This window comes from Notamacropus eugenii, chromosome 4, assembly GCF_028372415.1.
Source record: "Notamacropus eugenii isolate mMacEug1 chromosome 4, mMacEug1.pri_v2, whole genome shotgun sequence".
Lineage (NCBI taxonomy): Eukaryota > Metazoa > Chordata > Mammalia > Diprotodontia > Macropodidae > Notamacropus > Notamacropus eugenii.
The window spans coordinates 451,165,871-451,237,959 of NC_092875.1; the positions used below are offsets into that span (position 1 = coordinate 451,165,871).

Genomic DNA, 72,089 nt, shown 5'->3' on the forward strand with positions numbered 1-72,089 from the left:
CTTATGTGATCTTGGGAAAAGTTTAATGTTGTAGATTGATATAATGCTGAAGAGACCTTCCAGGTCACCACTGCCAACCTTTTCATATTACATATGAGGAAGCTATGGCTGAAGTTTGCCCAAGGTCAAACAGTTAATAATTAGTGGCAAAACCAAGATTCAACTGTTAATTCTTGTCCCCTTTTTACTGTGGCACAGCATTCTTTCACCTCTCTGGGACTCAGTTTCCCCACTGGTTTACAAAAACAAATAAGCGATGGGACTAGATAAGGTTTCTTTTAAGTCTGAGGCTTTGATCTTCTGATGACGATCTCACAATCCACAGAGGAAAATGAGCTACATTATCTCACAGTGATACCCATCACAGTCAGTAATAATAAGGGTCTCTAAATATTTCCCAGTGGCAATATTATAAAGGGATTCCATTGTATTTATCTTCAAATGTAGTTTTAATTTTTACACAAAGTAGGCTGCCTATCATGGGATGGATAGTCAGTTGCACTTACCAGACTGACCCCACTGTGCAATACTGTAAAGGGTAGTCCAGTGATATCTGGATTTATTTGAAGTCCAAATAAGTGCAACTTTAGATAAAAAGCTCAGGCTTTACTTACATTTGAAAAATAAATGACCTTGTCTGGAAATACATGATTTTTAAAAGTACAAATGTGGAAATTCTGTATTCACCAATTTTTCTGGAAGGAACAATGATTTTTAAAAAGCATGTTTTTTAAAGTAGATGATAATGAATGTAAATCATTTCTCAAAACAATGCAAGCTTATTTTCACATTTGTTTGGGATTAAACTGCTGCTCTAAACTCCTTCCACATGTATGATAATTAGCTCTGCAGCAAAACCCAACTACCCTACTATGAAGATTATGGACAAAAGTCTTATAAAAACCATGACTATTACATTTACGATCTATCTCCACAGTCCTGGTCAGCAGGGCTCCATTGTGGGAAAGTTTGTTATGGAATGGCTGGCTGTTCAGAGTCGGGAGACTGGCTAGGGGGTTTCTCACCTGTAGGAGAATAATTTGAATATAAACCAGACTGGCCCTGGCTGACAGTGATTATGATCAGTTCATTGTGAGTAGTGGGTAGAAACAAAAATGAGTTAGTGGTTTCCTAGTAAATAAGTTCTAATATAAAAAAAAAATCGCTTTCATGTTGGCATGAATTAGAACCTTTGCTGATGCCCCCTTCCCCCCACCAAGGCCAGGTGGTGAATGGACAATGAGAAGTAAACTATCTTCCCACCCTCATAGCTGTTTTCTTTGGGCCAGGTTTTAGCCATGAAGTTGTGAGGCTTGGAGGGTCTTGCAGGCCAGGGCCTCTGCCCCATCTGCTTTGTGTCGAAAGGGAGGGCATGATTCCATTTGATGAGTGGCAGAGGCATGGCTTTGGAGAGTAACAAAATAAAGAGGAAAACGGCATTCTTGTGTGTGTGTGTGTGTGTGTGTGTGCGCGTGTGCACATATGTGGCCTTGTACTCCATGTGTAATTTCATGTATGAGAGACAGAGAGAGGAAGGGAATAAAGACTTATATAGCTCCCAATCTATGCCAGGTACTATCGTAACATTAAAAAAATTCTTCAAATTATTTGTAAAAAATTTTAGCATTCTTATTTTTTTGAATTTCGTTTCAAATTCTTTAGCTTCTTCTCTCCCCTTCTTCTTTCCTGAGCTAGCAAACATTTTGATATAGATTATATATATGTAATCATAGAAGACATTTCCATATTAGTCATGTTGGGAAAGGAAACAAAGATGGAAAAGAAAAAAAATAAAGAATTAAAAAAAATAAGTATGCTTTGATCTGCATTCAGATTCCATCAGTTCTTTCTCTGGAGGTGGATAGCAGTTTTCATCATGGGTGCTTCAGAACTGTATTAGATCATTGTATACACAACTGATCATCATATAATATTGTTTTTATTGTGCACAATGGTCTCCTGGTTCTGTTCACTTCACTTTACTTCAGCTCATGTAAATCCAGTTTTTTCTGAAAGCATTCTATTTGTCAGTTCTTTTAGTATTCCATTACAATAGGTACCACCACTTGTTCAGCCGCTCCTCATCCTCCCAGTTTCCAATTCTTTGCCACTACCAAAAGAGTTGCTATAAATCTTTTTGTACATATAGGTCCTATTCCCTTTTTTTTATTTCTTGGGGATATAGACCCAGTCATCCTGTTCTTGAGTCAAAGAGTACACAGTTTTATAGACTTTAATTAATAGTTCCAAAATGCTGTCCAGAATGGTTGGATCAGTTCACAATGTCACCAACAATATATTAGCTTCCCAATTTTCCTACATCCCATTCAACATTTATTATTTTTCTTTTCTTTTATATTAGTCCATCTGATAGGTGTGAGTTGGTACTTCAGAGTTATTTTAATTATGCTAAGCAATTTTTTACATATATCTCATTTGATCCTTCCAAGGATCCTAAGAAATAAATGTTAAGTTATGCCCCATTTTTACAGTTGAAGAAACTGAGGCAAAAAGAGATTAAATTCCCAAAGTCACACAGATTGTAAGTATCTTAGGTCATATTTGAACAAGCTACCCCTGGAGAGAGAGAGAGGGAGAGGAAGAAAAATTGTGGTGGGGGGAAAGATTTTAAAATTGAGATTATCATTTATCACTTAAGAAGTGTCAATGAAATGGACTCGTATGCTTCTTCTTAAGTGTTTTCTTCATTCTTTGTGTCATCGTTCATTGTGCTTGGCAAATAACCATTTTCAAGGACTTAATGTTAGTCTGACTTTTCATAGAATTAAAATATTAATCAATTCCTTCAAGATATAAGTTACTTCCAAAGTATTTGCCTTTGCCACGTGGCAATATTTTTAACAAAGATGACAATGCAAGTTTGCTAATAGAACATTCTAATGACAGTGTGACGCTTTTGATATTTATTGAAGTGATTATTTTTCAGTTCTAATAGTTAGATTCTGTGGATCCAGGTTACCTACCTGAGTTAAGGAAATATAACAGATTTAACTTCTAATTAAGCAAGGAAATGAAAGAATCAGAGGTCTATGTGGTATAACAGGAAGCACAGTAAATGGAGATCCAAGAGAAAAGCTTTGAATATTGGCCCTGGCATTAACTGTGTGTCCATTGGCAAACCCATTTGCCTCTCTTGGTCTTTGTTTTATCATCTGGGCAGATTTGATGAGCTCAAGAAATCCTAACCAAGAGTATCTGTAAACTTGGATGACACCTTGTTTTGATCTCCCCAGATTATAACTCTAGCAATGGGTTCTCTGGAGAAAAAATAGACATTTTTTACTCTAAAATTTTCATGAACTAAAGACGTAAACAAACAAAATGAAATAAACAACTGAAACAATAATCCAAATTATGATTGAAAATAACCTCCATGGTTTTCCCCCAAAGCTCTCTCTTTTAGGAAATTGTTTTCCTCTTAGTTACCCAAATATTTGGCTTGTTTCTTCACTTTATTTTTGTTAGTATACACTTGACCAGTAAGCAATAATGTGGGCACAGAGGATGAGAATATATTCTTTATGGTGCACTAGTTTTGAAAAACAATTTGGGTTGAGAGAATGGATGAACCCTGGAGACAGTTTTTAGCCTATGCCACATTCTTTACTCCTAAGAATTACCTTCACCTATAGAATGAACAGGTTACAGGGACAAATCTTGACCATAATTACTATCTTCCCCACCAGAAATAAAAGGCACTTATCTCATCGGGCCACAAGGAACCAAGGAAATAGGTCTGAAAGGGCCTGAAGCTGCTGACAAAATTGCAACACTGGGCCCAATTAACAATCCCCATTTTTAATTAACAGTCTTGGACTCCTTGCTATTGAAATATTCACACACTAGGTGTGAAATGGCAACCCCCATTTGTCATCTCTGTCAAAATTAATGTTGAAATTCCACGGTCTCCTTTGCACTGGATAGAAAGGGAAAACATACTGTAACACACTTCCAACCTGCCAAAGTTCAATTCTAGGACAAAGACCAAGAAAAGAAAACCAAGAGAAATGAGTGGGACAGTTTTAATTGCATGTGCCTTGCATCATCTATCTTTTTAGCATTTGAGAAGAATATGCTGAGATTGATTTTCACTGCCTTCAGACTAGTCAAGGGTTTTTTATATAAACACTTGAGTTCCAGTGATTCTTCTGTTTCTTTGGAGTAAAAGAACAGAAATACTACGTATGCACCCACAAATGTGAATGGGTAACATACTTAATGATAGCAAAATATGCTCATTGACCAAAAGTGCTACGGGTAGAGTTAGGGGCAAAGTAGAAGGAAAGTCTGGGAACACGTGAATCCAATATTGTACAAGGCAATTTTTTACTTTCTTCTATCTACTTAGACTCCAAATATGACATACTTATGATATGGGTATTCAAGGACAACTCTGCCTGGGAAGTTTTTTTTAAAATTAAATATTATTTTTAAATTAATAATATTTATTTTATTTTTCCCTAGTTACATATAAAAATAATTTTAATTTTCATTTTTAAAACTTTGAGTCCCAAATTCTCTGTCTTCTTCCCTCCCATCCCAGCCTCCCATTGAGAAGGTAATCAATTCCATATAGGTTATAGATGTGCAGTCATGAAAAACATATTTATTATACTCATGATGTGAAAGAAAATATAAACAAGAAAAAACCTCAAGTAAAATGAAATACAAACAAGTATGCTTCAATCTGCATTCAGACACCAACAGTTCTTTCTTTGGAGATGGATAGAATTTTTCATCATAAGTCCTTCAGAGGTTTCTTAGATCAGTGTGTTGCTGAGAATAGCTAAGTCATTCATGGTTGATCATCTTAGAATACTGCTGTTATTTGTACACCATGCATTTCACTTTGCATCAGCTCATACAAATCTTTCCAAGTTTTTTTGAGTGTGTCTTGCTCATCATTTCTCATAGTACAATAGTATTCCATCATAATCACGTACCACAACTTGTTCAGCCATTCTCCAATTGATGGGCATCCCTTCAACTTCTAATTCTTTATTTCCAAAAAAGAACTGCTATAAATATTTTTGTACATATAAGTCTTTTTCCTTTTTGTTTTTTATCTCTTTTGGAATATAGATTTCATAGAAGTATTGCAAGGTCAAAGGGTATGAATGGTTTTATAGCCCTTTAGATATAGTTCCAAATTGCTCTACATGGTTGAATCAATTCACAACTCACCAAGAGTACATTAAAGTCTCATTTTTCTCACGTCTTCTAAAATTTGCCATTTATAAGTGTTTTCTTTCTTATTAGCCAATCTAATAGGCATGAGATAATATCTCAGAATTGTTTTAATTTGTATTTCTCCAATTAGCAGTGAGTTAGAGTATTTTTTTATGTGGCTATAGATAACTTTGATTACTTCTTTTGAAAATTGATCATATGTCTTGAGAATTCATTAATTGGCTCTTATTTTTACAAATTTGACTCAGTTCTCTATATGTTTGAGAAATGAGTCCTTTATCAAAGAAATTTGCTTCAATTTTTTCACAGATTCTGTTGCTAACTGTATATCCTTTTAGGATAGTTCCACCCATTTATTCTATTCTGTCTCCTTTCACTCTGTCCCTCCTCAAAAATACTTTGCTTCTGACTACCCCATCCCCCTCCTTTCTATCACCCTCCATCCTTTCCTTTATCTTTCCCCCCTCCTACTTTCCTGTAGGGTAATGTAGATTTCTATACCCAGTTGAGTGTGCATATTATTCCCTCTTTGAGCCAATTCTGATGAGAGGAAGATTCACCCACTTCCCCTCACCTCCCACCTCTTCAGCTCCATTGTAAAAGTTTTTTCTTTCCTCTTTTATCTGAGATATTTTACCCCATTCTACCTCTTCCTTTCTCTTTCTCCCAGTATATTTCTCTCTCATAAATTAATTTTATTTTTAAATATCAACCCTTCATATTCAACTCACACCTGTGCCATCTGTCTATATATGCTCCTTTTAACTACCCTAATAGTGAGAAAGGTCTTATGAGTCCCAAATATCATCTTTCCATGTAGGAATGTAAACAGTTTAAACTTATAAGTCCATTATGATTTCACTTTCCTGTTTACCCTTTTATGTTTCTCTTGAGTCTTGTATTTGAAAGTCAGATTTTCTATTCAACTCTGGTCCTTTCATTAGGAATGTTTGAAAAGCCTCTATTTCATCGAATATTCATTTTTCCCCCTGAAGAATTATACTTAGTTTTTTGGGGTAGGTGATTGTTGGCTATAATCCTAGCTCCTTTGCCCTCTGAAATGTCATATCCCAAGCCTTTGATCCATTTATGTAGAAGCTACTAAATCTTGTATTACCTTGATTGTGTTTCCACAATATTTGAATTATTTCTCTCTGGTTGCTTGCAAAATTTTCTCCTTGACCTGGGAACTTTGGAATTTCACTACACTATTCCTAGGAGTTTTCCTTTTGGGATCTTTTTCAGGAGGTGATCAGTCGATTCTTTCAATTTTTATTTTACCTACTGGTTCTAGAGTATCAGGGCAGTTTTCCTTGATAATTTTTTGAAAGATGATGTCTAGGCTCTTTTTTGATCATGGTTTTCAGGTTGTCCAATAATTTTTAAATTATCTCTCCTGGATCTATTTTTCAGGTCAGTGGTTTTCCAATGAGTTATTTCACATTGTCTTCCATTTTTTCATTCTTTTGGTTATGTTTTATTATTTCTTGATTTCTCATAAAGTCATTAACTTCCATTTGCTCCATTCTAATTTTTAATGAATTATTGTCTTCAGTGAACTTTTGGACTTCCTTTTTCATTTTGCCATTTCTGCTTTTTAGGGCATTCATTGACTTTCTGGAACTCTTTTGCCATTTGGTCTAGTCTTTTTTTAAGGTGTTATTTTCCTCAGCATCTTATTTCTGTGTCTCCTTCACCAAGCTGTTGACTTGCTTTTCATGATTTTCTTGCATTGCTCTCATTTCTCTTCCCACCTTTTTCCTCTACCTCTCTTGAGTGTGTCCTTTGTTGCCAAAGAAGATCACACCATCAGAGAAATGATGACATGACTTGCCCTTGACTTTTGTTTTGAGTGAGGGAGGGCTGTAAAGGTCACCAGCCTCACTTCTCCTCCAGAGTAATCTGAGTCCAGAGACCTCATATTCATCAGGATCACTGGAGATGACCCAGGATGCACTGGGAGACCTTAGACCCTTTAGGCCAAGATCTCTGCAGGCACTCACTTAGGGTGAGGCAACACCCATTCACTGAATAGACCTGTTTAAAAAGTAGCCAGGGCATGATCCCTTTAATGAGACCAAGAAAAAGAAAGACATTAGGCTGGGTGGGAAACAACAACAGTTACTATTGATAATCACTCTCAAGCTAGAAGGGTCCAGAGGAACCCTCAGGCAGGGCCCCAATGGAGTCCCAGTTTCAGAGTGCAGTAGGTTTAAGGTTTTGGAGAGGACAGGACAGGGGACAGGACAAGAGAGAGGAGAAAAGAGGAGAGGAGAAGGAGAAATAGGAAAGGAACCAGTAAAACCCAAGTCAACTGGGCATCTTTTGGCCATCCAAGTTTACCTTCCTTTGAAGAGGAGAAGGAAGGGGAGGGGAAGGCAGACAGGAGAGGTGGAGGTGAGTTACCCAGTTAGCATTCAGCCAGCTGTATCTACTCACAGTATTGTGTTCATCCTTCATTGCTGAAGAAGACCATGCCTTCAGAGAAATGAAGACGTGACTTGCGCTTGACTTGTTTTGAGTGAGGGAGGGCTGCGCAGGGTCACCAGCCTCAATTCTCCTCCAGAACCATGCCTTTCAAAATCCTTTTTGAGCTCTTCCACGTCCTGAGACCATTTTGTATTTTTCTTGGAGGCTTTGGATGCAGGAGCTTTGACTTCGTTGTCTTCTGCTGAATGTATGTTTTGATCTTCCTTATCATTATAGTAACTTTGACTAGTTAGAGTTCCCACCCCCCCACCATTGTTTGCTAATTTCCCCAGTTTATTGGTTGACTTTTAAGTCTTTCTTAAAGTAGAGCTCTACATCCAAGGTGAAGGGAGCACTGTCCCAAGCTTCAGGCTTTTTGTACACCTGTTTTCAAAGATACTTCTAGGGACCTGTAAATTTTTAGTTCTTGGAAGGTGGTATGATGTGGGAAGAGATGTTTCCTCCTCTTCTGGCCTGTGCTCTGGTCTGGGAGCAACCACAGCCACTCTTTTCTGCCCTGGAATTGTGAGAAGGGTCCCCTTTTGCTGTGACAGTAAGCTCTGCTGTGTTAGTGCTCCTCCTCATAATGGGACAGCCACCCAGGACCCCAATCTGAGTATGAGGAAAGCAACAGAGTCCTGCCTCAGTGCTAGCAAAAAGACACCTGTAATCTTTTTCCAACAAGTTGTTTAACCCCCTTACTCTCTGTAGGCTCAGAGCTCCAAAAGTAGCCACTGTCACTGCCACTGCTTATTCAATCACTTTCAAGGCCTGCTCCTTGTTTGCTGTGTCTGAGTCTGTGCTGGCTTAGCCAGCATTGGATTGCACTCCTCTCTCACCCAGGTGTGACAGGCTTTTGCCGCTGACTTTCTAAGTTGTCTTTGGCATGTGTGGCAGAGAGGTCTGGAAAACACCACTGCTGCCACTGATTCAGTTGTCTGGAGGCAAGCTCCAACTTTGTGCTGGCATGGCCTGTGCTTGACTGTGCTCCTCTCTCACCATGATGCAATAGAGCTTTCCTGCCAATCTTCCAAATTGTCTTGGACTGGAAATTTGTTTCCCTCCATCTTCTTGTGGGTTCTGCTGCTCTAGAATTTATTTGGAGTCATTTTTAAGGTATTTGAAGAGGTTTGGGGGGGAGGTCAGGCAAGTCCTTGCCTTAACTCTGCCGTGTTTGCTCCACTTCTAAGAAGGGTTCTTTACCAATATTTTTTTGAGTGCTCTTTTTTTTAGACCAGCATATACCTTTGGAGAAGCAGATAAAAAGTGGGAGTTTAAGGCTTCAGTGAGCTTTTTCTAATTATAAAGAATATAATACAAAACAAGTAGACAATTTTACAAGGTTGACCAACATATTTTCTCTCAGCAACTATACTTTTGGATAGATGACAGAGAATATAGGCCTATGTAGAAGAAGTGGGAGTGGTCTAAAGTTGTTAAACTCCTTCTAAGCCTGAAAGTCAGTGAAAAGGAAAATGCTGGGAAGAGGCATGAAAAACACTGCTTTATCCTCATAAGTAGTAAAGGCATATTCTCTAATATTAAGGGAAAACTAGAGCAAAAGTAAGAACACATTCAATTTTTGCAGTCAAGGATTGAAATTAATTTTCAAAATGTGAAGTACACACTAGGAAAGTCTAAAGTCTAATGTTGATAATCTCTTGTTTATAGAACATGTGCCATAGAATCCCAAAGATTTTCATGTGTAGCACTTCAAAAAGACCATAGAAATCTTACACTTTTAATACAAAATAAATAACAATTGCAATTAAAAGCATATTCAGCATATTTAAAAAAAAAAAACTGAAGGTACTAGTCATTTATTTTTGGATTATGTAATGAATTTGATTTCAGTTATTCCATGGGAATTTAGAACTCATTCTGATCTTTATTGTTGAGTAATTTTTCAGTCTTGTCTTCATTCATGACCCCATTTGGGCTTGTCTTGGCAAAGATATTGGAGTGGTGTGCTATTCCAGCTCATTTTACAGAGGAGGAAACTGAAGCAAACAGAATTAAGTGACTTGTCAAGCATCACACAGTTAGTAGGTGTCTGAGGTTGGATTTGAACTCAGGAAAAGGAATCTTCCTGCCTTCAGGCCTAGTACTCTATCCGCTATCTCAGCAGTCATTCTAGTCTTTCAGAGTTTCAATCTTTGAAATATATTGTGGTCAAATGAAAAAATCTGAAGTAATTCCTGTGAATCATCTTCCTTTATGGTGGCTGACTGATAAAGAGAGATGATTATCTGAAAAAAGCATGAATAATGTTGGCTCAAAGTCACTCTAACTTGTCTGTGGGGCTAATTTCATAATTCCAGGTCACTGGACCATAGATCATCTGAAGACTGGTGAGAATCACCCAGTAAAAACCATTGTCATTCCTGGAAAGAAACACATAAGAAATTCACAATTGTGACAATGAACTTTAAGTGGAGTGAAGATTATTTTTTACAAAAACAGAAGCTAGAAAATGGTCTAACAGAGTCTCAAAGATATTTATTATTAAGGTTGACAGATGCCAACCAATTCCAAAATTATAAATTTGAACTTCTAAAATGAAAATTCCATTCTGTCACTGCATATTTTCAGATTTTTCCAGGGCTTATACAAAGAACTTTCAATGAAATGTGTAATTTTAACTTTTATATATGTTACATATTTATGGAAAGTACTCTGCTTCCTAAAATGAAATGACTGTCCTCAAAATTCACATCAGTATTTAATATATATTAGGTAGACAACAAACATTTGCTGGTAAAAAGGGTTAACTCCCTATAGGTTGTGTTAGAGTGGCTACATGTCATAATAAAGAAAACACTAAGACTTGAGTCAGAAAGATTTGAATTCAAATCTGGACTCAGACACTTATTAATTGTGTGATTCTGGACAAATCACTTAACCCTGTTTCCCTTAGTTTCCTCATCTTTAAAGTGAGCTGGAGAAGGAATGGCAAACCACTCCAATATCTTTGCAAAGAAAGGGTCATGAAGAGTTGGACATGACTGAAACCACTGAATAGCACATGCTCGGCTAACATTCAGCAAGCATTTTTCAGCTGCTCACTATATATTAGATAGTTTGCTATGCTCTGGGAAATAAAAAAAAAGGAACAACAGTCACTTCCCTTAAGAAGGTGTCATTCTAATAATGACCCAACATGTCAACAATGAGCTGGAGGTTCTGGTACAGGTTGCTGGGAAATGGTTTCTTGAAGAGAGTAGGATTTGAAGGCTGATTCTGTCTTTTTAAAAATATTGTTGTAAAGGTTATAATTTTTGACTTGGGCACGTTTATGAAGTGGCAAATAACTTATGTACTGTTCCTATTTAACAACTGGAGAAATGGCATTGTTACTTTTTGAAGCAGAACATAAGTATAAGGAAGAAAAATAACTGTCTCCTAAACTAGAGAGTTGACGCTTGGCAATGAAGTTGTTTCATTTCTTTCAGACATCAAACCAATTACTAAGGTAACCAAGAAAGTGCTATCTAGAGGAGAGGTGGGGAACCTATAATCTCAAGGCCACATGTGGCTTTCTAGATCTTCTTTTTATAGTTTTATTTATTTTTAGATTTTGACATTCATTTCCACAAAAGTTTGAGTTCCAATTTTTCTTCCCATCTCTCCCCTCCCTCCACCCCATAACATCTTGCATTCTGATTACCCCTTCCCTCAGTATGCCTTCCCTTCTATCATCCCCCTCACCCCATTTGTCCCCTTCTCCCCTACTTTCCTGTACTGTAAGATAGATTTTCATACCAAAATTAGTGAAAATGTTATTCCCTCCTTAAGCCCTATGTGAGGAGAGCAAGTTTCACTTTTCCCCTCTTGCCACCTCCTTTTTTCTCCTCCATTGAAAAAGATTTTTCTTATCTCTTTCATGATTGACAGTCTGCCCCATTCCATTTCTCCCTTTCTCCTCCAAATATTTTCCTCTCTCATCCCTTAATTTAATTTAATTTTTTATGAATATCATCTCTTCTGTTTCTCTTGTTCTCTCTCTCTCTCTCTCTGTATGTGTGTGTGTATGTGTGTGTGTGTGTGTGTGTGTAATCACTCCACCTACCCAAATACTGAGAAAAGTCTCAAGAGTTACAAATATTATCTTTCATGTAGGAATGCAAACAGTTCAGCTTTAGAAAGTCCTTTATGATTTTTCTTTCTTGTTTACCTTTTCATGCTTCTCTTGATTCTTGTGTTTGAAAGTCAAATTGCTTGAAAGTCCTCTAGATCACTGAATCACCATTTTTTACCTTGAAGTATTGTACTCAGTTTTAATGGGTAGGTGATTCTTGGTGTTAGTTCCAGTTCCTTTGACTTCTGGAATATCCTATTGCAAGCCCTTCAATCTCTTTATGTAGAAGCTGCCAGGTCCTGTGTTATCTTGATTGTATTTCATTTTCTAGATCCTTAAGTGCAGCCTTTTGACTGGATCCAAATTTTACAGAAGTTCTATAAAGCTATCATTGTAGTAATACTGCAGAAATGCATGTCTTGAATATTGTCTAGCTTCTTATTCTTTATGTCAGTGATAGGTTTCTCTGACACCTTTATATCTGTCATTTTATGGCAGAATCATATCATATGATATTAGCATACCCATATTTGTTCATTCCTCAATAAGTAAATGATTTTCAATTATTTTTGCTACTAAAATTTGTCATATTTTAGTATATGATGAAACTCTTTTTGCTTTATGTCTACAGAGTACAAGCCTAGTAGTGGAAACACTGGGTAGAAGTTTATTAACTTTTCTTACATAATTAAAGAAAACATTTTCTTTAATAGTTGGAATTATCCATACTTTCTCCAATAAATAATACATTACTCTGCTCACTTTCCCACCATTGTCTCCAAGAGCTTCTCTTTCATTTGCCAACTTTGTCAGTTTTATAGTTTTGAAACTAAACCTGATCAGCATTTCATTTATTATTAAGGAGATACACACACACATATACATATAGATAGATAGATAGATAGACAGATAGATAGACAGATAGATAGATAGATAGATAGATAGATAGATGGATAGATATCTCTCTCTCCTGCTTTCTTTCTTTCTTCCTTTCTTTCTTCCTTCCTTCCTTCCTTCCTTCCTTCCTTCCTTCCTTCCTTCCTTTCTTTCTTTCTTTCTTTCTTTCTTTCTTTCTTTCTTTCTTTCTTTCTTTCTTTCTTTCTTTCTTTCTTTCTTTCTTTCTTTCTTTCTTTTTCTTTCTTTCTTTCTTTCCTTTCTCTCCTTCCTTCCTTCCTTCCTTCCTTCCTTCCTTCCTTCCTTCCTTCCTTCCTTCCTTCCCTCTCTCTCTCTCTACACACACACACACACACACACACACACACACACACACACACACACACACACACACACATATACACATATAGTTGTAAATTTTGTTCTTATAATTTGACCACTTTTCTAACGGAGAATGGCTTTTTGTCTTTTATATTTGTCAGTTGCCAATATGTCTTGGATATCACCTTTTCATCCAAGATATCTGATGCAGTTTTTTTTTTTTGCCTTTTTACATTTTCTTTCCTAATTCTGATTGCATTGATTTTGTCAGATGAAAGCTTTTTAAAAATATATTTGTAATAAGACTTGTCTATGTTATTATTTATACCAACCCTCTCACTATAACTATCTTTTTTAAAAATAATGATATGACCTTTTATATTTATATCACATCATTACATTTTGATTACATCCTTTTATGGCTTATTAGTTGATGTGGTATAAGTCTTGGTCTATACTTATTTTCTATCAAACTGTTCTCTGGTTTTCCCAATAGTTTTTGTCAAATATGGAGCCCTAGTAAGCTGTATTCTTGGATTTACTGAACAATGAGTATATTATTTATTTGCTTCAACAGTTTATTCTTCTAGTGTCCTTCCTCTCCTCTCCTCTTCTCCCCTCTCCTCCTCTCCTCGGCTCTCCATTCCTCTTCTTTCCTTTCCTTTTTTTCTTTTTTCTTTGTGTCCCTAGATCCCTGAAGTCAGAAGTATGGCAGCAGCAACTACTCAGAGGCCACATCCCACAAGTGAACAATCTTTGATTCTTTTGAGGTGTTCTTTTTTCCATCCTGGGTCAGTTTGCTTCTCCTCAGGTAGTCTGGCTGCCTTCTCCTTCTTCAGTCTCATCACACTGACCAACCTTCATTCAGATACCAGATTGACTTAGCTCTACTGCAGTTCATAACTCTTCATCTAAAGATTTCCAGGAGGCTAGCCTGGGAGCAGACCTGATAGAAGGGGATTTTAGGCATCCACCACCATGCCTAGGTCTTTTATTTCATTCATGTGTGTGGTGTGGTGAAGAATGAACTGCATAAGCCCAGAACTTCTCAGTATTTTTTGGTAATTTAAGAGATTGCTTTTATAGTATAAGAAAACAGAATAATTTTAAGCAGCTTGTTAAGGTTCTATTATTTAAATTCTTCAGAATAATATACTTTGGATCATAGAAATTAGAGCTGGAATAGCTTAGAGATCATCCTATCCAAATCTTTCATTTTACAGATGAAGATTTGAGGTGTGAAAGGTTAAGTGACTCAGCCAAAGTCCTATTGATGGTAAAAAGTTAAGCACTAATTTTAAACCAGATCTATGGGTTCCAAACTCAGTGTTCCTTTCAGCTGTTTAACAGTGAAGTAATTTCATGAGAAAATAGAAAATATCATTAACAAGGTTTCTTCATTTTCATGATAAATGAATTATTGAATATTTCTAAAGTATTCCACCCAAAGATTTTTTTGTCTCCTCTTTAACAATAGAACTTGTTCTTTAGACTTGGAAGTCTTACCAGCCTATAGCAAAATGTTCACTATTACAAAAACGGAAAGATTATTTCCCTCTGTCAATTTAGTTAACAGGACAAATCTTTGTTTGAAAAGAAACAAAATGGGGGCAGAGCCAAGATAGCAGAGTAGAAAGATACACATATGCTAGCTCAGAACCCACAGCCCATAAAATATCTGTAAAAAAGAACTCCCAACAAATTCTGGAGCAGCAGAAGCCACAGAACAATGGAGGAGACGAGATTTCTGTTCCAGAGAGCCCTGAAAACCTGTCGCAAAAGGTCCGTCGCACTGCGGACCCGGAGTTGAGGCCAGCACTGCCTTGGCTGCAGGGCACTGAGAGGAGCAGATCTGAGCAGGCTTCAGGGACAGAATCTCCAGTGGCCATGTGGGTCCCTCCACCCACGGGCCCCAAAGGTTGGTGAGAGGGTCTTCTCAGCTTGCCAAGAGGGGAGTGGGGTGCCCCCATAACTCAGGCCCCCACGGGAGGCAGCAGCAGAGGTGGGAGCAGACCGGGGCTCCCCAAGCAGACAAGAGCCCAGATCCATTCTTGAAGGTCTCTGCATAAACCCCCTGAGGGAACTGAGCCCGTGAGGTGGCCCTGCCCCCACCTGAGCACCTAAACTTGATCTCACACTGAATAGTAGCCCTGCCCTGGCTGAAGCCCTGAGGCTGGGAAGCAGCATTTGAATCTCAAACCCCAAGCGCTGACTGGGCAGATATGGAGGCAAAGTGGATGTGAAGTGAATATTCAGAAGTCAAGTAACCAGCTGGGAAAATGCCCAGAAAAGGGAAAAAAAAAAAGACTACAGAAGGTTACTTTCTTGATGAACAGGCATTTCCTCCCTTCCTTTCTGATGAGGAAGAACAATGCTTACCATCAGGGAAAGACACAGCAGTCAAGGCTTCTGTATCCAAGCCCACTCAATGGGCTCAGGCCATGGAAGAGCTCAAAAAGGATTTTGAAAATCAAGTTATAGAGGTGGAGGAAAAGCTGGGAAGAGAAATGAGAGACATGCAAGCAAAGCATGAAAAACAAAAAAAAACCACCCTGCTAAAGAAGACCCAAAAAAATGCTGAAGAAAATAACACCTTGAAAAATAGGCTAACTCAATTGTCAAAAGAGGTTGAAAAACCCAATGAGGAGAAGAATGCTTTCAAAAGCAGTATTAGCCAAATGGAAAAGGAGGTTCAAAAGCTCACTGAAGACAATAGTTCTTTCAAAATTAGAATGGAACAGATGGAGGATAATGACTTTTTGAGAAACCAAGAAATCACAAAACAAAACCAAAAGAATGAAAAAATGGAAGATTGTGTGAAATATCTCATTGGAAAAACAACTGACCTGGAAAACAGATCGAGGAGAGACAATTTCAAAATTATGGGCCTACATGAAAGCCATGGTCAAAAAAAGAGCCTAGACATCATCTTTCATGAAATGATCAAGGAAAACTGCCCTAAGATTCTAGAACCAGAGGGCAAAATAAGTATTCAAGGAATCCACAGATCACCTCCTGAAAGAGATCCAAGAAGAGAAACTCCTAGGAACATTGTGGCCAAACTCCAGAGTTCCCTGGTCAAGGAGAAAATATTGCAAGCAGCTAGAAAGAAACAATTCAAGTATTGTGGAAATACAATCAGGATAACACAAGATCTAGCAGCTTCTACATTAAGGGACTGAAGGGCATGGAATAGGATATTCCAGAAGTCAAAGGAACTAGGACTAAAACCAAGAATCACCTATCCAGCAAAACTGAGTATAATACTTCAGGGGAAAAAATGGTCTTTCAATGAAATAGAGGACTTTCAAGCATTCTTGATGAAAAGACCAGAGCTGAAAAGAAAATTTGACCTTCAAACACAAGAATGAAGAGAAGCATGAAAAGGTAAACAGCAAAGAGAAGTCATAAGGGACTTACAAAAGTTGAACTGTTTACATTCCTACATGGAAAGACAATATTTGTAACTCTTGAAACTATTCACTATCTGGGTACTGGGTGGGGTTACACACACACAGAGAGACAGAGTGCACAGAGTGAACTGAAGAGGATGGGATCATATCTTAAAAAAAATGAAATCAAGCAGTGAGAGAGAAATATATTGGGAGGAAAAAGGGAGAAATGGAATGAGGCAAATTATCTCTCATAAAAGAGGCAAGCAAAAGAATTATTAGTGGAGGGATAAAGAAGGGAGGTGAGAGAAAAACATGAAGTTTACTCTCATCACATTCCACTAAAGGAAGGAATAAAATGCACACTCATTTTGGTATGAAAACCTATCTCACAATACAGGAAACTGGGGGATAAGGGGATAAGTAGGGTAGGGGGGATGATGGAAGGGAGGGCATGGGGAGGAGGGAGCAATCTGAGGTCGACACTCATGGGGAGGGACAGGATCAAAAGAGAGAATAGAAGTAATGGGGGACAGGATAGTACGGAGGGAAATATAGTTAGTCTGATACAACACGACTATTATGGAAGTCATTTGCAAAACTACACAGATTTGGCCTATATTGAATTGGTTGCCTTCCAAAGGGAAGGGGTGGGGAGGGAGGGAGGAAGAGAAGTTGGAACTCAAAGTTTTAGGAACAACTGTCGAGTACTGTTCTTGCCACTAGGAAATAAGAAATACAGGTAAAGGGGTATAGAAAGTTATCTGGCCCTACAGGACAAAAGAGAAGATGGAGACAAGGGCAGAGAGGGATGATAGAAGAGAGAGCAGATTGGTGATAGGGGCAATTAGAATGCTCGGTGTTTTGGGATGGGGGGAGGGGACAAAAGGTGAGAAAATTTGGAACCCAAAATTTTGTGAAAATGAATGTTAAAAGTTAAATAAATAAATGAATGAATGAATGAATGAATAAATAAATAAATAAATAGACAGACAGACAGACAGACAGATAGATAGATAGATAGATAGATAGATAGATAGATAGATAGATAGATAGATAGATAAATAAATAAAAAAGAAACAAAATGATTTTGGCTATTGAGAAACTAAAAAGTAATGAATTAGATATACACACAGATTTTATTTTGAGATTGTATCCTGATATAGCATTTTAGTCAACAAGGTTATTCTTAATCATTTTATCACTAGACTTTTATTGTCTACAAATGAACAAACACAGAACCGTGAATTTAGTGTGTAACTTTTTCATTTGTTAAGAAGCAATGCAAATTCATTGAAAGTGAAAAAGCAATGTGTCTTCCCATCCATTAGAATGCTATAAAATAACATATTATGATGATGGTGGCAAAATTTTATTTTTTTTCCTTATAGTTAATGCAAAAATTGTATTATCTTACATACTCAGAGATGCCTCTATTATTTTTTTTTTGTATGGATGATGAGTTATGCTAAGCTATCCCCACTGTCACACTGGATCTCCTTGTGAACAACTTCCAGCATTTGCACTTTGGCTAAAAGAAACTCAGGCTAATGCAGGTTTCTTGACTTAAAAAACCTTGAAAAGTACAAAGAATGAGACAATCACTCCACACAAGCAAATTCTAAGTGGAAGAGAGAATAGCAAGTATGAATGTGTGTGTATAATATGCATATCTATAATGTATAATATATTTTATGTATACAGAATGTACTATAATCTGTATATATGTATGAATATATTCACACACGTACAGAATAAATATAAAACATATGCAAATATACACACAATAGTTCAATACAGGGCAGGGCACTAGCAGTTGGGAAGAATAAGAAAAGCTTCCTGTGGAAGATGGCACTTAAACTGTGTCTTTAAGGAAGGGAAGGACTCTGGAATCTAAAGGGAGGGAACTAGGAATTCCAAACATGGGGGAATGTCCATTAGAAAAGCATGGAGACTTAAGATGGAATGCTGTATTTCAGGAATAGATAATGCCCAGGAAAGAACCGCAAACACTTCATGGAATTTCTGAATCTTCTTTTCTATGCATCCTCCACATTGGTCCTTGAACTGACTAAGTAGCTGATGCTTAGTAAATACTTTTTATCTTGAAAGGAAGAAAAGAAGGTAAGAAGGAAGGCACTTTTTTTGTACTGACTCCCTGATATAACTGAATTTAAAAAGGAATGCCTTTCTTAAAAGAAGTTCTTACTTTCTGGCTCTGAAGGAACATATCTAATATCCATTTTATGATAAATCATCTTTCATTCAGATAAATATATTTCTCCCTCAGTGAAGAATAGTTCATGTTTCATATGGAAGGAATACATTTGTTTCCATGTGTTAATCTTCATGGATCATGGGATTGCAGATTTAGAGCTGGTAAGTACTTAGAGGCCACTGAGTCCAGCATGCTCATTTTTATGAGGATACTGAGATATAGAGAGGTTATGTGGTTTGCCCAGGATCACACTGCTGGTACGTCCTTGAGATGACATTTAAAACCTAGTCTTCCTAACTCCACATATAGTAGTCTCTCCACTGTGCTACTTTCAGTAGTTAGAATCACTCTTATCACTGTCTCCAAAATGTCACAGAACAAACAATTCTTAATACTATACAAAGTTAACCTTCTGGCTTTAAAATATGTTTTGTGTATCTTCATTCCTTCATCATTATATATTAAAAGTGATATTTTTTGCTGGCACAGCCATAACTATATGCAATGTAAAGCAATTTTTAATGACCATGTCTCAAAAACTGCTAAATTATGTAAACTGAAATGCTGGGTGACACTAGTTAGTTAAATTATAATAATATGTGCTTTGAAAGCTGGCCACAATGATTTGTCTATAGCACACCCTTTAATACCCATCACCACATCATTGTAATGGACATCATTGTAAGAGACATTTAAAAATCCAACTCCGTGGCAATCACTCTTCAAGAAAGCTTAATCAAATGATGTAATATTAGAAATTTGCATGTTCCTGTTTCTTTCAAAAAAATCAGTAATTCACTTGGAATTTTATTGGGACCATACATTCGGAATTGGAACGGACCTTTTCGAAACATCATGCCATCCTACTCTTTTATCTTATACTTTACAAAACAGATGCCCAGAGAGATAGTGACTTGCCACAAAGATAGGGAGTGTCAGTATTCTGTTTCAGGTTCTATGATACTAAATGCAGCACACCTTCTTTCATTGCTCCAAATATTTTTAAATCTTTTTTAAAAATTCATTTAATGTCTTGTAATTGACATAGTGTCTACTCATGAAAAATCATTCCATATGTGATAGAACTTTGAGCCCCTCTACCAAGAATTTCACTCTTACCCAAAACATTGGATATAAGAAATTTCTTAAGTGGTATCTGGTTCACCTTGATCCAAGAGTGTATCCTTGGCATACCTCAATATGAATGTTGTGGTACATATCAAAAGATCTAATGGATGCTTAGAAATCTTTGACTAGAACTAAAAATAGCAGGGAGGAAAATGTGGTTACTTAAAACTATAAAAAAATTCATCTTAATTTTGTCTGTTTTAATAGTTAAAAACAAAACCCAAATCTTCTGTTTCAAAGTAAACTACCATTCACTTTAAACTAATAATACCTTTATCTGCCTGACATTTCAGGTGGAATGATTAAATTATGTAGCAGTAGAGAGATCTCAGAAAGCAATGACAGGTGGTACAAACCTACAGTAGGACTTGGGGGGTTAAAAAAAAGTCATTTAAGCTACTGGTTTCAGCTTCACTGTTTTTCTTTTTATTGACATTCTTCTTTGCAGGTTAATATCTATATTTTTAGTGAATTCTTATCTTTACTTTGCTAGACTTCTCATTGAGTTTATCCTGTTGTACACCAAGTTGTAGAGTATTGCTACAGAGAATTGGAATTGGCAAATAGAAAATTAGTGTTGTTTTTCCTGACTGAGTAGGCCAGTCACTGGAAGGCCAGTTCCTCTAAGGAAGCTTGCTTGACAATGTAGCTGTGCACCTGGCTGCACACAATTAGATTAAGTCAGAGAACAAAGCCTCTAAGGACATCACTTCCATCCTTGCATACACAGAAGGCTCCTTGCTCCATTGACCCTGTCACTATATTTTGTTCCATCGACTTTAAGAGTTGAAATCCTAAGGACAGAGACTTGGGGTAAGCCACATGGGTAACTTGTCATTTAGCCCTTGAAAAGTTGCTTATGCTTGCAAACCTTCTGGGTGGTTTTTGTCTATGCTACTATATAATGCAGATAGCACCCAGCCTATAAAAACTGCTGAGGGTGCTGATCTGGAGGATGACTGAGGGAGAAACAAAAGGGTCAAGTTTGAAACTAAATCTACTGGCTCTGTAATTGGTGGTTTGGTGACTGGCTTCCATACCCATACTTTAATGTTCTTTTCTGCTGTCCTTTTTCTTTCAAAGCCTGATTAGTTTGTATTTGGTGACTTTGACATTTAGAGGAACTGTGGAATAACTATGGCCAGAAAGTTAATGGGTACTGCCATCCTGCATCACAGATTTTGATAACTCAGGAAGGGAAAAACAAGAAAGAAGGCAATTATCTAATGGTTTCCTTGGATTGGAGGCATCTTTCTCAAGGATCTCAGACAGTGTTGTTGTTTCCTTTTTTTAATAAAGGATGTCTTGACCTTTGTAAAGTCAGTTTATCCTGCTGCATAAGAAGGATGGTAGCCTCAAAGGAATTAAACTTTTTGAGTGATTCTGTTTTGCTAAAGGGACGGGAAAAGATTTGTCTGGTGATTCATTTCCCCTGTCTTTTCCTCTCTAGAGGCAGCAGCATCACCACTCCTAGAAGGCTTCCCTCACTCCAGTCTGGTAATCATTGTTCAGTCCTTGAAATAGGCATTTCACTAAGACAATGGACTTCCCTTCTTGATGTTTTTGTCTTTCACAGATATGATATGGGTCAAACATCCTTTGTCCTCTCACTTAATAGGTCTTGAAAACCAACAAAAGTCAATGACTCAACCTCTTAATCCTGTAACCAGATGGAGATACGTAGAGTGTACAATAAGTATTAAGTCACACTCAAGTAACAAGTCAAGCAAAGGCACGTAAGAATGTGAAAGAAAAAAGATATCCCTCTTTCCCTGGCATTGTCCTGAAAATGACTGGTTCACATTTTTATGGAACTTATACATTAAAAAAAAATTGGAAGGTCATATTTGTGTAAGAATGTACCTATAATTAATCTGGCACAGGGTAATCATTTGTTTGCAATGTGGTTTGGATTCAGGTTAGATTGAATGAATACTAACCATAGGCAGGACTTTGTGCTGAGTTCATAAGTTTCTCTTTTGATTTAGAGTTCATACATTTTTGCTAGCTAACTGTAATTGGACTTGGTAAGATAGTAAGAAGTGTCATACCTGATTTCCAGTCTTTGTCATACCCATCCTCTGAAGAGAGAGAGAGAAAGAACAGTAAAATGAATTTATTTAGTCATGGAAGGATGGGGATAGGGTAAAAATTACTCTGTGTATGCAAGTGTGTGTGTGGTATGGGAGAAAGAGTTGCAAAGATGGAACTTAAAAAAGGTATACTAGATTATAAAGATCACATTTGGAAATGAATGTACCCTCCAGCACAGACCCCTCAATTTATGGATGAAGGAACTGAGACCCCATTTAGTAATGTTCCCAGCGTCACAAAGGTGTTTAAATATCAGTGCTAGGATTTGAATATAGAACTTCTGAATCCAAATTCTAGCACTTTTCCCACTGTTCCATGTTTTTGAAGAAGAAAAGTGTTAGGATGCAGACTCTGGTGGGGTTTGTCATAAAGGAGGATGAGAATCATTTCTCCTTCACCTTGAAATGTCACTCAGTAAATGTTCATTTTTTGTCTTCTTTAACGTTTAACTTTGAACAACCATATAACTATGTAACCAAATCATTTCCCTTTGTAACTATTGACATTTAAGTTAGTTTATTTCAACAACTGAAGTATTAGAACAATTTATCAATCACCCCCTAAATCTTCATTAGAATTTCATTCTCATTTACTTTTCCTCTTACAAAGATGATCTGCAGTGTGTGCTCCATTCTTTGGGATTTGGTTCTTTTGCTTGACATTATTTCATCAGTTCTTTGTTCAGTTCCTACTTGTTGGCCTTAATCACATTATGATTTTTCATCACGTCAATGTATTTCAATTAGTGCAACCATTCCCCTATTGATGGACATTGAGATTGGTTCTAGTAGTGATGTTAATTTGGAGGAAGGGGGAGGTAGAGGTGAAAGGCAGGATCAGAACTTATGCATAATGCTGCTATAAAAATCTTTGCACAGAATAAATATTTGTTGAAGAAGTGATTGGAAAGGCCTCAAAATATTTGAAATTCAGCTTATATAAAGCTTATTCAAAATTCATGGTTTTATTACTTTTTTAAATAGTGTTGACAGTGTTTTCCCAGTCTTCCCAGTGAACAGAAACACCAGATTCTGTAGCAATTTAGAGAAAGACCTGTGTGAATAAATTGAATTGATGAGGCATACTTGGTGTCTGAAAAACAGGGGTTGAAGTTGGCTAGATGATACTGAGAAATGCAATGACTCGTGGGATGGAATGGCTCCTGGGTATATATGATTCATGGTTGGTCAGCAAAGAAGATGAATGTATACCTTTATTCATTCCATGTTATCTTCTCTATTTCACTAATAAAGCTGGAAGGACTTAAATAGATCCTACGTGTACCACTGTTTTGGCATGTGAGTTGGAAGAAAGAATTATGATGTGAGCCTTTAGTACTCACAGAAACAAGAGCAATCGTGTAGTTTTTTGGATTCTTTCTAAAGAGCATCTCATCATAAAGGGAAAGTGAATAGATTGGATGTAGATATCTCCATGGTGAGAGTTAAGAACGGTAAGAGAAGAGAAAAAATAAAGAAAACATAGAAATGGAATGATACATAAGATAATAGTGAACATTAGTCTGGAATAGAAAAGTTGAGGGGATATGGAAAGAACAGATAATTGAAGACTTGAATTAGGTAAAGGGGAAATAGGCCATTGACTAGATAAAAAAATAATTAAACACTGCTATGAAGAAAATAAAGCTGGTTAAGAGACCTGAAGACCAAACCATTAAAGGATTGGTTGAAGGAAGCGGGAATGTGTTCCATGAAGAAAACTAAACTTGGGGGAATTAGGCTGGAGTGAGTGAAAAACAGCACAATATATGTTTGCAAGTATATGAACCATGAGTTTCGTTTAATTTATTGTTTATTTTTTCTCTGTTAAGAAGCATTTATTTTATCTCCCTCACACAGGATTAATATTTCAAATGAGGATTAGACCTATTTGCCTTGGCTCCAGAGGGGATGACCAGCAACCATGAACGGGATTCTGACACAGAGAAGTGAGGGGGAGAAGGAGAAGCAGAGATCAATTCAAGAAGTTTTCCCAAATATTCTAATGAGATTGTAGGACATCCATAGGTCATTATTTGGAGGCAAATGGTGAGTACATGGTCATAGAAAGTAAGGCTCATTTGTTAGTAGTTCTTAATTCTTTAGGTCTGTTTCAGTCTGTTCCTCTGTTGAATTGTTAATAATCTGTTAACAAACTTTTAAATGTAACGGAGAAGTTCAATAATTAAAGAAATCTCACGGGAAATCCAAAATTACTTTGTAATAGAAATAATCTAAATCTGAGGTTTTTATATGGTTAGTTTGGATTTTCAGATTGCTTTGCTTTAGATAGGAAATGTGTCTAACTGCAGTCCAAATAAGATACACTAGACATGATAAAGCATTCATTAAAGCAACTATGAACTATGTGGAGTTTGCAGAAACACTGCTACTCCTATCATGGCTACAGGAGAATAAGCCTCTTGTTTACAGAATTGACAGTACTACTATTCTTATAGAAAACAAAGTGTGCTTAATAATTTAAAATGGTTTACCAAGATGAATGAGAAGACTTAATATATATTTTATTTTATTGGAGCATCATAATGTATTTGAGAGTGTTGGGTAAAGAAAACTGGGTTCAGATTTGACCTCCAAAGCTATGTAATTGCAGTCAAGTCCCTTAACTATCCAGCCTCATTTTTATCAGGTGTAAAATGGTGATCATTCACAAGAGTGTATACTGACCTGGAAAGGCTTTAAGAATAGACTTGGTACCCAGATAAGATTACACATTGTCTGGGGGAAGGAGGGAAAAAGGAGGGAGAAAGAAGGGATAAAGGAGGGGGGAGGAAGTGAGAGAAAATCTAAGATTTATGGAAGTGATTGTAGAAAACTAAAAACAAACAAATTATTTAATTTAAAAAAAGAAAAAAAAAGAGTAGACTTGGTGGTGGCCTGCATGTCTGTTGTCCTTGGACTAGCTGGGCTAGGTATGAAGACTCATCAGATTGGCTCTGAGATGATAAATTTTCCTGACTTACTAATTTAGTACTTAGCAAGCACCAACTAAAATGAACGTTTCCATAAAGACTATAGAATGGAAGGAGAGGGTTGTCATGAAACTGCAAATCTCTATTATGTCAAAATTCCTTCGATATCATACTTCTTCAAAATCATTGTGATTTGTAACAGGGGAGGGAGTATTCATATCAATGAAACAACAAATTCACAAAGAAATTAATTACCAGAAGTACTAACACCACAGGGTTGTTTTAAGGGTCACATGGGATAATATATGTGAAGTACATTGTAAACTTTAAAGCACTCTATTAATATCAAGTATTAAGATTAATTTATTTCCATTGATGGACTATACAAATGCCTCATGGTGGCACAAAACAGACCCTGAGTTAACTGAGATTATGCCAGCAGACCACAAGATCTGGCAAAACCTCTCATGCTGTTGAGGCTTCCAGTACCAACATGGCAGCAAACTGAGTGTTTTATTTTCCAAGGCCTGGTCTATTTCTATTTGGGGAAATTGATCTTCTGAGTTAAAAGTGGTAATGAATATTATAAGACCATAATAATTTATGGAGACTATGTACCGGAACGTAGAGATGTTATAATATTTTATCTGGGGACGGAGTGACCTATTCTGATAAAATAATCTCTTCAAGTATGTAAATAAGTCAAATTTAGTGGTAACATAAAGTGTTTAATAATGACTTTCAAAATTAAGAAACAGAACAGATTTATTGCTCATTAGCTACATAGGTAGTTGTAAATTAACGCTATCTTCTGAAATTTTCCTCTTTCCTCTCTTTGAAGGTACAAACCATGTAGTTATCTGTCTCAACGAACAATTAGCACTTATTAAGCACCTCCTATGTGGTAATGTCACAAAGACAACAGTGAAACATCCCAGGCCTTAAGTAGCTTACATTCCACCATTTACTGATTCAAATATCATTCCTCCTCTACTGATCCCCTAGGAAGTTTTCACGTCAAGGTCTCAACACTGCAGTTCACTTAAGACTTAATTTAGACAGTGAGAATCTAATAAAATACCTTTAAACTTCCTTATATTGAACTGGTAAGAGATTTTAGAAGTAAAAATAAGACTACAGTGGCACTCAGAGAGGCTCAGGAAAGCTTGGAAGTTTATTTAAACTTGGATAAGCACTCAAAATTTGGAATGTTTGACTTAGGAGAGTTGAACATGGTTCAGGTAATGTTTTCTTAAAGTTTAACTTAGATGCCTGCTCTTTCGTCCTTTGTGATATGAAAGAGTCCCAGTTCTGAGCCTCATTACCTCAGGGAGTAACCTTTTCTTTCTTCTAGGTTTCAACTTGACAGACACCACTTTTCTGAGTTGCTTCACTTCTGGGCCCTAAGGTGCTACTGCATTTAGATTTTGCCAGAAAGTAAAGAAGAAAGAGAAAATTTGAAAGAATTCCCCTTCTGAACCCATTTATGCCTTCAAAAAACATACAGGCTTAGTTTGAAAAATCATATAAAGCTTTCTTGTGACTGCTGTACCTGGACATACTCATCCCTCATTTTTCCCTTAAAATACAAAAAAGCCCAACAAATAAATGATTTATAGACTTTCACCTTGTAGTTCTTATTGTGTGAAGTGATTCAGTTCTCATGTTGATGAGGTAGGCACATGTTAGAAGAATGGTGGGTAGGGATAGGGATTTATGGGTTCTGCTTTTTTATTTTCTTAAAAAGCTTCTTTCTCAAGTTACTGTATTGCATTACTATTATTATTGCTTGGCAGTTCTGAAGCATGGACCACACACATCATATGCCTAAAAATAATAATTCAGCCTGTCTGGGTATTATTAAGGTCTGCTCTTCTAACAACAGACTCAGAATGTCCTTACAAGGAAAGAACAAAAGTTCTCATCTGTGACAATAGGGGACCTTCACACACCAAAAAAGCTCAACCTGTTCCTGAGAAGCCGTTGCAGGCTAAGAGTCAGGTGGCTCCAGTAGTAGGCAGATGCATTTCAAGGAAAGTCCCAGAGAATGAGAGTGTATAGGAATTGAGGCTATAGGAATATTTCTCACCCAAGTGATGCTTGGACCACCCACTTTCCCAAGTATAGCTTTCTGCAGAAATAGGGGGAGCAGGGCTTCTAAATCAAAATAGCTCTAGGAGAACGTGTCTTTAAGGGAGTGGGTGATGACGCATTCTATCTTTCTCTTGAGAAGACATTTGAGAATGAGGAGGAAACCCACCTAGTTTCAAGAGAGGAGCAGGTTGGAGTTTCACTATGACACCACTGAAAAACTCCACAGGTGCAGGTGACCAAACACAATGGTTTTGGAGTTTTCTTTCTTACTCATCATTGTCTTTCAAAGCAAAGATTTTTAATTCGAATTTTGATTATTCTGAAAATTAGGGTAAACAGAGTGAAGGAGCTAACTATTTGTGAAAACTGTCTGAAGATGATGTTGGTCAGTTGTTTATCAGTCTGTCTTATTCTTTGTGACCCTGTTTGGGGTTTTCTCAACAAAGGTGTTGGAGAGATTTGCTATTCCCTTTTCCAGCTTGTTTAACAAATGAGGGAACTGAGGCAAATAGGGTGAAGTGGCTTGTCCAGAGTCACATAGCTAGTAAGAGTCTGAGGCCAAATTTGAAGTCAGGATGAGTCTTCCTGACTCCACTGTGCCACCATCATAAAATCTTAAGAGTTAGGGGTGACCTCAGAGCTATCTCATCCAACCCATATCTCAACTATAAATCCCATCTACAATATTTTCAACCACAACAACAATCTATCTTTTCCTTCATGACCTGCAAAGATAGAGAACTCACTGTCTTCCAAGGTGGACCATTCTACTCTCAGACAACTATACTTGTTAGTAATTTTCTATTTATATCAAATTCTGCCTCCCTGTAACTTCTACCCATTGTTCTGTGTACTGGAGCCAAAAAAAAGAATAATTCTAACATAATTAGCTTCTTGTTTTCTAAAGAAGTCTACCTTGCCTGACCCATCTACCCTCAAACCTTCACTTCTGTAGGTTAAATGCATTACATGTTCATATTGCATGATATCTCCCTGATCAATTCTGTGGCTATATTTTTAGAAGGATACACACAGACACACACACACACGGAGGTCTCTCTCCGTATGTGTATGTGTGTATATAATGTATACATCCCATCTGTGTACATATGTATATGATGTATATGTATGTATATAATGTGTGTATATCTATCTGTGTATATAATGTATATGTGTATATATATGTGTATATGTGTGTGAATGTGTGTGTGTGTGTGTATGAGTAACAGGCAACTAAGATGGAGAAGGACCTAAGATTACTATATATGATAACCAGTGGAAGGAACTAGGCATGCTTAGCCAGAAGAAAAGACTCAGGATTCCAGAACAGTTGGCATTTACATGGTGCATTAACATTCACAAACACTTTACGTGTCATTTTTAAAAATCCTCACAACAACACTGCTTGTGTAGATGCTACTAATATCACCATTTAACAGATGAGGAAACTAAGGCTGAGTGACTTGCCTAAGGTCACACTTAGAAAGCGTCTGTGGTAGGATTTGAACAGGTCTTCTTGACCAGTGCTCTGTCCACTTCATAGTCTAGTTTGAACATGAAAGTTGTGTTCAATCATTCAAGGGTTTATCATATGGAGAAAGAATAGATTTCTGCCACTTGGTTTTAAAAGACAAGACTAGAAAGAATGAATAAAAATTGTAGAGCAACATTTTAGCTTGAAATGAAGAAGACTTCTTACTAATTAGAATTACATAAAAATTGTTTGGGTTTCCTTAATATGGAGTGGGTACTCTTTGAGCGAGTTCTTTGAGGATAGACTAGATCAGAAGTGTCAGATTCAAATAGAAATGGGCTGCATTTTGACTTAGAAAACTACAAATTAATTTTATCTATGTTGTAGTCACTATTTTATTGATGTTTATTAAACATTTCCCTCTTATATTTTAATCTGATTTGGGCAAAGCTTGAGATTTGCCCCTCATATGTTGCTAGTTGCATATAATTTGGAGGAAACTCTTTATTAGTTTGTAGTAGATGATTATACTAGTTGGTTCTTGAAGAAAGAAGAAAAGAAATGAGCATTTATGAAGAGCCTACTCTGTGTCAGGCATTGTATCAAGTAAGTGATGTGCATTTATTATCTTTTGTGATCCTCAAAATAACATTGGGAAATAGGTGCCGTTATTATCTCCGTTTTACAGTTGAAGAAAGTGGTGTAGGTGGAAATGATGTTACTTATCCGGTCATACACCTAGTATGTTTCTGAGGCCAATTTGTATTGAGATCTGCCCAACTCCAGGTCCATCACTCATTCCCTTTGTCTCTGCCTATCTGCCTCTTCCAACTCGGAAGTTCAAACAGAGTCTTTGACTGCTGTTGTCATCCTATATGGATATACTGCAGACAGTCAATATCTCTTGGAAAGACTAATATGATAACTGGATGTAAAATTATGTTGCTGTTAACTTGTTGATTATTCATGTCCAACTATTTATGATCCTATTTGGAGTTTTCTTGGCAAAGATATTACAGTGGTTTGCCATTTCCTTCTTCAGCTCATTTCATAGATGAGAAAATGGAGGCAAAAAGAATTAAATGACTTGCCATTTAGTAAATGTTTGATGCTGGATTTGAACTCAAGTGTGCTTGACTCCATGGCTGGCACTCTATCCACTGCACCACCTATTTGCCCTCAACATGGAAAACTCTAAATGTCATAAAACCGAGGCAGAAAACAGAAGGACTGTTAACTCCCTCACTCTGGTCCCTGTCCTTCTTTCTTTTAATATAACCTAAGTTTATCCAATTAAATATGCACTTTTAAATCATCTGTGTTGGATATAAAATACAGATAGATCAATCAATTATTTAACATTTATTAAATACCTGCCAGTTACTGCCCTAAGTGCTGGGGATAGCAATAGAAGCAAAAGACCATCCCTGACCTCAAGGAGCTTACAATCTAATGGATTGTAATCTAACCATTCTGAGATCAGATAGACTCTGCTTCCAAGGAACTGATAGTTTAATAAGGTTGGGGGAGGAAGAGGGAGGTAGGGCAAACCAGTATACATGAGGCAGAATATAAATGTAAAGGTGAAGTGGTATAGTGTTGAATGAAATGGTTGAGGTGATCAATCAAAGCTTCCTGGAGAAGGTAGCTCCTGAAGGAAGAAAGGAATTCTAACCACTGGAGATGGAAGAGATGGTGGTAGGGTAGAATGAAAGAATTTTCTAAGTATGTATAAAATAATTGTAACTCTTTTGGCTTCCCAATCATGCTGGTGACTCCTACAGGGCATGTGCTTTTCTAGAACACTTGGGGCTTTTTCACATGTACTAGTCACGCCTAGTTCTATTCTTGTACAATATATTTTTGAAATGCAAGTTCAGGGATTAACATTAAATTCTACCTTGCTACCTCTAGCTATTATATTGTTCTAATTAACTGACTTCTAACTTCTATTCTAATTGGTTAGGACTTTTTGGATGACATTTCTGTTATTCAGAATTGTCCCTTCCAGTTCTGTGCCCTCTTCAAATTTAGTGAACATACCTGCCATTTTTCTTCCAACCAAGTCATTGATAAAATATTGAACAGAATAAGGTGAAAGAGGGCTATGGAACTCTACTAGAGATTTCCTTACAAGTCAGTATCAATCTCTCATCAATACTGAATTTGGTCAAATGACTGGTTGTCAACCAGCTGAGCTATAGTATCATCTAGTGATATTTCTATCCTGTTAAAAGCAGATGTTAGTCAAAGGCCTTTATGCAATCCAGATGCAGGATGTCTATGGAATTCCCCTGTTGTCAAGTAACCAAAAAAGGAAATGAAGTTAGTCTGGCATGATTTTCATAATGAACTCATCTTGGCTTTTAGTGACCATGTCTTAGAATCCAAATAATCTAGGAATTAGGGAAGGAGCCAGGATGACAATTAGAAAACAGACAGAATGGAAGTGTCAAGATGTAGAAGCAGAATGATCAGCGTGTAGATGGATAGTAATAGAAACACCAAAGCACAAATCTAAAATTACACTGGAAACCAAAGAAAGAGTTTGAAGTATATAAAATACAAATAATTATGAAGGGGATGGAAGGCTGCCCATGTGAAACATAGACCATTTTGCAGTGGTCTGGGGCATCCTGGACGTGATCCTCCCTTGTACATTAAGGTTTCATTGGAATTCAGTGACTAGATAAGCAGAATGCAATATGATAGAAAAGTAAGGACAAATACATTCCATAGAATTTAGAAGTGCTTCAAAATACTTTTTCTACATTTAACTCCTTATATCTTGCAATACCTCTCAGGACCACCTGCTCTAAATTCACATAATCTTATATTAAAAGATATGTACATATATATACATGCATACTATATATAGACATATATGAGTGTTTCAACCTGTAATTCTGTAATTCAATAAGGTAGAATAACTGCTTAAAAATCTTATTTTAATTATGTCCAAGAGAAAGCAGAGCCACAATGACAGAGAGAAGCCAGGAAGTTACTTGAGCTCTCCCCAGTTTCCCTTGGAAACATTAAATCAAGTCTCTAAATGGATTCTGGAGTGATAAAACTTGAAAAAAGATGGAGTGAAACAATTTTCCAACTTTAGATAACTTAAAACAACTTTGGAAAGTCTCACTTGGGTAAAATGGGACCACAGAACAGCACAGAAGGTGTCTGGGCAAACTAGTGGCAGGCTTTTAGCCATAGCACAGATGAGTAATATAGGTCCCTTGGTCCTGGCTCAGCAGACTAGTGGCAAAGCAGGCCAGCTTTGAGGTCTCCAACCACAGAACAGAAGGCAAACTAACAGCCCTAGAACCCTAGGACAACAGGCATGGATATGCTGGACTATGACAGCTCAGGGGGCAAGTCATGAACCCTGGAAGCCCCTGGCACAGAAAATCAGTGACCAGGCCCTTGGACCTCAATGCAAGCAAGAAGCTTGGGACAATGTTCCCAGTCTCCCAGGAATAGGGCTCAATTTTAAAAATCATGAAATAAATTAAAAATGAGCAAAAAACCCCCCAGAAAAGCCCCCTGACCATAGAGAACTACTATTGCAACAAAGGAGGCCAAAACACGAACTCAAAAGAGGACAGCAATGTCAAAATGTCTATGTGTGAAATCTCAGATGAGGAGTATGAATTGATCTGAAGCCCCCAAAAAACCTTCTTGGAAGAGTTTAAAAAAGGATTTTAAAAGTCAAATAATAGGTAGAAGAAAAATTGGAAAAAGAATTGAGAGTTATGCAAGAGTTAACAACTTAGAAAAGGAAAGACAAAAGTTGGCTGAATAAAACAACTTTTTAAAAAGTAGAATTGGCCAAATTGAAAAGTAGGTACAAAAGCTAGCTGAAGAAAATAATTCTTCAAAAATTACAATTGGGCAAGTGGAAGCTAATGACTCTGTGAGATCAAGTGTCAGTCAAGCAAAATCAAAATATGAAAAAAATGGAAAAAAATGGAAACCCCCCTCCCCCACAAACAATTGACCTGGAAAACAGACCCAGGAAACATAATTCAAGAATTATTAAACTAGAGGAAAGACATGATAAAATAAAGAAAAAGAATAAAGGAGCCAGTGCCTTTCAAGAAATCATACAGGAAAACTCCACTTAAATCCAAGGCCAGAGGGTAAAATCATTATTGAAAGAATCCACTGATCACCTCCTAAAAGAGGCCCTAAAATGAAAACTCTAAGAAATATTGTAGTCAAATTCTAGAATTATCAAGTTCAGGAGAAAATACTGTAAGCAACCAGAGAGAAATGACTCAGATATCAAGAAACCCCAATCAGGATTACTAAGGATTTAGCAGCTTCTACAGTAAAGAATCAGAGGGCTTGGAATATCATATTCCAGAAAGCAAAAGAGCTGGAATTACAACTATCCAGCAAAATTGAGTATAATCTTTCAGGAGAAAAGATGGACAGAGAGGAAGGGGGAGAAGTAAGAAGAAGGACTGAGTATTTTGTATTTTATATTTTTAATTGTCATAATTTCAGCTAAATAATCAATGGGATGGAAAATTTTTGTTGTTTAGTAATTTTCAGTATTGTTCAATTCTCCATGACCTCTTGTGAAGTTTTCTTGGTAAAGATGCTAGAGTAATTTGCCATTTCTTTCTCTAGCATTTTACAGATGAGGAAATTGAGGCAAACAAGGTTAAGTGACTTACCCAGTGTCACATAGCTAATAAGTGAACATGGCTATATCTGAACTCATGTCTTTATGACTTCCTGAATCCATGCCCAAAATTCTATCCATAGTGCTACCTAGATGCTCAATGGAAAAACTGAAAGGAATAAGAAAGATAGTGACTCCATTATACTGAGGGACTAAAGGCTCTCAGTAGCAAGTAATGAATAGTCTGCAACATCCAACCTGTAAGTATCACTTTCACTTCCACAAATTCATTGGACTTTAAAGTTGAATAGTATCTCAGTATTCTCATAACCTAAGCCAAATACGGAAGGAACCTCTGTTATAGTTCACCAAATAACCCAATCTCCAATGAAAAGGAATGCGGTGCTTTGAAAGTAGTACTCTAAGCAGATGATTTCACAGTGTCAATTATTAGAGAGATTTTCCTGACATGGAGTTTGTGCTAGACACTTTGCAATGTATACTCACAGTTCCTGGCTCTGCCTCTGGGGACCCATCTTGGGTTGTGACCCAAAGTCAAAGAAATACTGAAGAGGTTGTGAGTGGAAAAAGTTTAAGAAGCCCTGTATGATTTTTCTTCAGATCTTGACCACAGTTATATTTTCCCCAAATCTTTTTTTTCTCTAGGGTAAGCACCCCAATGGATTTTTTTTCTATTGATTCTTACACGATAGGGACTTACAGTTATTTATATTTTATTGTCATTTTTTGGACACTCTCCAGTTTTCCAATGATCTTCCTAAACTGTGCTTCAAAGAACTGAATGCAATGGCCTTAATATGGTCAGATGAGGGTAGAGTATAGCAAAAATATCGTCTCCTCATTGATGGGAGTTATGTCTCTTCCCAATAAAAAATACATGCTTGTTTTTCTGTTTGTTTGCTCTTAAACCACAAATAATTGTGTATAATTATTGCCGTTACAAAGAAGCATGTTTTCAAAGAAGAGAGATGAAATTCCCCACATTCCTATGTGCTATATTGCCTGTACCATCAGATTTTTACAATGCTGTTTCTCTGTTCTTTTATTTTTTCTGTTAAAATATTTGTTATTGAGGACAAAGCCAAGAGGGTGGAGTAACAGCATGGATTTGCTAGTACTCTCCCCACAAACCTAGCCAAATACCTGGACAAATGACTTTAAACAAATTCTAGAGCTGCAGAACCCACAGAATGACAGAGTGAAGCAAATCTCCAGCCCAAAACAGCTTGGAAGGTTGCCTGGAAGTGTCTATCGTGCCATGCTGGTAGCAGAGCACAGCTCAGAATGGGACACACTGGCACAGATAGGGCCTGAGCAGGCCTTGGGGGGACTGGATCTTGGGCACGTGTATTGATTTCCAGACTTTACAACCATAAAATGGCAAGGACAAGTTGGAAGGTTAGTGGAAAAAACTTGTGGGACCTGTGTGAGAGTAGAATAGTCAGGCCCCAGCCCAAGGGTGACAGAGGGGGTGGAGGAGGAGCCTGCAGCAGCAGGGGCAGGGACAACAGCAACTGTGACTGCTTCTGGAGCTCCAGGCCCACAGATCGTGGTGAGATCGAGTGGCAGACAGTACACTCACCAACCCCACTTGAAGCAGAAAGCTACTTTGACAAAGAGTTCAAAAGTCAAGTAAATGGCTGGGGAAATGAGCAAAAACTAGAAAAAGAATCAGACTGCAGAATCTGGCTTTGGTGACAAAGAAGACCAATGTATACAAACAGAAGACAACCAATTCAAAGCTCCTACATCCAAAGCCTCCAAGAAAAATATGAATTGGTCATAGGTCATAGAAGAGCTCGAAAAAGATTTTGAAAATCAAGTAAGAGGAGTAGATCAAAAATGGATAAGAGAATTGAGAGTGATACAAAAAAATCATGAAAAATGACTCAACTGCTTACTAAAGGAGAACCCCCAAAATACTGAAGAAAATAACACTTTAAAAATACCCTAATCCCCCAAATGACCAAAGAGATCCAAAAAGCCAATGAGTAGAACAATGCTCTAAAAAGCACAATTGGGCGGAAGGAAAAGGACATCCAAAAGTTCAATGAAGAAAATAATTCCTTAAAGATTAAAATGGAGCAGATGGAAGCTAATGACTTTATGAAAAATCAAGAAATGATAAAACAAAGCCAAAGGAATGAAAAAATAGCAGATAATGTGAAAAATCTTTTTGGAAAAACAAGTGACCAGGAAAATAATCCAGGAGAGACAATTTAAAAATTATTAGACTACCTGAAAGCCATGATCAGAAAAGGAGCCTAGGTTTCATCTTTCATGAAATTATCAAGGAAAACTTCCCTGATATTCCAGAACCAGAGGGCAAAATAGATATTGAAAGAATCCACTGATAACCTCCTAAAAGAGATCCCCAAAGGAAAACTAGGAATATTGTAGCCAAATCTCTCAGATCAAGGAGAAAATATTGCAAGTTACCAGAAAAAAACCAATTCAAATATTGTAGAAATACAATCAGGATAATACAAGATCTGGCAGGGATTTGCTGGGCTTGAAATATGATATTCCAGAAGTCAAAGGAACTAAGATTAAAACCAAGAATCACCTATACCCAGCAAAACTGATAGTATTTTATCAGTATAATACCTCAGGGGGAAAAATGGTTATTCAGTGAAATAGAGGACTCTCAACCATTCTTGATGAAAAGAGCTGAATAAAAAATTTGACTTTCAAACCCAAGAATCAAGAGAAGCATCACAAAGTAAAGTGGAAAGAGAAATCATAAGGGGCTTCCTAAAGTTGAACTCTACATTCCTACATGGAAAGATCATATTTGTAACTTTTGAGACTTTTCTCGGTATTAGGGCAGTTGGAGGGATTATGTACATATAGACAGAGGGCATAGGGTAATTTGAATAGATAGGGATGATATCTAAAAAAATGAAATTAAGGGATGACAGAGGAATATATTGGGAGGAGAAAGAGAGAAAAAGAGTGAGGCAAATTATTTCACATAAAAGTGACAAGGGAAAGCTTTTTCCATGGAGGGGAAGAGGGGGGAAGTGAGAGTGAAAGAGGGAACCTTACTCTCATTGCATTTGGCTTGAGAAGGGAGTAACATGAACACTCAATTTGCTATGATAATTGATCTTACACTACAGGAAAGTAGAGAGGAAGGGGATGAGTCAGGGGGTAAGGAGGGTGATAGAAAGAAGGGCAAAGAGGAGGAGGGTGTAATTAGAAGTAAACACTTTTAAGAAGGGATAGGGTCAAAAGAAAGAACAGAATAAATGGGGGGTGGGATAGGATGGAGGGAAATATAGTTAGACTTTCACAATATGACTGTTATAGAAGTGTTTTGCATAACTACACATTTATAACCTATATTGAATTGTTGCCTTCTCAGTGGGGATGGGGAGGAGGTAGGAAGGGAGAGTAGTTGGAACTCAAAATTTTAAAACTGAATATTAAAAATTGTTCTTACATGCAACTGAGAAATAAGATATACAGGCAATGGGGTACAGAAATCTATCTTGCCTTACAAGAAAATAGAGGGGATGGAGATAAGAGAAGGGAAGGGTATGATAGAAGGGAGGGAAGATTGGGAGAAGGAGTAATCAGAATGCATGCTGTCTTGGGGTGGGCAGAGGGGAGAGATGGGGAGAAAATTTGGAACTCAAAATGTTGTGAAAGTTTCTGTTGAAAACTAAAAATAAATGAATAAATTAAAAAAAACACAAAATGTTTGTTATTTGGTATAATTGAGGGAGGTGTGGTAATAAGTGTGATCCAATTCTTTCTTGACAGAGCCCAGGATTGTGCTAGGCTTTTTAACTGCCACAGCTCACTGTTGACTCATATTACACTTTAGGTTACTAAAACCCCTGTGTGTTCTCCTGAAAACAAAACAAAACAAGCAAACAAAAAACAAACCAAAAAGTGACTTTCTCATCACATCTTCCCCATTTTGGGGATATGAAGTATTTTTTATCCTAAATTAGAAGCTTTACATTTATCCCTATGGAATTTTATTTGTAAGTACACACATATGTATATAGAAGAAAAGATTACTATGTCCGAATGATCAAGAGTTCAAATGCGGGAGAAATAAGCTGCCAACTGCCCAGTCATCTTGGTTTTCATTTGAGGATTAGGCCACAGGAATAGGAGCAGGGCTGGATGCTGGAATTTTAGGTTAAGGAAGAAGACAAAAGAAATATTGTGAACAACAAAATATAAGTAACCAGGAGTTGAGTGGCATTTTGGTGTCCAGGCATTCCAAAATGGAGCATTTTCCCCCCATGTAGATATGAGAATAACTAGGAAATGTAGTCAAAGATAATACTTGAGAGAGGGGCTGACATTTCTAATATGTAGTATATAATTGCCAACTCTTCCTTGAATAAATGATATCAAACCTTGGATATCATCAAACTTGATGGCATTGATGATGCTATCTTAAGAATAAGGGGGATAGATCAGAGTAGTTTCAATAGGGAGCATTCCTTGGCAGTGAGTACCAGACAGCAAGAATGGGAAAGCTAAAAATATTGGACAGGTTCGCCTAAAGATGCAGATGCTTCCTATGAGCTGAAGCCTCCTTAATGGAAGTTGAGGATCAGATGTGCATCTTTGAGAAAGTCATTAATTAAGATCTCATCAGAAGTGGGAAAGCAAGACTGTTATAATCCTAGAAATCACAGTGTGAGCCTGACTCTTGAGAGATCTTACCTAAGGTAAGAAATGAGATCAGGATTATATATTAACCGGAGTTATTTCCAGATGTTAAGTAAGCAAAGTAAATAATTTATGTTCAGGGGATGGATGCATCTTCAAAAACTTTTGTTAATTCAAATATTTCTTCAAAAGATATTTTATTGGCTTAATCTATTTTATTGGGATTTGCAATTTCTTGGTAGCTTTATTTTTTTCTCATAAAAGGTCAATTTTAGTTAAAATCAAAATACTGACTTATCAAAATTTATCTTCACTCCTAGTCTGTGAATTTTTGAAGAGACCATTCATCCCTGAGTCAGACTATCACTCAGAAGTATTATCCACTACTCTTAATTGTAGCTATCTACCCTAATGCAATACTCCAAAGTGGGGACAGCCCAGTAAACCAATTCCGCTATATGTAGAGTGAAGCAAATACATGTAACAGTAGAGGTCAAGCGGATGAATTACTACCACTAAGACAAAGGGCATCAGGTTGCTGAAGGAGAATTCCAGGCATCTTTGATTACTCAAGTGAGGCAAAGATGGAGAGCGCAGCAAGAAAAAAGATTTTATTTTAAACTGAAAGGGAAGAGATAAGGGAAATAAACAATTATTTAGCTCACTTTTCCTCTTGCAGTTTATTTTCTAGGTGATGAGAGGTACCTTTTATGAAGAAGTAAGCTGGCTACTTCTCTAAAAAGTCATTCGTTCACCTTCCCCTTCTCCCCTTTACATCATTTGGCTAGCATGTTCATGATTCCATGAGCATCCAGGTATGTTTCCTCCCTGCACATCACTAAAGTTCAAGTCCAGAGAGTGAATCTTGGGTAGGGATGAGGGCTACACTCCCTTGAGTCTGTGCTCAAACATCTGCTTTTGGTCCATGGAATGGAGGCCATTCAGCTCCAATTGTCTTGAAAGAACAGCCAACGTTATTGAAATTTTTCTAAATTACTAGAAAAGGTACTAAACTGTACTGTTGGTATAATTACTCTAAAATATTTAGTATATCAATGCTTCAATGTTTCACTATTTTGTCAATGTGAGCACACCCTACACAAAGACTAACGAATCAGTTACTACCCTGAAGGAGCTTGTATTTTATTGGTGAAGAGGGTAACAAATGTATTTATATACAAAATACATATAGCCAAGGGTATCCTGTGGAACACACATGACTCAATGGAATGGTCATTGCACTGTGCAGAAAATAAATGTGAGGTAATTTTGAGTGAGAGAGTACTAGATTCTAGGTGATTAGGAAAGTCTATGCAGAAGGTGGGTTTGGTGAGAATTTTTAAGGAGCTCTAAAAAATAGTGTTAAAGAGGGAGTATAACAGATAGCCGGTAGAAAGGCTCAGTGATGTTAGAAGCCATGTTGTGTGTGAGAAGTATAAACAAGGTCAATCTTAGAACACTGCATTTTGGAAGGAGAATGATGTACAATAGAGTTGGAAGGGCAGTTTAGAGCTAGATTGAGACAAGCTTTAAAAGTAAAACACAGTAGCTTTTATCTTTGATTTTAGAGGCAACAGGAATTTACTGAACTACAGTTTACTGGGCAGCCTAGTGACATAGCAAGATCTAACTTGATAAAGCTTTATAGGGGATAGATAAGAAGAAGAAGGGACCCAAGGCAGGGAAATCATTTAGGAAGCTATTGTAATGATACAGGCCAAAAGTGATATGGGTGTGAACTAGGAGAGTGGTCTTGTGAATAGAGAAAAGAGGAGAAGGATGTGAGAGATAGAAGTGACAATATTTGAGAACTTATTAGACATGTGACATAAATAAAAGAGAGGAATAATTGATGACACAGAGGTTATAAGCTTGGAGTATCAGTAAGATGATGGTGCTCTCAACAGAAATAGGGAAGTTAGGGAAAGGGATGAGTTAGGGAGATCAGTATCTCTCTATTTTGGACAAATTGAGTTTGGGATACCTGTGAGACATTGTTTGAAATGTCTGCAAGGATGCTAAATGAATATGACTGGAGTTCAGATGAGATTCTGTGCCTGAATATATTAATCTGTGTTTCCTCAACAAAGAGATAATAATTAAACTCAGGTAAACTGATGTTTATTACCAAGTGAGAAAGATCTAAGAATTTTGTCAATGAAGATGCTACAGTGAGGAAGCATGATATGAATGATGAACCAGCAAGTTTGTAGAGAAATCAGAAAAACAGGAGGATCAAGAAACAGCAGTATCACTATAGGGGAGAGACTTTCCAAAAAAAGGGGATGTTTAATAGTTCCAAAGGCTATAGAGAGGTAAAAAATGAGAACTGAGAAAAAGGCATTATATTCAGAGTTAACTTTGGAGAAGTCAGTTTTAAGTTAAAAACCAACACAAACAAACAAGAAAACAAAATCAAAAGCCAGAATGCAGAGAGCTTAAAAGTAAGAAGACGTAACACACAGATGAGGAGCATAAACAGCTTTTCCTAGGAGTTTGAATGTGAAATGAAGTAGATACATAAGATAATTAGTGTGATATTAAAATGAGGCCTAAATAAAGCATCTCCTAAATAAAAGGGATTTGGGAGCATTTGGATGCAAAAGGAAAGAAATCAATAAATAAGACAGAATTGAAAAATAGGGAGTGGAAGACTATGGGGTTTATCTGCTAAAGGGAATATGATTAAGGGTACATATTGAGGGGTTGGCTTTGGTTTGGGAAGGGGTCACCTCTGCATCAGCGACTGCAGTAAGAAGATGATGATGTCAAAGAGTTTTGAGATGTAAAGAAAAGAAGTGAGAATGACAGATAGTCTTCATTTTCTCAGTAAAGCAAGAAACTGGGTCATCAACCGAGAGGGTGGGGGAGGAAATGGTATGAGAAGCTTGAGGAGAGCAAAAAGGGTTTGGAATAGCCTCTGTGGGGAGTAGGATAGAGAATCATTACGAGAAGACTAAAGAGATTGCCTTGCTGCAACAAGGGCCCAGGTGGGATTAGGTAACATAAATTTATAGGGAACACAGTTAACTCATTTTTCTGATTTATTCCAACTCAACTCAACAGCATATAAATAGGAATGAAGAAGACAGATGTTAGAAGAAAGAAAAGATTGGTATTTGGCAGAGGTTAAAACTTCAATAGGATAAGAAAAGAAGAGAAGAGATAAGAAAAGAAAAGAGAAAAGAGGACAGTATTAAATTAAAACTGTAAACTATAGGGTTCCAATGGAGAAGTGAGAAAAGCTAAATTAGTGCAAGGATGATGGCCTCACTGAGTGTTACGAGATAGCGAGATCAAAGTTCATACTGAAAATGCAGAACAGATATGAGTAAGGGATAGGTAAAGAAAGAATAATAGGCAATTTTAGGGATGTGTTTCAGGTTAAAAGATGAGATAAAATAAGGTACTCTCAAGCTTCTGAACAAGTTAACAAAAGAGTTTGTTTGCCTTAACACAGCAAGGATATGGGGCAAGGATATAGAAGCATTTAGAATCTCTGGATGAGGCTCCTCTGATCTCCATCTAGAAATAAATCTAGGCATCAGGGCTAGATTTGGGGACTCCTGTGGTCTTCAGATATGTCTCAAGTCAGAGGGACCCAATTTCCCAAATGTGGGACCTTTTATGCTCTTAAGTGACCAAAAAAAAACAAAAACAAAAACAAAACTGCGTCAAGGGAGGCAAGGGCTAACCCAGTTGCAGGGACAACTTTGTTGCCTTTTAGGAAAAACTAATCCCTGTCATAGATGGGAAAGTGAAGGAATGGGCCTGACCTATGTTATGGGGAATGCTGTCAGTCCTACCACAGGAGGTTATCAGCAAATAAAAGAATTTTTGAGGTTTTGATGTAGAAATGGAACACTATGTGAAGCAGCAAGATTAAAGGTGTGATTGATCCCATAAGTAGTTGAGGTGAAGTGATGAATCAGGTCATGGGGAGTTGAGAAAATTGTTAAAGTATTTGAAAGGACATCCCCCCTCAATGCTGAAGGCAACTATTATAGTATTGAGGAAGCCAGGTAGAGCAGTGATAGTGTGCCAGGCTTGGAGTTAGGAAGACCTAAGTTCAAATTTAGTCTCAGATACTTACTAGCTGTGTGACTCTGTGAAAGTCACTTCCTCTCTGTTTGCCTCAGTTTTCTCTATTGTAAAATGAGCATAATAAGGGCACATATCTCACAGGATTGTCGAAAGGATCAGATGAGATAGTAATTATAAAACACTTAACATAGTGACTGGCACATAGTAAGTGCTGTGTAAATGTGAGCTACTACTATTATTATTAATTGAGCTTGAGGAAGAAGACTAAGCAAATTGTTCAAGCTAAATAGGGTGTGATGAAACAAGTTAATCTTCTCTGTTCTAAACTCTGCTTAGACAGTGTGACACCTAGAATTTATTAAGTACTTACTATGTTCATGCACTGTGTTAACCACTAGGAACAGAAATACAAGGAGGCAAAAAAAGATAATTGTTGCCCTCAAAGAGGTTGAATTTGAATCCAGTAAGAAGGTAATGCATAAAAGGAATCTGAAATGAGTGGGTGGGGTGGGAAGTGTTAGAGGAAGTAGTACTGAGTGTGGCTCAGACAGGAATGAGACATTCCTCTCCTGTGTGCCCTGCTTAAATGGAGCTTCTGGATGGAGTGACCCAATCAGAAGGAGAGGCTGCAGGGGAAGAGAGTACTTGCTTAAATTTTAGTCTAAATTTTTTTTCTCTGTGTAAGGGACTATAGAGAAAAACAGTTTTTGAAAGTACATGCTTAGTGAGGTGGACTGTCAAAGCTGAATGGTAAAGTGCCTTGTAGTCTGACCAGTAGAGTAAGCTGGTAGCAGTGCACTCCTTTCAGTTCACGTCATGAAGTCCAACTCAGGAATAGCCCTTAAAATTGCTGGTTGTCACGTGGACTGATGAGTGAGTCTGCTAAGCTTTGGGGAAAAGAAGCAGAAACACGAGGACCACATGCTTGTTTGTTTGTTTTTTTTCAGATATAGAGAAAACTCCATTCAAAGGAAAAGAAGTAGTCCAGTAATCATAGAAAAACACTAAAATTTTCTAATTTTGGCTGAGGAAAATGAAGATTTCTCATGGAGAGAGATCCTCAGTCAGCAGAGATAAGCACTTGGGGAAACAGGTTTCATTTTCTTCCACTTTCCTCAGTTTGGACAAAATAATTTACTTACTCCATGGGACAAAAACTGGGACTTAACACTGTATTATTACCCCTGGTATGCAGAAGCTTCACTGTCCCACAGTGTAGAGATTTGTAGCCAGCTCTCTCCAGTCCATTCACATTTATGGATTATCCCTAGCCAGTTTTTACGTCCTACTTTCCATTTCTGTAACTTATAATATAACATTTACACTTATTCACTTCGCAACTTTCTCAACCTATAAATTAAAAAAAAATTCTTTAAGATTTTCATGTGAGAGGTATTAGAATACAAATATTTGCATTGCTTTGTTTATATTTCAGCAACTTGCTGTCCTCTGTCTCCATTTATTTATGTATATAGATAAGATACTTGAGGATAGAAGTACAAAAAGTGAAATAATCCCTAATCACAATGAATCTGCATCCTAATGTTGGGCTTGTATCTTAGCATAATGCCTGGCACATAGCAGACATAGCAGACAACATACTTGTTAACTGACTGCTATACAATATGCCTAAAAAGTCTTAATGAAATTTTGAAGTTATTAAAAATGTCATTAAAATCTATAAATTAAACTTTATCAAAACTCTATTTTATATATAACAATTATCCTTTTCCACATGTGTCCCTTGAATAGATGCTCCATATTTGAGATGCTTTTCAGATATGTATTCCCTCAAAACTGTGAATCATGTGACTAACCTTGCTCTCCATTTAAACACTTAGTTCAAAGCAAAGGCATCTAATGAAATGACCCAGTTAAGAAAAGTCTCAGAAGAACAGTCCTTCTTTTTCTTTATACATAGACATCTCTCCATGAATATTGGACACATTCACTCACTATCAACAGGGAAAGTGGATACATGTGGTACTCATGTGTGAAGATAGAAAATGTGTATCCACAGTATATGTGTGGAGGAGTAGCACACATCACTACGTTGTAAGATCACCATGTTTTCTTCCTTAATGTCATCCTGTACTCTCTCTATTTCCTAATGGCTATAGGATCTTTGTTGGGAACCTTGTGCCACTGTCTTTAATGGTAACATGATAAACACTGGTGACTGCTGAGTACAGAAACTTGGCTGAATATTCCTGGGTGCTGTCAGGATTGGACAGTAATACAAGAAGTTCTAGTCCTAGGAATGTTTCATGCCTTTTGGTTTTTTGACTTAAAAGCTTAACTGGGAGAGGAAAGAAAGTGCGAAACTAGTGAAATGAGAATCAAACTTAAAATCCAAACTTTTTTCGTTAGTGCTGCAAGAGCCAAGGATGATCTTGTTCTTAGAAGCAAACAGGAGAGTGAAGCATTCTCCCCTGAGGACTCGATTTGTTATCACTTTCTACATGTTGAGAAAACTAGGCATGATATTTTATTCATCAGCTAACTGGTTCTTGTTTTGCTCCAGTAAATGCTTATCGGGAGTTGAATAGCTATTCCTATGCGAATAGTAAAATCATTTTGAAAGTTCATTTACTTATATAGGGAAGGAAAAGAATAATTTTAAAAGCCTAGAATACTTTGGAGGATTCTAAAAGAGTTTGACCATTGGTAAGTAATAAATTGGATTTCAAAATCAAATTTCTCTGTACACCATCTAAGGAAATAAAAATAAATACTTTACTATTAGTGATTACTTTATATGTAAATCTGAATGATTCATAAAATGAAAAGAAATTTGTGTAGCATTACAAAAGTACATAGGGAGGAAAGCATTTCTTTGAAAACTAGCTTTTAAAAAATAGGTGGAAAGTTTTGAATTCCCAGTAAGAAAATCACTATATTGTTAAAAATTGTTTTGTCCATAAAGTGAAATCTGCCAGTTCATTTCTTTTCCTCTCAGGGACAACTCAGAATATATTATCTCATCACACAGAGTGACAAAAAGCAAACAAACAAAAAATAATTTGCATTCTGTTTTAGTATTATTTAAGAATCAAAGAAAAATAAATTTTAAATCTCAAGGGGAGGTTTATATTATTAACTCTAATTTTAACAATTTGATTCTATTGTTACTCTACTTAGGAAAATATTACTACAAACAAAAAATGAAGTAATGTCTCTTTCTTCCTACTTATTCTCTTAACCAAATACATCTAATCAGTCCCACTGTGAGACTTGTGGGATGCAACAAAATTCTGAAACTATTTGGGAAGTCTATTTCTTAGGTGAGAGAGTACTTCAAGTAATTCAAGACTCTGGAATCTGGAGAGAATGGAAAAAACTGACAAGAAGCTTATATTTATAAATTAATTTAACATTTTAAAAGTGCTGATATTTAAACATTTCAGAAGCCTAATGAAGTAAGGAGTGCAAGTAGTATTAATCCTTTTTTTTTTTTTTTTTTTTTTACAGATCATGAAATAATGTCTCAGAAAGGTGGCATGATTTGCCCAAGATCACACTACTATTAAGTGGCATAGTCAGGATTTGAACCCAGGCTTTGTTAAATTTTAAATCTAGTACCCTTCTCATTACATTACACTGTCTCTTGACAAGTTTATTGATGAAGATTCTGGGGTAACTAAACTTTAGCTTATCCCATAATGCAGATTTACCCAGACAAAATGATCACATTTAGTGGAGACAGCTGAGTTGTGTTTTGCAGTTGAAGGTGACCAAAATGACATCAAAATAGCTGAAGTAACTACAGTGTAAGTCTACAAGTATTAAAAAGTGAATTAACAGTGAATTATCAGGCACCATAATGATTTCTACTACAGTGTCCCTAAAGACAATAAGATAAGATGCAAACAGCAGTGCTATGCAAGTGTAGAGGAGATGCTTATGGTGTCTGGGTTAAAATTTCACAAAGGCTGTCAGTGAGTCACTAGCACAGTAAACACAGTAAACACTCTAATGGGCTGAAGAAGTTCTGTATTAGGGAAGGTCTAAAAAGTACTGGAGTCAGAAGATTCAACCTTTCTAAGGTTAAATCTGGCCTCATACCTTTACTAGCTGTGTGACTATGGGCAAGTCGGTTAACCCCATTTTTCTCAAATTTCTCCTTTATAAAATGAGCTGGAGAAGAAAATGGCCAATTATTCCTGTATCTTTGCCAAGAAAACTCCATAAGGTGTCTTGAAGAGTCAGACATAACAGGAAAATGACACAACACCAACAAAGGTCTGCTTGAGTCTCACATGAAAGTCTGGCATGAATAGTGGAGATCAAACACATAGAGAAATGGGCCTTGTAATACTGTCATTGGAGATGTGGGTGGTGTAGAAATGGGCATCAGAGATATAGAAAGCTTTGGAGTTGGGAGAAGAAGAAAGAAGATAAGCTCCATAAGAGCAAGCATTGTTTGATTTTTGTCTTTGTATTAACAGTGCCCAGTCCATGCTAATCACTGAAATGTTTATGGAACTGGAAAAAAGGGCAGTTCAAAGTACTTTCTGGGATTTCCAGTATCTTATGTGGAGTATGATGAGGAATTCAAGAGCTGTGACAAGTCTGGCTCCCAGAAACCAATATTCTCTAACCTACCATATGGGTATTGAAAGAAAATTTAATCAGGCAGAACACATTATGATTTAATGTTTTAACACTAGCAGCATTAGTTTGATGTGACTTGTATCCCTTTCCTACTGTGTTAAGGAGGCAGAGAGATCAATATTTTACTAGCATTTTTTCTTGAAGAAGTGGGGGAAGATGGTTAATTGTGGGTACAGAGGACATTTACTAGTATAAGGGTAGAGGTCCATCCTCACCATAATTAATCTCAGAAACCACGGGCTTAATTAATCAAAACTAAACTAGGTAGAAATAATTCCTTAAATTTGAAATTGTCACAGGGCCATTGGATCATTGGATGAAAGATGATACCAAAGAGAAAATCTCTTGGGGATGGTTGAAGATTATTATAATTCTTGGGCTATATATAAAACCAGCAGACTAGTGTGGGGCCAATTTCTTGAATGGGAAATGTATTACAAATTTGGGAGTTAAAGATTCTAAACCTGAAAGGGAAGTAATGGGGGGAGGAAGAAAATTATGCCTCCCTCTCTCTTCCTCCTTTCTCCTCATTTACTTATTCCTAGAGAAACTAGACCAATAGGATGCAAAACATCCATCTATGTATAAAGGGGAATATGTGAAGGGAAAACAGAAATTCTCCTGAGAAAAGGTATGTATACAGAAATAGAACTGATTAAGTTATGACTTTGTACACTTTGAAAGTAGAAAGATGTGGAGGTCTCATCATTATCATTATCAATGTCATTGAAGGAGCAGTGGCTGACCATGTGCCTACATTAGGAGATAAGAGAAATATTGAGAATAAAAAGAAAATACTTGCTCTGTGCAGCTTTAGATCTCCACAAGGTTACCAAACATCAGAATCTAGCAGAGAGCTACACCTAAGAAGAACTTCTTATAAACTCTATAAAGGGAGAAAAAGTTAGTAGTAAATAATTTAGTTGTAAATACATCTTTGACACTACCACTTTGCTGTATATTTGAATTCACTCTCCCCAAGGACTTTGCATATGTAGTGGGATACTGTGGCCCTAGTTCAGGAGATTTTTCTATAACAATTGTTCTTAATGAGGTGGATCCAGCATGATGGAGTGAGAGCAAGTACTCACCTAAGCTCTAAGACAAACTCCTTCAGATACCTCTAAAAAGAGAATCTGAGCAAATTTTAGAGTGGCAGAATTCACTAGAAGACAGAGTGTGGCAGATTTCCAACCCAGGACATCTTGGAAGGTCAATGGGAAAGATCTGTGGTATGGGGCTGGAGGAGTGCACAGTGCACAGGCTGTACCAGTGCAGACCACACCATAGCAGAACTGAATAAGAAACCCCAGGCAGTCTGAAGCAGCAGCAGCACTGTGGATTCTCACACTTACCAGCCCATAATGGGAGTCCAGTGGAACTGAGCGAGAGAAAGAAGCGCAGGTAACAGCAACAACTGTGACTGAGAATATTAGCCTGCAGAACAAATGTCTGTAAGTCACATACTTGAACTTCTAGGAGGCAAGATGGCAGAGTGGTCTGTAAATGCCCAACTCCTCCCCTTTTAAAAATTTGAAAATAAAATCACAGAAGAATTTAAAAGGAAAATTGGACACAGGAAAAAGGAAGCACAAACCTAACTAGGAAAATTGGACAAATGGAAAAGGAAGTACAGAAACTACCTGGATAAAACAACTCCTTAAAAGGAACAACTGGACAGATGGAAAAGACACAAAAGTAAACTGAAGAAAATAATTTCTTAAAAATTAGAACTGGGCAAGTAGAAGCTAATGATTATGAGACATCAAGAATCAGTCAAACAGAAACTAAAGAATGAAAAAATAGAAGAAAATGTAAAACATTTCACTGAAAAAACAATTGAAAATAAATCCAGGAGAGAAAAATCTAAAAATTATTGATCTACCAGAAAAGCCATGATGAAAAAAAGATCCTGGACAACATCTTCCAAGAAATCATCAAGGAAAACTGCCCAGAGATCCTAGATCCAGAGAACAAGATAATCATCAAAAGAACCCCCCAATGACGTTGTAAAAGGGATCCAAACATAAATCTCAAAGGAGGCATTAAAAGGTCAATGGGGGAAAAACTTGTTATTCAATATGGGCAAAATATTTACATCCCTATAACGGAAGATGATATTTGTTAATCTTGTGACTTGTACATTTATTATGATATTTAAGAGGGATACACATAGATAGAGAGAGTAGGTATAAATTAAATGATAAAAATGTGATTTAAGAGTGTGAAGGGATCATAACAGGTAAACACTATAAAATATCTGGAAGTCTACCTACCAAAACAAACCCAGAGATTATATCAACACCATTACAGAACACTTTTCACCCAAATAAAATCAGATCTAAGTAAGTGGAAAAGCATCAGTTGCTTCTGGGTAGGTCATACTAATATAACAAAAATGACAATTCTACATTAGTTAATTTACTTATTCAGTGCCATACCAATCAAACTACCAGATAATTATTTTCTAGAGCTAGAAAAAATAATCTCAGAATTCATCTGGAAGAACAAAATGTCCAGAATATCAATGGAACTAGTGAAAAGAATCTCAAATTGTATTATAAAGAAGTTATCATCAAAACAACTTGGTATCCACTAAAAAATAGAATGGTAGATCAGTGGAATCGGTTAGGTACTCAAGACACAGTAGTGAATGAATATAGCAATCTACTCTTTGATACATCCAAGGACCCCAACTTCTAGGTTAAGAACTCACTGTTCGATAAAAATTACTGGGGAAACTGGATAACAGTGTGGCAGAAACTAGGCATAGACACCACACCCAAGAACAAAGTTCAAATGGACACATGATGTAGGTATAAAGATTGATACTATAAACAAATTAGAGGAGCAAGGAATAGGATATTTGTCAAATTTATGGAGAATGGAGAAATTTTTGAATAAACAAGAGATAGAGAACATTATGAAGTGCAAAGTGGATAATTTTCATTACATTAAATTGAAAAGTTTTTGCACAAAAAAACCCAATGCAAAAACATTAGGAGGGAAGCAGAAAACTGGGAATTTTTTGCAACTAGTTCCTGTGATAAAGGCCTCATTTTTAAAATATATAGAAAACTGAGTCAAGTGTACAAGAATACAAGTCTTTCCTCAATTTATAAATGACCAAAGGATACGGACAAGCAGTTTTCAGAGGAAGAAATTAAAGCTATCTATAGTCATACGAAAAAATTCTCTAAATCACTATGAAAAGAGAGATACAAATCAAAACAACTCTGAGATATCATATCACACCTATCAGATGGGCATACATGACAAAACAGGAAGATAATAAATGTTGGAGAAGATGCAAGGGAATTCATTGTTGGTGGAGCTATGTGTTGATCCAACCATTCTGGAGAGCAATTGAGAAGTATGGTCAAAGGGCTACAAAAATGTGCATATGCTTTGACCCAGCAATACCACTTCTAGGACTGTATCCCAAAGAGATCATAAATATGTGAAAGGGTTCCACATGTACAAAAATATTTATTGTTGCTCTCTTTGTGGTGGCCAAGAACAGAAAATCAAGGGGATGCCCATCAACTGGGGAAGGACTGAACAAGTTGTGGTACATGAATGTAATGGAATACTATTGTGCTATAAGAAATGAACAGGAAGACTTCAGAGAGCCCTGGAAGGATTTACATGAACTGATGCTGAGTGAAAGGAGCAGAACCAGGAGTACTTTGTACACAGCAATAACCACAGTGTATGAGGCATTTTTCTGGTAGACTTATCCCTTTACAGCAATTCAAGGACCTAAAACATTCCCAATGGACTCTTGAGGCAAAATACCATTAAAGTCCAGAGAAACAATTATGGAATTGGATTGCAGAATAAAGCAGACTGTTTTTTCTTGTGTTTTGTTTTGTTTTGTTTTTCTCATGGTTTCTCCCATTCATTTTAATTCTCCCATGAAACTTGATTAAGGTGAAAATGTATTTAGTAAGGATGTATGTGTAGAACCCATATAAGATTGTATGCCTTCTCAGTGAGGGAGGGGGAAAGGAGAGGGAAAGAAGGGAGAGAAAATCTAAGATTTATGGAATTGATTGTAGAATGCTGAAACCAAATAAATTAATTAATAGAAAAAGGAAAAACAGATATTAACATTGAAAAAAACAATTGTTCTTACTATACCTGCTTACTAAATTCCCTTTCTAAGACTGTATTAACTCCATCTGATAATCAATGGGGAGTACATTGATAGGGGCTCATGTGTGACAGTACTATAAAATCCAATCCCCTCAGGATTACTAGTAGGTCCCTGAGGAGAGTAGCAGACAGGAACCCTTTTGGGAGTCACCTTGCTGATAAGATTGAGATTTAGGGAATTAGCCATGGAGTGAGTCATTCTACCCAATTCACTTCTTTATTTACTCTGCTAGTTTTTTAAGTACTTTTTTTAAAAAAAAATCATATGTAATCTTTTTCTGTCTGCACAATGTTATGCTAGTGACAGTTAGCAGTATGGTTCTGAGCAGATAATGACCCAAACTGCTCTGAATCTGAGTTCAGATTGGTGCTTCAAACTACTGATTCATTAAATTAAGTGTGAGAGCAAGAGTCTAAAGGCCACTAGAGAAACTGCTGCAGAAGAAACTGTTCTTCTTCTTTTGAAATGTTGCATTCTTTTTGTGGTCCTGTAGTTCTGCTACTTCAGTATTTTAGGATGAAATTATACCAGGGTTGTTCAGAAGCAGAAAATGATCTTGAAACAAGAGAGAGGAGTTGTTAGATGTTCACTCATTTGGTGAAAGAGTTATTAAAGATCTACTGTGTAGAAAGCACTGGAGAAGTCAGTAAGGGAGATACAGATAACTAAAATCCAAGTAAAATGAAACTAGACAAAGTGTTAGTTTACTGAAGCTCTTATCAAAGTTCAAACAGCTTTGCATACTTAGATATTTTTTTTTCTATCCAGGATTAATTATAACAGTTCCATGACACCTGCTATACATACTTCAGTGCTACGTAAAATTTCTGTGAGAATCCTTAAACTGAAGGTTGTGACCTAAGAAATTCATAGTCTGGTTTTTTAAGCCTTCACCTAGTATTATTGACTGGTTTGGCAGCCTAGGTGACAAGGCAAAGTAAGATTTGCCACATACACTGTCTCCCATTGTATGAATTCAGTGACACACAAATCGTGGATCTACTTTATGAAAGACACTATGTGAGGTGTTGGTAATACTAAGAGAGCAAAAAAAAGTCCCTGCCATCAAGATGTATATGCCTGGATGATCTGGTATGCACAAAAATAAATATAGTACAATCAAAGTTAAGGCCTAGAGAGTACATGAGATTTTGGAGCAGATTCCCTTTGGAGAAGACGTGGAGTTCGGCATCTGTGTTGAATTTCAAAAGCAGATAAGAATTGTGAGAGGTGAGCATGGGGAAGAAGTACTGTTCAAGCAAGATAGCGTGATGGTTTCTGCAAATTGAGGTTGTTAGGAAATAATGTATTGCATCTGATGAATGTTAGTCTGTCTGGAACCTAGAGTACATAAAGGCCAGTAATATGACACAAAGAAGCAAAGATAGGTGAGAAGTATATCGGGGATGTTTCAAGCACTAAGTGAAGGAGTTTTACTTTAATCTATTTCAGACAATGGAGAGCTATTGAAGGTATTTAAGAAGTGGGTTATATCATCAGATACAGACGTAACACAGAAAAATCATTTTTGTCAGGGTCATGCTGGATGAATTAGAGAAGAAAGAGGGTGGAAGCAAAGAGAACAGTTGAGTTGTTCTTAATTATAACAGGGCATATAAGAGATGGTGAAGTGCTAGGCAAATGTGGCTGCATAGGTAGAAAAAATGGGCAGATACAGGAAATTATGTTGGGGTAAGGTTGAAAAGAATGAAAAAATGACTCTGGTAATGAGCTGAGGGAAAATGAAAAGCTGAGAGTGATCCCGCAGTTAGGATGATAAGGCCTTCAACAGAAATAAAGGCCCTAAGGGGGCATGAGTCAGGAGGACCTGAGTTTAAATGTGGCCTCAGACACTTGACATGACTAGCTGTGTGACCCTGGGCAAGTCACTTCACTCTGATTGACAGGCCAAATAATAATAATAATAACAATGAAAAAAATAAAGGCCCTTGCCAAGGATTCTACTGACATCAACTCCCATATAAACTTGTATGTTCCAAAAGAAAGATGACTTGAAAGTGTTGGGACTGGAAGCTCAATTCCGTGTGGACAGTCTCGGGCAGGTAAAAGTAGGACTTCTAAATCTTAGAGTCTTATGAGGCCCTCCATGAACAGCGGGGGTTCGAGAAGGTCAGACTGAGCTAGCTCAGCTAGCTCGGGTATTTCCGCCTCTCCCCCGGAGATACCTGATGGGTGGAGTCTCCCTGCCCTCGAGGTCGTCCCGGATTGGAGCACACCTAGTTACCTAACAGCATGGTATTGAGATGCAAACTGTGTGGCCGAAGATTAAGTAGGAACGAGGAAGCCAGAAAGCTCTCTCTTAGCACGTGTGGAGCCAAAGAGAAAAATAGGGCTCCGCTTCTTTTCTTTCCTCTCTCCCCTCCCCCTCTCTCCCCGCTTGTACTTCTACTTCCAATCCCTTAAGCTTAGCCTCCTTAGGAGATCTCCCCCTCTTCCTCCTAAGGAAGACCCCCTGCACTTGTAACCGAAACCCTGAAATAAAGCTCAACCCCTGTTTGACTCTGGAACGTCCTTTCTCTCATACGTTTATCCGGTTTGGCCAACCGAAGACCTGGGACAGGTAAGAAAGACTCGGGTAGCCCAATACAGGCCTCTAGGCTTGGCAGTTGGCACCCGAACAGGGACTGGGAGCATAGATAATCCTGGGTGCTTTTGGGGTACACCCGGAAGGGGCTGTGAAAGAAGCGAGTCCCGAATCCTAGATTCGGAAGGAGAGAAAGTGGAGAGAAGCTTCCCAAACCCCTGGGAAAAGGGCAGGGATGAGGAATCAATTGCCAGTAATAAAGCCAGAGGAACAGGAGGTCTGGATTGAGACACTTCATAGGGAAGGCAGGGAGGCGGGGGTCACAATAGAGTTAAACGACCTCCGAGAATTTTGTAAGGAAGGGCCGGAGAGGCCGGGGCGGGATTGGAAAGAGAGTGGAAGCGGAGAGAGGGGAGGGGAGGACCTTGGCGAGCAGAAAGGCTAGCGGAAAGTTAAGGAGCGTAAAGAAAAAATAGGTTCGGAGCTCCATCTAGCGGATGGGAAAGGCGAGGCAGGGGAGAATGTACCGTGTCTTCCCTCTGCGCCTCCTTATAGCACGCTCCATACTGGAGCGGATAGGACCTGCCTTAGCCGTTGCTCAGTACCCCGGCACTGGAAGCTCAAAGAAAGCCAGAGACCAGTGTGGGGAATAGGAGGGTGCCAAAATACCTTAGAGACAATGCACCCAGTAAAGTGGGAGGCAGAGGATCGCCAAGGGACCGTATGGCCGTTGGTGATTCCAGGACTTAGTTTTAACATCTGGGGCAGGGACATTATGAGCCGCCTCGGGATGAAGCTATCAAATTTTTAGTAAGGGCCATTGCTGTTGTACTGGAGTCCCCACCCTTGAATTGGAAGTCAGACACCCCGATTTGGGTGGAGCAATGGCCCCTGACTCCAGAAAAACTCCAGGCACTACAGATACTGGTTAAGGAGCAATTAGCACCCTGGAATGCTCCTGTGTTTGTTAAAAAGAAAAAATCTGGGAAAGTCAGGTTCCTTACAGATGTTAATGAAGCATTTGTAAGCACCTGGCAGCAGCTATACCTAAGTAAAGAGCCACTATGCATTCTTATCAACTTTACCTTGAAGGCGATCCTCGCTAAACAAAGAAGGGGAAAAGGTCGCCTAATACAATCAGAGCTAAGATTAAGAGGCCTAATACAATCAGAGCTAAGATCAAGAGGCCTAATACAATCAGAGCCTGATACAGCTGTCTCAAGGAGCGCACATACTACTCCAGCTATGAGACATTTTAAGATACTAATAGGGGGTCGAGGGTATGTTTGTGTCTCCACAGGAAAAGGTGATGCGTGGATTCCCATTAGAAGGATCCGTAGGTGGGAACCGAGGTTGGAGACGATGGAGATGCAGGAGGCGGAGACCCCGGAGAGCCCAGAGACCCCGGAGAAGGATCATACACCACCTGAGCCTGCTGCTGACAGCTTTAACCTTGCTGCCCAGAGAGGAAGCAGCCCTCATCACAACCGCAGACACTGCTGCTGACAGCTTCAATCTAGGCATCCTTTCTTCGCCAGCTGAATGAGGACTTTGATATCACAAACCCAGGACACTTGGGTGGGGAGGAGGTGACCAATTTTCCACCTGTATAGATCCATTTGCAAGATTAAGGGAGTGGTGACGTGTAAGGCGCCTACACCAGCTGCTCCTCTTAAAATATGCTTTGGGATTAGTTGATTGCACTTCCCCTGTTGTAACTCAGCCATTTAGTTTCATCTTTGTTTTATTTGATGCCTCCCTTTGTCAGTTGTACTAGCTGCAGATTTCTGTGTGAATGAAGTCTTGTTGTAAGGTACTCATATGCTAAAGGCCTTCCTTAATCCACTCAGCCTCCAGCCACTGTTTGCTCTAGAGCCAGATGCGCTCCGCGCATAACAAAGAAGGGGATATGTTGGGACTGGAAGCTCAATTCCGTGTGGACACTCTCGGGCAGGTAAAAGTGGGACTTCTAAATCTTAGAGTCTTACGAGGCCCTCCATGAACAGCGGGGGTTCGAGAAGGTCAGACTGAGCTAGCTCAGCTAGCTCGGGTATTTCCGCCTCTCCCCCGGAGATACCTGATGGGTGGAGTCTCCCTGCCCTCGAGGTCGTCCCGGATTGGAGCACACCTAGTTACCTAACAGCATGGTATTGAGATGCAAACTGTGTGGCTGAAGATTAAGTAGGAATGAGGAAGCCAGAAAGCTCTCTCTTAGCACGTGTGGAGCCAAAGAGAAAAGTAGGGCTCCGCTTCTTTTCTTTCCTCTCTCCCCTTCCCCTCTCTCCCCGCTTGTACTTCTACTTCCAATCCCTTAAGCTTAGCCTCCTTAGGAGATCTCCCCCTCTTCCTCCTAAGGAAGACCCTCTGCACTTGTAACCGAAACCCTGAAATAAAGCTCAACCCCTGTTTGACTCTGGAACGTCCTTTCTCTCATACGTTTATCCGGTTTGGCCAACCGAAGACCTGGGACAGGTAAGAAAGACTCGGGTAGCCCAATACAGGCCTCTAGGCTTGGCAGAAAGGATGTCTAAACATTTTTTCTCTTGTTGTTCATAATGGATTTTACTGTGGAAAAGAGTCTATTTGTGATGAGAGAATTTTTTGAAATGAAAAATAATAGGATGCCTTCATTTATGTGTATTGTGTGTGCTTTGTGATTTAGCAGATCAAGATCCCTGCAGCAGCAGCGATGTTCTCTTGTGTCCTTACTTTGCTCCCTGGGTGACAACTGACTTACCTCTGGAGACCCAGCTGAACATCCAAAGGTGTGGTGTGTCAGGGTGAGGGACTGCAATCCTTAGTATTCATTTCTGTATTCCCTGGAGAGGACATGTGAACAGAGGGATGACGTTTTCAAACAGAACCTCCTCCTTCCTTTAGTTTTCCAGTACAGTTACGTAAATCCCTGTTCTGGTCCAAAACTGTCATCTGCATTCCAAATGTCCCAAGTTCTTTGACAGACACTGTTTAGGGGAGTCAAGTGTTCAGAAGTGTCCCTTTTAGTTTGGCTTTCTATTTGTCTGATCTATACTCTCCTTTCTGCAATAAACTGAGAAATATTCTAGCCAGGTTTTATATTAATTCTTTGTGCCTTTCCTTTGTAGCTTTTGACTGACATCTATTCACTTCAAGGGTGATTTTCCTATTGGCAAGAGGCGGAAGAGACACACCAAGCATCACCTTCAGGAACGAGCAATTTAAGTACTATAATGAGATGGGTCTTTTCAGGCTCTATAATTGGTGACAAGGTATGGCAGCTTCATATCAGACAAAGATGTACAACACAGAGCTTATTAATGAGGATAGAGCATCGTACTCAAGAAAGCTTCCTGTGACTATGAGACAGGAGAATAGAACAGATAGTGCAGGTTGTTACTAAGTCCAATATCTCCAATTTGCATCATAAAACCTTTATGTAAGGCAATTCAAGCTAATCCAGGATGGGATCTTTTCCCCCTTTAGAATTCACTAGCGGAGCCAGCAATCCATCACTTTGGATCCCAGCCCTCACAGACAACAGCAATAATCATCTAAACTTGCCGATCTGCTCAATTTAATTGGGTTAGTTTAGTAACCTTGCTTGTATTAAAGCCAACTTGCAAAGAGATGTAATATTTTCACAGTTATGAAGACATAGCAGCTGGCCATAGTAAGATTTGATTGTGGATCAAGAAATCAGATTTTCAGAAAGTTAAGAACTCTTCATGGAAATATATATGGAATAAATAATAAAGCAAAATTATTAACTAGGAGACCGACAAAGATATTGGCAAAGCAATAACGAATCTGCCTTTACTGACAATCCTGAAATCTGTTACTGAGCTTGCTCCCGTGGTTTCCCCTACCCCCCATAATACTGTACTTGTGGAAAAAAAAGGATTTATTTTCACAATAACAAAAGATTAAACTAGAATAAACTGAATGAGTGGATTTTGAAATAATAAAGTGTGTTAATATTTTGGGATCTTTTTGGCACTTCATATCCAGGCAGCTCAAGTTATTTTGTAAATATTAGTTCATTAAGCTTTTTACAACCCTCCTAGATAGGTGTTAGTATATAATTTTGATACAGTCATACACAAAGAAGGTAAATGACTTCCCTAAAAATCAAGAATCCAGCAGAAGCCAGAGAAATAATTCAGGACTCCCAAAGCTTAATTCTAAGCAAGAGACACTTCTTAATCTTTAATGCGTAACATATGGAAAGATTTTAAACAGATGCAAATGACCATTTTATAATAATAGCTAACAAACATGGCACTGTAATTTTAAAAATAAATATTGGTGATGTCTTTTATTTTTTAAGTCACTGCTATCAGTAGTTATACCTTCACATACTCCCCAAGAATCATATCCTTCTTCCTAACAAAAAAAGCAGTTAGGCAAAAATCCACAATAGATTTGACTACATCTGACAGCATACACAACATCTGGAACTTGTAGGCAAAGGGAAGGGAAGGGGAGGAAAGGGAAGAGAAGGGAAGGAAAAAGGAATATAATTTATCAAGCACATTTAATGAGCCAGGTACTCTGCTAAGTACTTTACAAATATTTCATTTGATCCTCATTGAAAGGGAAGGAGGTTTGTGTGCTTACATATTCTCTATCAAACTTGTTAGATTTTTCATTTATAGCATTTGGCTCCCTCTGTAAGATCATTTCATTTTTATTGTTGTAACTTTTGTGCACATTGTTATTCTGTTTCTTATTTCTGTCAGCATCAGTTCAGTCAAATCTTTTCCTACTTCTCAACATTCCTCTTTCATCATTTCATTTTACATAAAAACATTCCATTCCATGAGTGTACCACACTGTAAATTTTGCAAATATTTTTCCATGCATTGATTCATTTAATCCTTACCTATGAGGTAAGTACTAGAGGTATTAATTTCAATTTAAAGAGGAAGAAATGGAAACTCAGAGAGTTTTCTTAATGATTATATAGCTAGTAAACATTAAAAACAAGATTCAAACCTCCTAGGTCTTCCCTAACTTCAACTCAAGCACTATTTCTACAATAGCACCTCTGCTCTTTCTTTCAAGTAAGCCATCGTTGTTAATTGAGGTCTAACTCTTTTGAATGAAAGTATGATGGTACTCAAATACTATAGAAAAAAAGATCTTTCTCTTCATGTTCTCAGAACAGTCATATGTCTCTGAGATAAAACAAAATAGCAAATTTCATTAAAATTTTTTTCTTCTTTTTTTTTCAAATGATAGACCTCTAAAGAAGTTTTTCCTGGTATAAAGTAAAGAAAATAACAAATGTCTTCATTTATAATGTCCTTTACTTGATATGTATTTTGTTCTTTTGCTGCGCACAGCATACAGAGAGCCAATGTTGGTCACAGTTATGGGTACTACATTCCATTAAATTAGTTGAGTTCTTTTTGTTATTCTTTTCCTTTATGCAAAGCTTCCACAGAATTCATGAAATGTACTGCTTTCCAATCAATTGGAATTTTCCTTCAAGACCTAGTTTGGACCTGTGAACTATTAAAATTTCAAAACGAAAACTTTCAATGGAAATAGCCAGAAGTGATTGTTTATATCACATGAGACAAACAATTTTGATATGGGTTCATTTTGTCACAGTGATAGTTATGAGGGTTTCTAGGCTTCATTGAAACATCTGACTTTGATCAGAGAGAATCAATTCAGGTGTTTCCTCCCATGTTTAGTTAGCAGCCAAGTGTTGGATTTTGGATTATTTCACATTCCATTGTTTTCTTTTAGCATATTTTTAATTCTGTGGTTTTAAAGAATAAGTATTATTCTACCAAAATGTGTAAAAACTGTGGTTTTTCCAAAGAATACTTTCAATGACTGTCACAGATACTGCAGCAACTGATGCTGTGGGAAAGTCAAGTATTTCAAGGATTATTAAAACCCACAATGAGACAAGATCAGCTGTGCCTAATGACATATGAGACTAGCTTTTCCTGTGATGGTCCTGTTCCTGAGTTTTTGAACTTCAAAATCATGCCCCTTGCTGAGTGTCTTCATTTTCCTCCTTCCTTTCTTCCTCCCACTTTTCAGCTTCCTTTTGTGTAATTTTCTCCTATTAGAATGTAAGGACCTTGAGGGTGGAGACTATTTCCTTTTTGCTGAAATTTATATCCCCAATATTTCACAAAGCTCCTGGTAAATAGTAAGTACTTAACAGATGTTTCCTTCCTCCCTCCCTCCCTCCTCCCTCCCTCCCTCCCTCCTTCCTTCCTTCCTTCCTTCCCTCCTTCCTTCCTTCCTTCCTTCCTTCCTTCCTTCCTTCCTTCCTTCCTTCCTTCCTTCCTTCCTTCCTTCCTTCCTTCCTTCCTTTCTCCCTCCCTTCCTTCCTACCAAACATAAGAAAAAATAAGAGAACTGATAAAATGTTGCAGAACAGCCTAATTCATCTTTAGAGGGAAAAATGATCTTCAGAGGCACCCATTGTAACTGATTTCTCTAAAGTATAGCATAAATTGCTGAAAACAATGAGATAAAAAGCTTTTCCAAAAGCTCTCACTTAATGACTGTTCTTCTTGGGGGGAGAGGGGGGAGAGCATGTTTTCTATGGACAAGATATTGCAAATGTTTAAGTCATGAAGAGTATTGGGGACAAGTAATTTTAATGATAAGACTCACTTTTTCCCTCAAAGCTATACTAAAATCACTATGAAAAGTCAAGGAGTGCCTATAAGATATGGGCATTTTTATCAGTCTGTAAAGCATGCATCCTCCAAAATACTTGAGACATTTTTTTTGCATCCGGTGGGTATATTTGCCTTTTCCCCTGTGAGGGGATGATCAACTCTAGTCAATATGTGCATCTATTGGGAAGTAGAATTGTTCTGAAATTATAGATATACCCAAAATGGAGATATAATTCTGCAATGTGACTGTGAGCCATGCCAGACATTGCAGAAGGTTAAGAAAATTATTCAAGAATGGAGATGAACATGCTTCAGTGGCCTTTGAATTGGTCTAATTTAAACCTCATTGAACACCTACAGACTAGATTAGACTTGGAAAAATGGACCATTCATTAAAGGTAGATTTAATTTAGTGTGATAAAAAAGTGTGGTTTCATAATGAAAAATAAATATCAAAATCTTGTGAACAGAATCCCAAATAATGCAAAATAAGTGATTACAGCAAAATGAATGTGAAGTTTTAAAGTTATGAGTATTTGCAAGATTTATTGTCAAAGGCAATAACTATTCTATTTTGCTCCAGTTAATATACAAGCCACTGTAGGTTTCTTTTTCATGGTTGTTACATTTTTAAAGAAAGATAGTTTCCCCATTAGTATAATTAACAGAGAACCATAAGAATTTTAGTCATAGGTATCAAAACACTATATTACAAGGAAATCTGACCCTGCACAAGGGAAGAGAGTGGAGATATGCCATTTTGCAAAGACACCTGTCTATATGTGAGGGTGCACTAGATTACTGATGTTAAAACAAATATACTTGTTTCCATACATTTCAGTCTTCCTTTTCTATCAGTCAGAAATCCTTTATTATGCATTTGCTATATGCCAGGCATTTTTCTAGGTTTGGAAGATAACAAATTCAAAAGTAAGTCAGTCCCTGGCTGACCTCAAGGCACTGATGTTTTAATCCTTCTTTGGAGTACATGCTCCATCTCTAACCAAAGCTGTTTAAGGTTAGTATCTGAGGTCTAGGAAAACACTTCCGTCAAAGATCCTTTGATTTTGTCTTACAAGAGACAAACCAGACAAGTCAATCAACTGAGGATTTGGTGGGGTGAGGGGATTGTACCCCTGTATCCTACCAATTATACTGCCCACTGAGAAGATGAAACACTGCTACTTGAATCCAAGTAAAAAGACATTCAAAATAAAATTGATCATATTCTCCTAAAATCATTCTTTTTCTAGACTTTCTTACTTATTGTCAATGACATCATTTTCCCAGTTAACCAAACTCAACAGCTGGAAGGCATCTTTAACTCATTGTCTCTCATTTCCCATGTGCAATCATTATAGTTGTATATTTCTTCCTCTAAAAGTATAAAATCTCCTTCCCTCTGCTTTCTTCCCATCCTGCAATATCCTAGTCCTCAGGTCTGGCCACAGACCCTAATTAACTCTCATTAGGAATATCTCAATAATCTCTTAACTTGTTTCATTGACTCCACTTTGTCCCCACATGGCAAGCAACCCTATATATTGCTACCAGAATAATGTTCTTAGCCAACAGCTTTGATCAAAGAATTACAACATCTCAGAGTTTAATGCGGCCTTAAAGTACTGGTAACTCAATCCATGACTGTACAGGAATCCCCTCTGTATTATCTTTAACAAATTCTCACCTAGCTTTTACCTGAAGCCCTCCAAGGAGTAGAAATTATATCACAAAGCTGCCATTTTCACTTCTGGTCAATTTTAGTTTTTAGGAAGCTCCTTGTTTGCATCCAATCTAAATATTTCTCTGCCATTTTTCTTTATTTCTTCTATTTCTACTTGGGCAGCCTCATTTTTACTTAGTCTTAATCACTGAATGGATGTTACCTCAGTCAAACTGAGAATGTGGAAAGACATTAACTTAAAAAGGCCAAGGCCTCCCACTGCCTCCAGGGCCATCTTCAATCATCCTGATAGATTTTTTCCACTAGACTCAGGTGGCTCTAGAGGAGACAGTGAGGGTGATGGCTTTGCACATCCCTGCTTCACTTAATCTATTTCACTTGCAAGTCATGGAATCACCTTCCTGATGCCACAATAATGAAGGACAAACAACAACGTGGGAAGTAATATAAAACAAAGCCAATCCCTCTTTTACCTAAGTGGAAACCCTTCAAGGACTTGAAGATAATTATATCCTCTCCATTTTTTTTTTGCTTTTTTCAAACTAAACATACTCATTTTTTTCAACCAATTCATTCATGGCATAAACTCGACTCTTCACCACCCTGGCCAGCCTCCTATTTACAGTCTCTAATTCAGCAATGTCCATTATAAGATGGGGCATCTAGAACTGAATGAACAAAATGCTCCAGATATGATCTGAAGACATGAAAAACACAGCTGGATCTTTGGTTTCACATCATCCTTTAAATCAGTTCAGAAATTTTTTCAAGTACCCAGTATGAAAAACAAATCTCTTACTAGAAGCACTTCAGTAATTCTCCATACCTGCCAAATAAAATTTAATTCCCTTTGTCATGGAATTTGTTATCCATGTATCTTTCTAGCCCTTTTTCCCAACAAAGGAGACAAAAATTTTATGCTAAAGCCTGAGTATTCCCCAAATATTCCCAATGTACCAAAAAAATCAATCTATTAATCACACACATAGACATATAACATCTGAGATGCCAGGATGTGTTAGGTACTAGGAATAAAAAAAAAGACAAAAATGTAATTTGCCATCAAAGAGTTTCCATTCTTCTCAAGAGAATGACCTTGTCTTAAAATTTGAATTTCTATGTATTTTGATATACAGACATGCAAAAGAATTGCATTTAACAGCAATACTCTATATGAGGAAAAATTGCAACTTTTCGAAGTACTTTCCCATAATCAGAACACAGAGTTTCCTTCCATTGGTAGTTTTTCTTTTCCTTTGAGTCAGAGCAACATGTAAATCACATAACATGTTGAAATTTTGAGCTCTTAGACACAATTCTGCCTATGGTCTCTTTTTCTCACTGTCCTTAGAAGTATGCCTCCTAGACATTGTGGGGCAGGATAGAGAAAGGAGGGCTATTTACTAATCAGAGCTCCAGAGCATTGAATGAGAATATGTTTTTCTTGTTTACTCTTTAGTGAATTTTTCTGCCTTTGTCAATCAGTTTTTCATGCTTCTTTTGCTTGGCCACTTGCTTGCAACTTTGATACTCTCCAACTTTTCACTAAACGTGCTCAGCAGCTCAAATAAGCTCTCACAAAATTATTCTGTGTATACTGACTCAACTCTTAAGAGTTATTGAAATTGTCCACCTTTCCTTCTATGTATGCTATGAACCCAGTCCAAAGAAACACCCCAAACTTCTTCATCTTGCTATTTTAAAAAATTTTTTTTCTTTAAAGGAAACATACACAGAATTATAAAAGAATTACTTGAAATCAAACATTTTGAAAATTACCTAAGATTGTCCACTAAATAAATTAGTAGCTAACCCATGACTAATCCAAACTGTAGGTCATGTCTGGCTTTAAATTTTGAATGCTTTAAATCCCTTTAAGAAAGATATGATAATGAAAATTAACATGAAAAAAATGTGAAAGGAATAATAGTGGAAAAGGAGAATAGGGACGAGTGAAGGGATATTTAAAAAGATAAGTGAGAATTCTTGCAATTATTGTTTTCAGTTATGTAAGAATACCTTATAACTCTTAAAATGAAATAAGCTATGTTTACCTTATTATTTTCTCTGACAGGTGTCATTTTTTTCCAGGACAAATGTTTGAATGTGCTCCTCACTTTTAGAAAGCAATGGATGCTAATAAATTATGAAGTTTGAAACTTATGGCCACAATCCCCAGGTGCTTAATTAACATAAACTTGTCCCTGATATTTCTTTCATAAAATTGGTCAGCAGATTCTACTCTGGAATGCTTGTCCCAAAATTTTGGAGAAAATTTTGAAATTTCACTTACTACTGGTAACAATTTTGCTTGCCAGTTTTTTAAAAGTGAATTTGTAAATGATTTTTAGAAGCTTGTTTATAAAACTTTGTCACTCTAAAAATCTGTGACATTAAAGTAGAAAGGTCAGAGAATCTAAAATGTTTCCTCATTTATGAGGCTTCTTAGATTTTCATTGAATTCATTTCTCTCAGCATTCCCTGACTGCACTTCTGTAGTCAAGAAGGTTCTATTTTGAATTCTTAATCTTCTGATATTGTTGACTCATCCAAGTGATTAATTCTATTGGCCCACTCATTTGGAATTATTTTTCTTTTTATTTGTAAAGATTACATGATATAAGAGAAAAGTTTTATTTTAGTTTTATCACCTTATTTCCAATTTTATTCTGGGACCATTTCAATTATTTTTGTTTCTCTAGAATATAACAAGATGTTTGTAACATAGGAGGAACTTTTTCAACATAAAGGATATGTCCAGTGTTGACATGGTAGTCTAGTTGATACAAATATCAACATGGGGGCTCTTTGGGAGTATTGATAGATGAGTATGATTTTTCACACTGCAAAAGAGTTTTAATGCTACCAGTAGTAATTCAACAGGGAGAGAGAGCTATAAAACCCTTCCCAACATGTACCAAATTACAGCATTGTTAGTGCTTTAGAATTTTTAAATTTCTGCACCAGATGGCTGAATGCTAGTTGCGATGTCTTCCTTCAAAGTCTAGGAAATTTTGTCACCTTGAACCCTACCATGAGACTTGCTTTCTTGTCCCAGTGAGAAAAGCCTTCATTTATATATTTATGTTGTGATTCTTGTTGAATAACAATGTTGTTTCTTTTTATTATTTTATTTGTTTTCAGTGTTCTACAATCACTTCCATATAACTTAGATTTTTCCCCTACCTCCCTATCCTTCTACCTACCTCCCCCTTCCCTCTTTGAGATGGCATACAATTTTATACAGGTTTTAAACATACAATCCTCTTAAATACATTTTCACCTTACTCATGTTGCACAGAAGACTTAAAATCAATGGGAGAAATCATAAAACAAAATGAAACATAATACAAAATAAAATGATCTGCTACATTCTGTGATCGAATTCCATAGTTCTTTCTCTGAATGTGGAAGGCATTTTGTCTTAAGAGACCACTGGGGAATTTTTAAGTCCTTGTTTTGCAATGAAGTACTAAGTCTACCAGAAAAAAGCCTTGCATACTCTGGTTGTTGCTATGTGCAAAGTTCTCCTCGTACTGCTTCTTTCATTCAGCATCAGTTCATATAAGTCTTTCCAGGCCTCTCTGAAGTCTTCCTGTTCATCATTTCTTATAGCACAATAGTATTCCATTACATTCATATACCATGATTACTTCAGCCATTCCCCAATTGATGGACATTCCCTTGATTTCCGGTTTTTGGCTACCACAGAGTTACTATAAATATTTTTGTACATGTGGGACCCTTTCCCATTTTTATGATCTCTTGGGGATACAGTCCTAGAAGTGGTATTGCTGGGTCAAAGGGTATGCACATTTTTGTAACCCTTTGGGTATGGTTCCAAATTGCTCTCTAGAATGGATGGATCAGCTCACAGGTCCACCAACAATTAATTAGCATTCCAACTCTCCCATATCTTCGGCAACATTTATTATCATCCTGTTTTGTCATATAAGCCAAACTGATAAGTGTGATGTGGTACCTCAGAGTTGTTCTGATTTACATCTCACTAATCAATAGTGGTTTATATTCTTTAATTTCTTCCTCTGAAAAATGCCTGTTCATATTATTTGACCATTTATCATTTGGGAAATGATTTGTATTCTTGTACACTTGACTCAGTTCTCTATATATTTTAGACATGAGACCTTTATCACAGACACTAGTTGCAAAAATTTTTTCCCAGTTTGCTTCCTTCCTAATGTTGGTTGTATTGGGTTTGTTTGTGCAAAACCTTTTCAATTTAATGTAATCAAAATTATCCATTTTACACATCATAATGTTTTCTATCTCTTGTTTGGTCAAAAATATTTCCCTTCTCCATAAATCTGATAAATATCCTATTCCTTGCTCCCCTAATTTGTTTATAGTAACAACCTTTATACCTAGATCATGTACCCATTTGGACTTTATTCTTATGTATGGTGTCAGGCATCGGTCTCTGCCTAATTTCCACCACACTGTTATCCAGTTTTCCCAGCAATTTTTGTCAAACAGTGAGTTCTTATCCCAGAAGCTGGGATCCTTGGGTTTACCAAACAGTACATTAGTATATTCATTGACTACTGTGTCTTAAGTACCTAACATATTCCACTGGTCTATCCTTCTGTTTCTTAGTCAGTACCAAGTGGTTTTGATAATTGCTGCTTTATAATACAATTTGAGATCTGGTAGAGCTAGGCCATCTTCCCTAGCATTTCTTTTCATTAGTTCCCTTGATATTCTGGACCTTTTGTTCTTCCAGATGAATTTTGAAATTATTTTTTCTGTCTCTACAAAATAATTATTCAATAGTTTGATTGGTATGGCACTGAATAAGTAAATTAATTTAGGTAGAATTGTCATTTTTATTATACTGGCTTAGCCCACCCATGAGCCACTGATGTTTTTTCACTTATTTAGACCTGACTTTATTTGTGTGAGAAGTGTTTTGTAATTGTGTTTATATAGTCCTTGAGTTTGTTTTGCCAGGTAAACTCCTAAATGTTTTATAGTGTCTACCATAGCTTTAAATGGGATTTCGCTTTCTATCTCTAGTTGTTTGGCTTTATTAGTAATACACATAAATGTGGAAGATTTATGTGGGTTTATTTTGTAACCTGCAACTTTGCGAAAGTTGTTTATTATTTAAAGAAGTTTTTTACTTGATTATCTGGGATTCTCTAACTATATCATCATATTACCTGTAAGGAATGATAACTTAGTTTCTTCTTTGCCTATTCTAATTCCTTCAGTTTCTTTTTCCTCTCTTATTGCTACAGCTTGAATTTCTAATATCATATTGAATAACAGTGGTAATAATGGACATCCTTGTTTCATTGTCTATGGTGTCTTTTAGAAGGATATAATTTCCTTCCTTACCTTTTTTGATTAGATCAATTTCTGCTTTTGCTTTGCCTAAGATTAGGAATGCTAACCTTGCTTTTTTACATCAACAGAAGCACAAAATATTCTGCTCCAATCTTTTACCTTTACCCTGTGTGTATCCCCCTGTTTCAAATGTATTTCTTGTAACAACATATTGTTGGATTATGGTTTTTAATCCATTCTGTTATCCATTTCCATTTTATAGGAGAGTTTTACCAATTCCTATTCATAGTTATGATTACTATCTGTGTCTTTCTCTCCATCCCCTTTCCCCTTGTTTATGCTTTTAGTTCTCCCTTCTCCTTTCCCCTACACAGTAGAGTTTTAACTTTTGACCACCGTCTCCCTCAGTCTTCCCTCCCTTTATTCAGTCCCCCTCCCTTTTAATCTTCTTTTCCCTTTCTACTTCTCCCCTCCTTTTTAGCCTCCCCTCCCTTTCTTTCCCCCTCTCCCTCCTACTGCCTGTAGAGCTAATTGTATTTCCATACTTAACTGAATTTGTTGTACCTTCCTTGAATCCAATCAGATGAGAGTATCTCTCAAACCATGCTCGTCTCCCTCTCTTCTTTCCCTCTACTGTAATATATTTTTGTGTCTCTTCCTGTGATGGAATTAATTTTTTTTCTGCCCCCTTTTTGCATCTCCCATTACAATGCCTTGACACCCTTAAATCACATTTGTTATCATCACATCATTTAATTTATACCTACTCCCTCTATCTATGTATATCCCTTTTACATTTCATAATAAATATTCAGTTCTCAGGATTAACAAGTATCATCTTTTCCCCTGTTTACCTTTTTCTGCCTCTCTTGAGAATTGCATTTGAAAATCAAATTTAGTTCTGGCATTTTTATCAGGAAGGTCTGGAAATCCCTTATTTCAGTGAACGTCCATCTCTTTGCTTGAAATGTTATGCTGAACTTTGCTGGGTAATTGATCCTTGGTTGTAGTCCCAGATCCTTTGCCTTATGGAATATCGTATTCCAATTCCTTTGATCTTTTAATGTAGAATCTGCAATGTCCTATGCGATCCTGACTGCAGCTCCTCTATATTTGAGTTGTTTCTTTCTGGCTGCCTGAAGTATTTTCTCCTTCATTTGATAGTTCTGGAATTTGTCAATGATAATCCTTAGTGTTTTTAGTTTGAGGTCCCTTTCAGGAGATGAACAGTGGATTCTTTTGATGACTGTTTTGCCCTCTGGATCTAGGACTTCTAGGCAATTTTCCTTGATGATTTCTTGGATGATATTGTCCAGGCTCTTTTTTTCATCATGGCTTTCTGGTAGAGCAATAATCCTTAGATTTTTCTCTCCTGGATCTATTTTTCCAGGTCAGTTGTTTTTCCAATTAGATATTTTACATTTTCTTCTATCTTTTCATTCTTTACATTCTGTTTGACTGATTCTTGATGTCTCATAGATTCTTTAGGTTCTACTTGCCCAATTCTATTTTTTATCAAATTGTTTTCTTCAATTAACTTTTGCATCTCCTTTTCCTTGCTCTCCTGATTCCTTTTAAGGAGTTATTTTCACCAGTTAGGTTTTGTACTTCCTTTTCTATTTGTCTCATTTTCCTTTTAAATTCTTCTGTGATTTCTTTCTTCATATTTTTAGTCATTGCACAGTTGTTTTTCTATTTCTCTAATTTGAGTTTTAAAATCCTTCTTGAGCTCTTCCAAAAAGGCTCTTTGTACTTCAGACCAGTTCATATTCCCTTCTGAAGTTTCACATGGGAGTACAGTCTCAATACTGACCTCTTTGGTATTTGTGTTTTGGTCCTTGGCCCCATAGAAAGATTCTTTGGTCTTTTCTGCTTTGCTTTTTGCTCACAATAATAACCTTTTTCTGGCTTTTAAAATAGATTTCTGGGTCTGTGGCACAGGGAGCTCTGTCCCAAAGTTCTGGTTCCTTAAACTTGAGGCTTTGTGTGTTGTGGCCTCTGGATCTTTTAGCTAGAAACTTAAATGCTTCTGCTTACCTGGTGCTGAGCTGGCTAGTGCTGGAAAGCAGAGACCAGATGAGGTCTTTTTGGGTTTCCCCGCAGTTACCCTGGAGCTAGTTCATTAAGTGTGGGGAGGGGTGGTCTGGATGTCAGTGGTCTCCTCTGCTGAACTTGAACATAAGCAAGCTCAGCTCTCTGCACTTGTGTCTTTCCAATTCCCCTGGTGAGACATGCCTGGGGTCCTGGTGTTGGCAGTTGCTAATTTCACCTCCCTGGGGCTCAGGATCTTCTCCTGGTTTATTGAGGTGGGGCTGTTCTGAGACAGCTCTGATCCTGCATTGCTCATCTTTGGCCACAGAAAGAGGGACCCTCCTTAGTGATCTCTCTGGCCTCATGGGCTGAGAGTCTGTTTACCCCTTCTGCTGCTCCCACTGTTCAAAGGTTTTTCTCAGGGAGATATTTTCTGGGCTTGTCAAGGTCAACAAGGGGAAGGAGAGAGCAATTACCAATCACTCTTGGCTCCTGGAACCAGAAATCCATCATAACAATGTTTTTTTAAAGTAAGTTTATAACAAACCCTGCAGAAAACCGAGATTTTCAAAAAAGAATTGTCCTTGTTCCAGATATTGGGAAAATCAAGGAACAAAATCATATAGCTCAATGCATATGATCTTTCACCTCAGAGGGAAAATTTGCTCCTTTTTGTGTCATCATATTTGGTTTCAAATATCCAAAATGACAAGACTAATCCTACTTATATTTCTTTAGCAATTTTTAAGATCATGCTGATATAGTACGTTATTCCAAGAAGATGCCTTGGAAATAAAATTGTTTCACACCTTCATTTTACAGATGAGCAAACTGAAAGAAAGAGGAGTGTGAGATAGCTTGACCAAAATCATAGAGTCTAGGACAGAGACAGAACCTGAATCTCTTTTCATACTTTTTTCTTTACATTTTGTAAATTCTTCTTTACAAGTTGCAGAGGAAGATAATAGTGTTCACTTAGTCTTCTGACAGTAAATGGTAAAATTAGGTATTGTGGCTAGCTGTTAGCATCTTTCCCCTTTATTTATTCCATTGCCCTCTGGTTGAGTGTAGTGAATAAGCACATTAATTTAATTTGGCAAATAATATGCAATAAACATTTCAGTTTAAGTTGATAATTATCTAGATGTTAACCCTATCATACCAATTATCCATCTGCAGAAACTGCAAAGTGAGATATATATTTCCTTAATTTTATGATTTGTGATATCTTTGACTTCAGGGTTAGGAGGAATTTGACTTAGTTGTATATTGTGCCCGAAAGTTAGCTAAGTAGTCAGTTCAAATCTAACCTTAGACATTTATTAGCTGTATGACCCTGGGTAAGTCACTTAACCTGTTTTTCCTTATCTGTAAATGAGCTGGAGAAAGAAATGGCAAACCATGCCAGTATCTTTGCCAAGAATACTCCAGATGGCATCATGGAAAGTCAGACATGGGTGAAACAATAGAACAACAAAAATATGCTGACTTTCTGTATATTATAATAGTAACATGTTAAAAATTGACTTTTAAATACAGTAATCAAAAGAAGCATGAAAATGTAAACAGGAAGGAAAAATCATAAGGACTTGTTAAATTTGAACTTTTTACATTCCTGTGTGGAAAGATGATATTTGTAACTCATGAGAACTTTCTTATTATTAGGAATATTTCTGTGTGTGTGTCACACACACACATATACATTCACAGAGAGAGAGGGCACAGGATGAGCTGAATGTGAAGGGATTATATTTAAAAAAGAAAATTGAGTGTTGAGAAGTATGTACTAGCAAAAAGAGAAAGAGAGAGGTAGAATGTAGCAAATCATCTCAAATAAAAGAAACAAGAAACAATGGAGGGGAAGATGAGAGGGAATTGTCATCAGATTTGTCTTCAGGAGGGAATAACATATACACTCAATTGGTTGTGGAAGTTTATCTTGCCCTATAGGAGAGCAGGGGTAAAGGGGATAAAAGAGGTGGGATTATAGATGGGGAGTCAGATTGGAGAAGAGGTAATCAGAAGCAAACACTTTGGTAAAAGGACAGTTCAAAGAAGAGAATGGAATAAATGGAATGCAGGACAGGATAGAGGAAAATGTAGGTAGTCTTTCACAATATGACTGTTATGGAATTGTTTTACATGACTACTCATGCCCAACTTTATGGAATTTCTTTCTTTCTCAATGAAGGTGGATGGGGAGGGGGAGAAGTTAGAGAATGTGGAACAAAGCTTTAAAAATCTATGTTAAAATTGTTCTTACATGCAACTAGGAAATAAGATATAAAGGCAATGGGCTATAGAAATCTATCTTACCCTACAGGAAAATAGAAGTGAAGAGATTGAGGGGGGTGATAGAAGAGAGGGAAGATTGGAGGAAAGAGTTATCAGCACACATGCTGTCCTGGGGTGGGGGGAGCAGAGAGATGGGGAGAAATTTTGAAATTCAAAATTTTGTGGAAGCTAATGTTGAAAACTGAAAATAAATAAATAAAAGGGGAAAAAAAGAATAATAGTCCCAACTACACTGTAGTTCAAGTTATTCATATATTTTTTAAACTAATGACTTTTGGTATAGCATATTATGCTTATTGTTCTGTTTTTGTTTATTATAATACATATATTATAAGGTAGTAACCCTTAGTATAAATTCATCAACTTCAAAGGATGAATTTTGTCCCAGAAGGAACTTATGTATTAACATAACTTAGTAGCACTAGTCAAGTGGAGATATGCAAGTAATTATGGGAGAAGCCAAAAGTGCCTTGTTTGTTGCCAAAAATCATAAAGGCACACAGAACTAGGCTGATTTACATGGAAAGGTCTTGGGAGCTGAAAAGTTTTCCCACCTCTATGTTATAATGTGCTTGATTTTATGTACTGTAAAGTAATGGTTTTCTCACCTTGGCAATCATTTCAATAATCCTCTGACACAGTCAAGGAAGATGAAAAAAACAATAGAAGCTGGAGAGCAAGGAGAAAAAAAAAAGACAAGACAAAGTTCTATTAATGCCTCAAACCTTTAATATCTTAATGTTTTCCTCTCCATCTCTGGGTCTATTTGGTTTTATATCATTGATTTATTATGGAGAAAATGGTTGAAAGTTCAGTCATATTATGAGGCTTCCATGATCTCTTCTTGAAGGCCCTACTACTTCTGCCACAGGTATGCCCCAGGGTCAAGAAAATGGAATCCAAGATGCAGCCGTCAATGATCTTGTCACAAAGTCATCATTACCTAATCTTGTGCTGTTTTCTGAATATAAGATCTAAGAGACTTCCACATATATATATATACACAGAATAAAGGAACAAAAACACAGCAGAGACACAAGAAATGCCACCTAGGAAAACCAGATGGCTAGCATTGCATTGATGGCTCTGTGGATAGATCAGAGGGCTTAGAATCAGGGTGAACTGAGTTCAGATATGGCATTGGACACTTACTAGCTCTCTGACTTTGAATAAGTCACTTA

The 72,089-nt window shown here is 37.2% G+C and overlaps 1 long non-coding RNA gene across 1 annotated transcript; it reads left to right on the top strand.

Annotated features, from left to right (window-relative positions):
• Nucleotides 1–20,459: 20,459 nt before the first annotated feature.
• On the top strand, nucleotides 20,460–26,362 carry LOC140498652 (uncharacterized). The gene is made up of 3 exons (XR_011965163.1): nucleotides 20,460–20,524; nucleotides 23,665–23,853; nucleotides 26,092–26,362. It is a non-coding gene; the product is annotated as an uncharacterized lncRNA (long non-coding RNA).
• Nucleotides 26,363–72,089: the final 45,727 nt, after the last annotated feature.